The following is a 70,463-nucleotide window of genomic DNA, read 5'->3' as shown; positions in this document are numbered from 1 at the left end:
CCTGCCAAAGTCCTATCACACAAATAGTCCAGCTCCTGACGCGAGCTGCATTGAGTCCTCCTGCAGTGTCATGCTTAGACAAGAGTGTACCACATGTGGGCTGCTACACACAGACACCCCTCTGGTGAGGCAGCTGGGCTGTCTGAGTGTGTCAGCCTCAGCCATGCACCATGCCAGAGGACAATCAAGCCATCGTTTCACACCTCCTCTTCCACTTGGGTGGGTGCAGTGGGTGTGAGCGGTGGTTCTTGGTCATTTCAGGTGGAACCCATCCATGGATTCAGGTACGATCATTTCAGCCCATCAGAGTTACCTTTTGCCTCAAATGAGAAGGGAGTGGTTCAGATCCGTCTTCTCCCAGAAGGCTCCTTGTGCTCCTGTATACATTTGTCCAAATGCTTCAGCAACCAGCTCTTCATACCAAGAAATATAGAGAACAGCCTTTGTCAAGCCACACAGTAGGGAAAAAATGTCCAGTTATATCCTCTTCTCAGGATGATGGGTGCCTAGCTGCCCACATTTACGTAACTGAAGGAGACCATTCACACGATTGTTCTAAGAACAAAGACTTCCTCTAAGAAGATTGGCTGCCTCCTCTTGCTAGCTGGCAACTTTTAAGTGGCAGTTTATTGAGGCAGAAAGATGTAAAATTCCACTTTCTAGGCACTCCATTACAAATCTAGTTCACACTTGTACCATGAATTAATGTTGTTTAGAAGTCAGAGGTCGTTAAATTTACCCCATTTAGACATTCTTCCGTTTTGAAAACTGACAAACATTTCACACTTCCCTGGCTGTTGGCTCCTTTCCTAAATTTCTCAGAAATCACGGACAGTAGTTCTGCAATCACATCCCCGAGTTCCGAGGAGATTCCTCTAAAACCAGAACTCGAATGTGGCCAGATGCTCCCACCACCTCCTCACGGCTGCGCTCCACGTTCTTCTGGAATTTGCCTTTACACTTTCTGGTTTGAGAATTACTCTTCTTGAGGGAGAAAAACATTATGCATTAAAAAATTTGCCTCCTCCACTAAGTGTGGGGCCTGGATCTTCCCCATTGTTTTTCTTGCTTCAGATACTTTTCTAAAACAGGGTTTCTGGTTTCTGTCATTTGTTTAAGCCTCAGCTCATTTTACGTCTTAGTATTCCTGACCCCAGTCTTGTGGGCTGGTGCTGCTTTGGGCATTTGTTTTTGGCCCTCTGCCCCTTCCCACTGCTATACCTGCTCTTTGAAATTCTGAACTCACCGTGTATTTGAGGTGGTTTCTTTAGATGACTGCTCTGGGCCCAGTCCACCTTCCTTCTCAATGAGGTTATTAATTATTCCTTGGTCTTTTTGTGGAGCCCCTACTACATGTTGGGTACAGCACTAGGAACTACTGATATGCCAGGGAACAAAAGCAGATATGGTGCTTGCTCTTACAAACTCAAAGAAAGGGGCACTGTTCAAATAATTACATAAATAAATATAAAATTACAGCTCAATAATTGTGAAGAGGCACATAGCGAAGAGTTTATAAGGAGCCTTTTTTCTTTCTTAAATCTAGTTAAAGATGCAAGAAAGGGATCACTGAGATCTAAAAGATGAGTGGGAAGGATTGACTGAGGTCAAAAAGGAAGGAAACAACTCAATTTAGAAATGAGCAAAAGATCTGAACAGGCACCTCACCAAAGTAGATAGATGGCAAGTAAGCATATGAGCAGGTGCCCAACATCATAGTCACTCGGAAATTAAAGATCAAGGGATTTTTAGGGTAATGAAACAGTAAGGGTGGGTATCTATCATTATACATTTGTGTAAACCCATTGAATGTACAACACAAAGAATGAATCATAATGTAAGCTATGGCCTTTGGGTGATAATGATGCATCTACGTTGGTTCATCAGTTGTAGCAAATGTCCCACACTATTTCAGGATATTGAGGGTGGAGGAGGCTGTGTGTGTATGGGGATGGGGGTGGGGGTGGGACAGGGTATATGGGAACTCTTTGTGCTTTCCACTCAATTTTGCTATAAACCTGAAACTACTGTAAAAAAAAAAATAGTCTATTGATTTTAAAAAGGGTTAGGGGTACAGACAGGGGGAAGAGAAGGAGCTTTCCAGGAAGAGACTTGCACATGCAAAAGCCCTGTGGCACAGGAAAATTTGGTGATTGGGACTAAAGGAAGGCCATTATGGGTGGAGTAAAGAGAGTAAGACAGAGCTTGATGAAGCTGGAGAAACAGGTGATGCCCAGACTCAGCAGGGTCTGGTAGGCTGTTAAAACTGTTTTTCTTTATCCTGGAGGTGCTAGAAAGCCAGTGAGTGGGAGGTTCTAAGGGTGGGAGGTAGGATAGGGATGATGGGATTGCAATCAGATTTTATATTTCAAAATAATCACTGTGGGTATAGTGTGGAGGGGGGAGAATGCCTTGAACTCTAAAAGATGCCAGAGTTGATAGGGGGACACCAGTTGGGAGCCCAGGTGAAAAATAAAGGTAGTCTGAAGGAGAGTGGATGATGCGGGAATGGGAAGAAGCAGCAAGACAAACTTAGGATTTAAATTGGACAGAATTTAAAGGGGGATGAAAAAGGAAACAAGGAAGAAGGTGGGGCCCAGCATGTTTCCTTGGTTCATTTGTGACTACATAAATGAGCATTTTACTTCTTAGAAATTTCTGTCCCTCTTTAGCCATATTCTCCTTCAATATTTTTGACTCATGCAAATTTCCCAACTTGTTGAAATCTGCTCTCCTTGAGTGAGATGAACAGGTCCCTTCTGCACCATAAAGAGCTCCACAAAGCCATTACTTTCTCCCAAGCTGTAGTCACTTGTACATCATAAACCAATATTGACATATGTTTTTAACATTAGATCCAACAAAGGAGCTCTTCTTATTTCTTCTACTTTTGGAGAGTTGAGCTCATAAAGCAAATTAAACATTCTTGTGTTGTCTGCAGGATGAGTGATGGCCACAGTTATATACGAGCTTTCCATGTACCAGGCACTGTTTTGAGCACATCATTAGCTCATTGAATTCTCCCAAGAACCCAATGAAGTAATACAATTATCATCCTCATTTTAGCGGGAAACAGACACAAAGGGGTTATATAACTTCATTATGTTCACACAGCCAGGATTTGAACTCTGGCTCTGGAGTCCATGCTCTTAGCCATTATTTTAATCACCCCCTCAAACCTGGTCTTTCTGAAGGATTTTTCAAGCCAGTTCTGAAGAGAGAAATCTTTTTGCCTCTGGGGTCTCAAAAATGGAGGATAGAAATCTGCAGGTGCGGCCAGGCATGGTGGCTCACGCCTGTAATCCCAGCACTTTGGGAGGCTGAGGCGGGATCACGAGGTCAGGAGATCGAGACCATTCTGGCCAACATGGTGAAACCCCGTCTCTACTAAAAAAAATTAGCTGGCCCTGGTGGTGTACATCTGTAGTCCTGGCTACTTGGGAGGCTGAGGCAGGAGAATCTCTTGAACCCGGGAGACGGAGGTTGTAGTGAGCCAAGATTGCGCCACTGCACTCCAGCTTGGCAACAGAGTGAGACTCCGTCTCAAAAAAAAAAAAAAGAAATCTGCAGGTGCATATTGCATGGGGAAAAACAGGAAAAGAACAAAGCTGACCCTGACCCACAGGATAATCTAAAATGAGAGATGGGAAAGGATGGAGAAAGACAGAGAAATAAAAACAGAGAGAAAAAGAAAGAGATTGTAAATGGCTGTGGGCCAGGCACAGTGGCTCACGCCTGTAATCCAACACTTTGGGAGGCCAAGGCAGGCGGATCAGTTGAGCTCAGGAGTTCAAGACCAGCCTGGGCAACATGGTGAAACCCTGTCTCTTTAAAAAAGGAACATAAAAATACAAAAATTAGCCAGGCATAGTGGTGTACCCCTGTAGTCCCAGCTACTCGGGGGGCTGAGGTGGGAGGATTGCTTGAGCCCAGGAGATGGAGGTTACAGTGAGCTGAGATTGCACCATCGCACTCCAGCCTGAACAACAGAGTGAGACCCTGTCTCAATCAATCAATCAATCAATCAGCCGCAGAAGACCATGATGGCCAAGAAATAAAAAACAGCCAATGCCAGCAACTCTCAAGGACTGTTGGCCATTTTCCTGACAGTCAGAAGGTGAATGTCAATCTACTGGGAGGCATGAGAAAACACAGGATGGACACTTGACTCCTAAAACATAGGCCTAAAAGCCAGGTGACTGGAAGAACTTAAAGAAGACCAAGGCAGGTTCACACCTTGGCTATGGTTCTTAATGGAGTATGTATGTAAGGTCTCCAAGGAAATGGAGGCCTTAACTCCTGACACAAGACTTACAGAATCTCTTGGAGTGGGGTTGATCCTAGGCATCTGTAGTTCTTAAAAGCTTCTTAGGTGATCCTGATAGGGGTCCTTGGTTAAAGCCTCCAGCTGATGCTTGTAAGAGATCTCCTGGGGAAGTATTTACCGGGTGCTTAAGAGAGAAAAATAAAATCCCAACACAAAAGTCTACTTGAGGGTCCTGGAATTAATAGGACCTTGAAGAAGCTTGGGCCAGAGGCCTTGACTTATCTATCTGGACTCCAGGTGGGTTAACTGTGTTCCATGAGGCAGAAGTAGCCTGGCCCCATCTTGAGACAGACCAGAGAATGAGACTAGGAAAAGTGGCTCTCCCCTTAAGGAAGGCCTGGGTCTCACATGAAACTCAGGCACCTCAAAACTTCCCTTTACCAGGAGTGTGGAATTTGACCACACACATTCAGGGGCTGAACTGCAACTTCTGAACCAAGTATGGGTATTATTGGAATGAGCTAGATGGTTTGAGGAATAAATAGTTAAGATGGCATTTTGTTGGTTACCATTATGTCAACACTTGCTGCTTGAGTGTAGAATTTATGTATGTATGTATGTATGTATGTATGTATGTATTTTTGAGACAGAGTCTTGCTCTGTCACCAGGCTGGAGTACAGTGGCGCAATCTCAGCTCACTGCAACCTCTGTTTCCCAGGTTCAAGTGATTCCCCTGCCTCAGACTCCTGAGTAGCTGGGACTACAGGCGCCCACCACCACGCCTAGCTAATTTTTTGTATTTTTAGTAGAGACGGGGTTTCACCATGTTGGCCAGGATGGTCTCAATCTCCTGACCTCATGATCCGCCCGCCTCGGCCTCCCAAAGTGCTGGGATTACAGGCGTGAGCCACTGTGCCTAGCCAGAATTTATTTTATCTAACAATGAAAACCCTTTCCTGTCCCTTTCCTTCTCATAGAACTGTCAGGAAAAAAATGAAAGGAGAAGACTTTGTAAGGGACTGGCAGTTCCACAGTAAATGCAATAAAACTATTTACGAAGAAAAGATAAACATGGGATTTGAGATCATGTTTGTCTCAAATAGAAACAGTGTGGAGGGGTTGTGTATGTGAGGGATGTGGAATAGGAGTGATGGTAAGGTTAGTGATGCTTTTGTTCAGAGTGTTAGCTTTGTGGGTACTCATTGCATTATCAAAATAACTAGCCAACTACTAACCAAATCAGTAAATGGAAGTAGCCATGCCTGGACTAATGATAATGGTGTGTAACGAAACAAGGATGATAATGAACACTATTCTGTGTACCTAAGGGCCAATTTAGAAATAAATAAAGAGTCAGCCTGGGCAACATAGTGAGACCCTGTCTCTACAAAAAAAAATGTTTTAATTAGTCAGGGGTAAGCGGCACATACCTGTAGTCCTAGCTACTTAGGAGGCTGAAGCAGGAGGATTGCTTGAGCCCAGGAGCTCAAGGCTGCAGTGAGCTACGATTGGGCCACTGCATTCCAGCCTGGGTGACAGAGTGAGATCGTATATCAAAAAATTAAATTAAGAAGTACATATAGAGAAAAAAAATTATCTACAAAAATCCCACCACATTTTCCTTTCCAGATATTTTTGTAAATCTTTTTTTTTTTTTTTTTTTTTGAGACAGAGTCTCTCTCTGTCACCTAGGCTGGAGGGCAGTGGCACGATCCTGGCTCACTGCAACCTCTGCCTCCCAGGTTCAAGCGATTATCCTGCCTCAGGCTCCTGAGTAGCTGGGACTACACGCGCACACCACCACACCAGGCTAATTTTTATTTTTAGTAGAGACAGGGTTTCACCATGTTGGTCAGGCTGGTCTCGAACTCCTGACCTCAGGTGATCCACCCGCCTCAGCCTCCCAAAGTGCTGGGATTACAGGCGTGAGCCACCACGCATGGCCAAATCTATTTTTCAATAGAGTTGAGGTCATACTGTAGCTATTATTATTTTGTATTCATTTCTTAAAAGAAACTATTACATTTTATTTTTTAGAGTTGCTTTAGGTTCACAACAAATTGGTAGGTATAGATATACTCCTCTTTTTACTTAACATTAGGGCATATACACATTTTCATTTCATCAAAAGCTTCTCATAAACATACTTTTTAAACTGTCAACATAATATTTCCTTATATGAATATAATATGGTTAATTTAGCCTTACTGCCACTGGACATTAAGGTTGTTTCAAATTTTTTGTGATATAAGTAAAGTGGTGATGAACACTTTGGTGCATAACTCACCCTCCCCCATGCATTTAGCATTTTTTTAGGACAGATTCTTAGAATTGTTGGCTAAGTACATATGAACATTTTAAGGCCTATTTTACCAAACAGCTAATTTGCTTTCCAGAAATTTTATGAAATTTTACAACTTTACCAAAAGAATTTGAGAGGATGTACTCACTGTACTCTTACAGTTATGGTTGAATTAATTGTTCCTCCCCCCAAAGATGTCTATGTCCTAATCTCCAGAACCTATGAATGGATTGTCTTTCATGGAAAAGGGGTATTCAGATTGCTAATCTACTGGCCTTGAGATGGGAGAGTATCCTGGATGATCTTTATGGGCCCAATGTGATCACAATGGTCCTTAAAAGTGGAAGAAGGTGTCCAAAGAGGACCAGAGAGACACCCATGTGAAAAGGACTCAGCCTTATGTTGCTGGTTTTGAAGACGGAGAAAGGGGCCCCAAGCAAAGGAAAGTGGGGGGCTTCTAGAAGCTGGAAAAGGCAAGGAAACGGATTCTCCCTTATAGCCTCCAGAATGGAACACAGCCCTGCCAACCCCTTGATCTTAGTCCTGTGAGACCCCTGTTGGACTTCTGACTACAGAACTGTAAAAGAATAAATTTGTGTTGTTTTAAGTCACCAAATTTGTAGTAATTTGTTACTGCAGCAATAGAAAATAATACACCAGCTTTGGGTATTTCCATTTCATCCCAATGTTTTTTTTTTTTTTTTTTTTTTTTGAGATGGAGTCTTGCTTTGTTGCCCAGGCTAGAGTGCAGTGGTGCACTCTCGGCTCACTGCAACCTCCACCTCCCAGGTTCAAGTGATTGTCCTGTTTCAGCCTCCTCCCAAGTAGCTGGGATTACAGGCACACACCACCACACCCAGCTAATTTTTTTTGTATTTTAGCAGAAATGGGGTTTCACCATGTTGGCCAGGCTGGTCTCAAACTCCTGACCTCAAGTGATCTGCCTGCCTCGGCCTCCCAAAGTGCTGGGATTACAGGCATGAGCCACTGCATCCGGCCATTTCATCCCAATGGTATTTGTCATTTTAATATGCATTTTTAAAATTTTTGGGTAGAACAATTCTACTGTTCTGTTCTGTCACATTTTATTGTTTAGAAAATACCCTTCTTCTGGGAAATGCTCCTTCACCTCCTTTTAAACATGTGGTCCAAAATAGAGCGGAATAACTGAGCCAAACTAAGCCATTCAGAGTCTGTCTTAGTGATTTAAAATGTTATGATTAGAGAAAACAAGCCTCATCCTTCTCTGTTGGTGAGTCACAGCAGCCGCCAGAGGCATTCTCCTGCCATCTGCACCAACCCTGTGTGAGAGAATGACACTGATGTGCAGAGAGAACAAGGATGAGGAGTGGAGAGAGTCTCTGTGATCACCTTTGGTCACTGGAGCCAGTTGCACTCTGCTCTTCTCCCAGCCACACGATCCTTCCAACAAATGTTTCTTTGGCCAAAATTAGTTTGAGCTGTGTTTCTGTCACTTACTACTTAATGAGTCTTAGTGCAGAAAATGGAACTTGAACTAGGATGTGGAAATTGACAAGCTCCAAATGGCTGAATTAAGATTGGTTAGTGAAAGCGGGTAGCTGAGAGCATCCCCAGATCCTAGGCTGGGAAAAATTGCATTCCCTAATTGTATCAAGGGGTTAGTTAGACCACTTTCCAGTGTTTCTTGGGACTCAGACCATGTGCTATGCAGGCTTATGCTTTAGGAGACCTGGTATGAAAATACCAGAATAATAGAATGTGTTAGTGATTTCCTGCAGCCTTTGGTAAGGTGCTGTGAGGGAGAGAAAGAGAAGACCCCGAAGAAGCAAGCAGTCAAGGCACCCCTGGGCAGAGAGGTACAACTTTAAGAGAGGTCTTTCTGTTAGTCTCCAGAAGTCCCAAATGGCCAAGTCATGCCCTTTGTTCATCATCATAGCCTTTGTCCAACAGCAAAAAAACCAATTTTCTTCCCACACTAAAGGTTCTGCACTGATTAAGAAGCTCTAGAATCCTGAAAACTGAAATGGCGATACCTGGAAAGAACCATAACCAGCCAAGCATGTTGTGTTGTGCCCTCCTTGCCTGACAAGGAATCACCAACCTCTCCCTACCCCGCCACAGTGCCATGTGAAAGTCCCCATGGCAGAAGTAACGTAGCAGGACAGAGTAGCCCTGCCTTCCCTCCCCAGTTTCCTGCTGAGCCCTGGGGGATGGGCAGAGGCTCCAGAGCTGCCGGTAAGAGGCTGGAGCCACATGGGCAAGGGCCAGCACACCTCTCATACCTTCAACATTGCTGGAGTTGGTTATTAGTCATAGAGACCCCCAGAGTGAAATTCACAGTAAGATGATGCAAGGTTTAAGGGTTTACGTGCTAAAAAAGCACAAGTTTGCCAAATGGAAGTGTGTGATTGCACAATCACTAAGGTGGTTATTTTCTAAACTTTCCTGACAATAAGAATCCCCTGGGATGATTGTTAAGAACATAGATTTCAAAGCACCTCCCCTGGAGACTGCATGAATTTGAGATGTGATTGGAGATCTGTATTTTCACCAAATTTCCTAGGAGATTTCTATCACCCAACAAGTTGGGGGAAACTCTGCTATGAGGTAATCTGCAGGTATGTAGGCCAACAGGAAGTGATTTGTGAGGCATCACAGCCTCAAGCGTGGGGATCCTTTGTACTCCCATGCTCACTAGGGGTCTTGTGGATATGGGCAAAGGGAATGTTCCCAACAGGCAAAACCTGGAGAGACAGACTGGCCAACTAGAGAACTCACTCCTTGCCAAGGATACAGTGATATTATTCAGCCACAGCCCTGACCTCCCTGTCCCTATCCAGCTGGATGTGATTTAAATGTTGGACCAGTGTCCATTGAATGTTGCTTCCTTGTTACCCAATTTAAATGGTAGCATTTACAATGGTTACCTTGTTTCCCACCAGCATTGTGCATGAAGTGTGTTGGAGGTGGTTGGTGGTTGTAATAATCACATCACCAATGAGGGCAAGATCATGAGGAGCCACAAGAAGACTTGAGGACACACCCAAGAATCCTAAACTTGGACTCACCATCAAATGACCCTCTAAGTTAACGCTTTGAGCGCCACTTTCATACACACCAAACTCATTTATTTTCTCCAAATACATAGAAATAATCCCAACATTTATTAAACACTGACTATGTTCTAGGCATAGTCTATGTGCTTTACATGCGTTAGTTCATTCAACTCTCCCAAAAACCCCATTAGGTAAGTGCTATTATTATCCCCCAGTGAACAGATGAGGAAATGGAAGCTCAGAGAACTGAAGAAGGCTGCCCAAGGCTGTGCAGCTATGAAATCATGGAGATGTGAGCCCTGGCAGCATGACCCCTGAACCTGAGCTCTTCACTGTCACTCTAAGCTGCCTCCCCAGTGAAAAAGGGGAAAATAAAACAATGCTGCCACATTTCAAAAGAAGCTAAACATTGCCATGGGTAAGAAACAGGAAAACTAATATGAAGAAAGACTGCCAACAGAAGCAGTCAGCAGGGAACAAACTCCCTCCAGATGAAAAGAAAGTAGTAGAGCAAGATGAAAATGGTTGTAAACTAAGCTGGTTTAGAATCCTCAAAAGATAAAAGAAGAGAGCCCAGGCGTGGGGGCTCACGCCTGTAATCCCAGCAATTTGGGAGGCCAAGGTGGACGGATCACCTGACAGGAGTTTGAGACCAGCCTGGCCAACGTGGTGAAACTTCATCTCTACTAAAAATACAAAAATTAGCCAGGCATGGTGGCATGCGCCTGTAATGCCAGCTACTCGGTAGGCTGACGTAGGAGAATCATTTGAACCCAGAAGGTGGAGTTTGCAGTGAGTGGAGATTGTGCCACTGCACTCCAGCCTGGGCAACAGAGTGAGACTCTGTCTCAAAAACAAACAAAACAGAACAACAACAAAAAGGTGCCTACTGAGTTCTTAGTAGAATAGGTAGTAAATTCACATCTCTACAGGCTTCTCTAAATCTGCAAAACATCAAGAAGAACAAGAAAATCTTAACAGCTATCAGAGGAAAAAAGAGATTTCTAGTTTAGTAGATTCTGAACTTGGAACTGGATGCAGTCGCTGGATAAGACTTGAATTACATTACACTGAGATGGGATGGTTGCATTACGTTAAGAGAGGACATTTGGAGGCATTATGTGTATGGGAAGAAAAGTACGTATATGGGGAATCTAGGGGATATTCATTGTTTTGCATGCCCAGAAGAGCACCCACCTCCTCTGAGCAGTCAAACAAAGAAGAGAGATAGAGATAGAGTGACTCTTGCCAGTGTGTAAGGATCTCTTCCTAGCTATGTCCTCTAAATTCCCTCCTTTAACTTAACTTGTAAAAATTAAAATTCTATTCTTTTCAGCCAAATGAATCTTAATGAAATGTGAGACTGATATTTTGTAATTATTTAATTGTTTACATGTTTCCTTTTGGAAAATGTTTTTTCTTATTTATCTACTGAGTGTTGCATGGTTTTTGTTTGCTTGTTTTAAATGTGCAATACTCCTAAACAAAATTTCTATTCTCCTGATCCCAATTCTCTTTCTCTTTTGCCTTTCTCAGCTACAGGCTTCCCTATCGTCCTATACATCCAAGCCAAGGATCTCAATATCATGAACTCTTCCTTCTCTTGATTTCACCTCTCATACCCACAAGCAGCCACCAAATTCCATCAATTCTATCTTTTAAAAATCTCTCTCAAATCCATCCACTGAGACTTTAACAATGATAGACCTACCTACAGAAAGGGCTGCAGGCAACACTCTCATTTGCTGCTGAGTGGAAACTGGAAACGCTTTTCTGCAGGGAAATTTGAAAACAAGTTTCGGTGATCTTAAAAATATTTATATCTTTTGACTCAGCAATGGTACCCTATGAATAAGGGGAAGGGGAAATCTAAGATAAGAACAAAGACTTAAAAAAAAAACAGGATGTTTACGATAACGTAATGTTTTAAAATAGTATTTAATAGAATGAGGTGTGGCTTAAGATACAATGTTAACTATGAAAGGATATGAAACATATATACAGTACAGGTCTAATAAAAATTTATGTCCAATTCGATGATTATTCAGAAATGGAATAATCAGTAGGCTTCTATTCTCCTGTCATTGTTCTCTAGCCAGCCAACTGCTCTTCCTTTCTGTGGATTAGGTGGGTAGGATTAGACAGTGACAGCCTCACGGTCACTTGGGGCTTTTCTTAGTTCAGCCTACAGAGTCTTGAGTGTAGTATAATTTTCAACATCTTTATCTTGTGCTTTTCGGGACAATAGAGACTCCCCCTTGCTTCAAATGCTGTTTTCTATTGCTTTCACCATCATACAACCCCGCACTTCACACTTGTCAATTTTTATCCCCACACAGATCATGTTTTGGTTGGGTTTTACTGTATTTGTCTATCTACATAAAAAATAATAAGTAAAGGAAACACTAAAATGTTCCTTCTGTGTGATGGAAGTTTGTTGATTTTAATATTCTCCCATACCTGTAAATATTGCTGAGAATGGAATTGCTGATGGCCGCTTAGCATTCTGACATATGGGTACACTCTAGTTGATTTAATCAAACTCCTATTCTTGAACATTTAGATAACTTACCATTTCCCCTTGCTGTAAGCAATGCTTCGGTAAACACCTTGGTACACACATCTCTGTGCCAACTGGACCCTGCAGAATTACACACACATGAACCAAAAAGGTGACTGCCTTCCCCTTTTCTCCTTAGTGGGGGAGAGCAGACATGTATAGCAATAACCATACTATAAAACATAATGTGTTAGGAGAAGGATTTCAGTCCAGGTACGGACCAGGCTGCCTGGAGGAGGAGGCATTTGAGCCAGGCTCCTCAAGCAGAAAGCTGGGAAGAGGGAGCTGATCTCCCTGGTAACCACAGAAAGTCTTCTCAGTGAGCAACTCCCGCTGCAGCTCCTGAGAGCTGGGAAAACAGGCCTTCATACCAGAGCCAGAGAATCTGGGGCCCCAGTCCCCAGCCCTCTTGGGAATATGGCAGCTCTCTTCAAGGGGCAGGAACAGCATCTCTCATCTACAGAAGCCAGGAGATTTCCCCCAACTTCCTTCCAGCTCCACCAAAATCACCCCACACTCAGAGCCCCTGCGTTGGGGGAGGGAGGGTCTTGACAGCCCCCTGCAACCCCTGTCCCCACCTTGTGCCCCCAGGGAGCAGGGCAGAGGAGCTATTCCCTGACAGTGCTGAGCCATGCGGCAGGCCCACAGGCTCCCCTTCCTGCCGTCTCTCAGCGTCTCCGGCCAAACCCCAGCTCCTGGGGTTAATGGAATGTTGAGCAATCCTTGGAATTTTTCAGTGAGAAATAAGTACTTTCGAATTCCGTTCAGGCCTCCTGAGTAGGGCGCGCTGCCTGCAGCCCAAAGGCTGGAGCCTGCAGCGCCTGAGTCTTCCTGAACCGGCATCAGGGAGCACTGGGGGACTTTTCAGTGTTTGTTTTCTCCTCCTGCTGGCCAGGCCGTAGGACACTATTACAATGAGGTCATGGGGCCCTGCCCCACTGCGTCCATGGGTGGCTGAGCAGCCAGGATCTTTCCCTTCACAGGCTGGCTCGGGTGTGCACACGGGTGTGCTGGAGGACAGGCGGGGTCAGAGCCCAAGCTCAGCCTGAACCCCTCAGGACCTCCCTGCCCCATCACCGCCAGGTCTTATTCCCTATCCGGGGCCTGGCCTTGGCCTAGGGCCTTGGGGCCACATTCTGTATCTAGTCTCGTGGGGGCCGTGTGAGGAACCTAGTTTTTACTTGCTAGAGATAATTGAACAGTACCCTGCAACTAGTTCTCAGCTCAAATGGCACCTCCTCTGGGAAGACTTCTTGAAACTTCCTCCACAATGTCAAGTTCCCCTATTACACATTCTCATGGCACCCTATACCTCTCCATCTAAGTCCTTGCCTCTGTTATTAATAATAATTATTTGTTAAGCAAATACACAAATAATAATAAAATAATAATTGTTTGTGTATGTGCTTAATGTCTGTCTTGACCACAGACGGTATGCACCATGAGGGCAGGAGTCCATTTTGTTCACTGCTGTATCCCCGATACCATCTGCAGTGCTTGACATATAGTAGGTGCTTTATGGATTGCACTATGCCAAGCAAAGATTCTTAAGAAAGTATAAGGATTCTGCCTCTTAAGGGGCTCTTGCCAGGACATGACCTCCTGGGGATTTTCTCTTCTTAAGAGACAGGTCTCACTATGTTGCCCATGCTGGACTTGGAATTCTTGGCTCAAGTGATCCTCCCACTGCAGCCTCCTGAGTAGCTGGAACTACAGGGGTGCACCACTGCACCCAGAAATTCCTCTGGGATCCTGTACCAGATTTGGGGGTACCTCCAAGCATGGCCCCACTGTTGGCCTCATTTTCCCTCTGTGTTCCAGGTCCTCCAATTTCTGCCTCATCTACAACGAGGTAAGTGGGAGACCAAAGTGTCACTGTTCAACTGAAAGCCAATCTCCTTTGTCTGTGATCAAATTGCAAGTTCGCAGGCAAGGGGTCCTGACCAGGCAAGGGGTCCTGCCCCGGCAACGGGATATTTTGCAGATACCCACTGTGTCAGAATTCCTGGCTCCGGGGCAGGTCCTGACCCCACCTGCACACCTCCACTTTATCTTAGCTTTGCATAAGGTTTGAAAGTTCCCAAAGCCCGTCACACTGTTATTTCATCTGTACCTCCCACCAGCACTACCCTTCCTATTTTACAGAAGAGAGAACTGTCCCAGAGAAGTGAGCTTCTCTAGTCATGATGAGGAAATGGCAGGGTGAGCTTTCTAGCTCCACGGGCAGGATGGGGAATATGGGAGGCAGGTAGCAGGTGGGAGTTGGGTCCTGGGAAGTGGAAGACACAGGCCAGGCACCTAGAGAGTCATGCCGGGGTCCTGAGGTAGGAACACAGCCACCTCAGAAGGTACTGGAAACAAAGCAGTCCCCTCTGCTTTGTAAGAAGCCTTCACTTTGTAAGCCAGACAGTTTTTATGATTCTTATGTTCTCTGTGTTAATTTCCCTGATTTCCTCCCTTAGTGGGAAGTAGGAAAAACTCAGGAAAGTTCTAGTTGGCCTCAGCTGTGCAGAGGGGAGCCAAAGGAATAGGTTTGCATCTCAGCATGTGCCAGAGTGTTTCAAGTGGCCAGCATGCTGGGTGGGGGAAATCATAAAGGGGAGGGGGCTGGGCAGTCCTGGGGGCCATTGTTTTCAATGTCACCCTGACCCTGACCCCAGACACTCGGAGAGAATCACAGCTTAAGGATGGAAAACTTGGGGTTTCTGTCATTAAAATGAGTAGGCTGACTTAACCACCTCATAGGATTGTTGTGAGATTATATCACTCACACACAAATATTTTTTGAGTTCGAAGTGTCTAGGATACATCAGGGTACAAAACACAGATTAAATCAGCAGATTACGTGGGAGGCTAGAATGTGCTAAGTGCTGTGGGCAAAACGACTTGTGAAGTGGGCCGGGCATGGTGGCTCACACCTGTAATCCCAACACTTGGGAGGCCGAGGTGGGTGGATCACCTGAGGCCAGGAGTTCAAGACCAGCCTGGCCAATATGATGAAACCCTGTCTCTACTTAAAAATACAAAAAGTTAGCCAGGCATGGTGGTGGGTGCCTGTAATCCCAGCTACTTGGGAGGCTGAGGCAGGAGAATGGCTTGAACCCGGGAGACAGAGGTTGCAGTGAGCCAAGATTGCTCCACTGCACTCCAGCCTGGGCAACAAGAGCAAAACTCCATCTAAAAAAAAAAAAAAAAAAAAGGACCTGTGAAGTAGGTAAAGGAATGAGGGGGATCTGGGCTAGGGCCAGGGAGCGGTCAAAGTAGGCCTCATAGGAAAGGGGTGATTGAGTTGCAGGGTATCAGGGGCGTGCGCCCCTGGCAAGGGGAGCCTATGTCTCTGTGCTAAGATTCAGGAGGGCAGAGAGGCTGGGGCAGAGGAGCCAGGGGAGAGTGGTGGGAGTAGAGGTCAGGGCGGTTAGCACAAGCGGCAGATCACGAGCTGCCTTCCTGGCCATTGCATGAACTTGGGTGAAATAGAGAGCCATGGAGAGCCTGATCCCTCTGGCTGCTGTGCTGAGAAAAGACCGAGGGGTCATTGGGAGGCACGCCAGGACGCCACAGCCATAACCCAGGTGAGGGATAATGGTGGTGTGGACCCGGGCAGAGCAATAGGAGACGGTGAGAGCAGGTGGGGTCCTGGCCATTGGGAGAGATGACAGCTTTTGCTGATGGTTTTGGTGTGGGATGTGAGAGAGAGAGGAGTCAGGGATGATTCCATGGTTTTTGGCTTCAGATTGTGGAAAGATGGAGTTGCCATTAGCTTAGATAATTTGTGTTATTCTAGCTACTGACTGCAGACTCTGGGCCAGGGCCTGGGTCAACCACTTTTCACCCTGATCCCATTCAATCCTCACAACCCCACAAGTAGGAAATTGTCCCTTCAGCTCAGAGAGGGTAACTAGCTGACCAAGGTCACCTAGCACGTTAAGTGGTGAGGCTCAGATGCCACAGGCTGGTCTGACCCCACCAAGCAAATGTGTATATCCCGTCCCCGGGACTTGGGACACCAGTTCCCTCGCCTCACCTGACCTTGCCTGGACTTGCACCTCACTCCCTTTTTACCCTACAGCAAGCTGCCTCAAAACTGCAAAGCTCTCATGGCCTGATGTTGTATACATCCTGAGGTTTCTCTCAGAGGCACTTTTAAAACTCCTTATTTGGATATCTGAAATTAGGTAGAGGGGTGGCCAGGACTAGGATGTCTGGGGACTTCCTCAGAGGCCTTGGGCAGATGGGTGGGCCGTGAGTCAGGGGCAACAGGTGGAGGGAACACAGGCAGGCTCAGCAGCTGTAGCAATAAAAATTTGGGATTCTTATAAATACAGTCAGCTACCCTGCCCACCACCCCCGCGCCTAAGCTGGAGGCACTGCTCTCCCACCCACAGGATTTATTTTGCTCTTCTAGACCGCCATATTCCCAGTTTAGAGGAGAAATGCGTGGGATTGAGGATTTGAAACTGATTTGCTCAGACATGGGGGCAATGCTTGTGTGTGGTGGGGGGGAGGGGGACATCCACAGCACAGCATGACAAACACAGCACGGCGGTGTTCAGGGCTCTGACCTCTAACCACCCAGGACCTGGTCCTGGGCCAAAGTTTTAGCACCAGGCTGCTAAGAGCTGACTTAGCACTGAGCCCAGGCTAGGGGTTCCTGGATGGCTTTCTGGGCCATCCAGGTTGTGCTGAAGAGTTGGGGATATAGCCCTGCCACCTGCCCGAGTCACAGGGAGGAGACTTTAAAAATGAATAAGCACTTGCTCTGTGCCAGGCGCTCTCACACACACTGCCTGCTTTAATTCTCATAACTGTGAGGTCAGGACAAAACTAAGTTCAGAGAGGTTAAGAGGCCACACAGCTGGGGGAACCTGATTGTACCCTTGGCTATCTGACTTCAAGGCTCCCAGGGCCCCAGGTCTTTGATGTCTCTGGCACCCATAGCTCAGGCTCCTCTGCACCTCCTCCTGTCTGAGCGATGAGTCTGCTGAGGAACAATTCTGGGTCAAGCCGGCTTTCTTACCAGAGGTCTCGCCCTCGCTGGAGCCTCCCAGCCAGGCCCGGGATGTGGAGAAGCCAGCAGGGAAGGCTGACGCCTTAGGGTGGGAAGTGGGGGAGTTGTGCCGACATATCTTTGGAATTTTTCTGACTCCCCCATCCTTTTGGACAGACAGCAGACAAGGACTAGGCATGTGAGCAAAGAAAGGGCATCCCTCTTCTCAGGAGGTGGTCCTGCGGCTGAATGGGGTGACATCTATCTCCACTGATATTCTTAGATGCACTCTCTCCTAATCCCACTCCTCAGCTGCTGCTCCAAAGCTCCGGACCTGTCTCCCAGGGCTCACTTTCAGCCAGCGGGGGACTGGATGTCTTCATTGGCCCAGCTGCTGAGCCCCTACCCTGGAGTGTCTCCCCTTTCTCCAGGCCCTGTACGCCTACCCAGCTTTTGAGCCGGTTTCTCCTGGCTTGTTTGGTTGTTGGGACTCATGCAGCTGCCTGCATGATGAGGTCCTATAAGACGGTGCTTATCCCAGAGGAAGGAACTGCTAGAAAGGGGTTGTCGACCTCATGGAGGAATGCGTTGCATAGAGCCTGCCCCTGACATTATCAAAACATCAGTCTGTCCTGGGGTCAAGGCTTCAGGATCTCAAGAGGCCAATTCAGAGGTTCTTGGAGCCCTAGATTTCCAGGACTGATGGGTACTGACAAAGGCCACCTCTGTGCCTTGGCCTTGAGGTTTGGGGTGGGAGGGGGACACTGAGCTGTGGTCAGAGTTCAGCTATCTGGGGTGTGACAGGCACACACCTTCTCCACTTACCATGCTGCTGGGTATCCCCACCACCAGAATGTCCCCCTTCTAAACTCCCTTCTAACCAGCACTGATCCCTTGTCTAGATGCTGCCTCTCCTCAGATCCTGTGTCTGAGAGCCGCTGCAGAGAACCAAGGGACTCGCACGTGCAGAAGGCCCCGGTGGAGGCCAGAGACGGAGCCCGAGACGGGGGCAGGGCGGAAGCACAGACAGCCTCTGTTGGCCTGGCAGGCAGGGAACAGTGGCAACTCAAATACTGTTGTTTGCAAATGAACAACCTCAAGCCTAGAAGACAGTTCATCTTTGTTTGCCCTGGTTGGTGCTGATGTGGCTTCTGCCCCGCCCCCCATCTGGGGTTCTTTTTTTCTTGCTCACTGCAGCCATGGACCCAGGGAAGCAGGGACAGGGGTGCATTGAAGCCCAGGCCTGAGGCACCTGATCTCCAGACTCAAGGATTCGGTTCTGGCCCCATAGTCTCTCAGGTGTGACCCCTCTCACCTAGCAGTCATGAGAGGCTGTGCTTAGGATCACAGGCCCCAGGCCCCTCCCTGCTGGTCTGGACCTCTGCCTCAAGCTCAGCGAGTTCTCAAAGCCTTGTAGCAGCAAGGCTGCAGCTCTGTGCCATGCCCCATCAGAATCCTAGAATATCAGGGAATCTTGGTGTGTGGATAAAGAACCTAACTCCTGAGATGTTAGGTAATTTGCCCAAAGTCACACAGCTGGTGAGTAGCTGAGCTGGCTCTCCATGCTCTTGGAAGCATTCTCTTCCCATTTTTTCTGTGGGTTCCTCCCAGACCCCAGCCCACCCAGGAGAGCCAAAGCTGGGCTGGGATGAGCTCTCTCTCCACACATGTGGTGCTTATCAAGCAAACATGGCCTCGATGGGTTTCGCAATGATCCTTATGTTCTGGTCCCCGCAGTGGGCTGGGAGCTTCAGGAGAGTGGAGACCCTCCTTTGCTGTTCTCTAACTGCTGCCCAGGTTGCTGCCCCACGCACACCCAGGGCTGGGGCCCAGCACATCCTTCCTCAACGAGAGAAGAGACTAGCAAAACCTGGAAAGGAAATGGGCTCAGGACGGTTCAGACTGTTTTCTCTCTGAGGGAACAGAGCCACGCGTTGTGCAGGAAGGCAGGGAGATGTTTGTAGGCTCCAGTTTAGGAACGGGACTTGTAAAACAGGGAGGTGGCCAAATTCATTCAGATTGGCCTTGGAGCAGGCCCTACGCATGGAGCCAACTGAAATATTCAGAACTGCAGGCCAGCAACCTGTCCCCAGAGGCTGAAGGAGGAAGGCCCAGTCTAGAGCCCACAGTGTCAGAACCAGGCTCAGGAGGGCCTGGGCTGGCAGAGGGTGACTAGGGGAGGTTCATGGTCCTCAGGGAGCAGGCATGGGGGACTTCTCTGGGAGGCCTTCTTTCTAGGATTAATTAACCCCTCCTCCTCCACATTCAGCCAGTTAATCAGTCGGCTTTCCCATGAGCCCAGCGTGGTGCTAGAGGCCTAGAATGGGGTGGGGGAGGAAGACACCAGAAATATGAGCCAGTGTCTGCCTTCAAGGGGTCTGTAAAATAGTTGGAGAAAGTAAGCAAGCACATGCAAATCAGAACATGGTTAAGACAGGTTAAATAGCAGACCATAGGTGACCAAATGCAGTGGGGTAGGGAATGTCCTATCCACTGTGCCTAAACACTGGCTTCTGGTCTTTTATTTTTTGTCTTTCCTTCAACCATCCCCCCAGCCCACACAAAGTCCCTTGCATAACAGGGCCAGCAGTCAAGGCTAGGGAACAATTTCCTAGTAAATCAGGGACTCTGTGAAGCCTTGGCAACATCTCAATTCTCATCTTGAATTTATAACTCTCAGGGCTCTCACTGCTGGCCACCAACCCCAGCACACCACCAACATCTTCAGTTTATTGACTGACAGGCCGATTATCGCTGTGCGAGGCGGCCAGCGCTGGTAGTTTGCAGAAAGATGGCATACAGGCAGGAAAAAGCTGAGAGCAACTTGGCAAAATGCAACATGCATTCTTCCTGCAGGAAGAAGGGAAAGCGTTAGAACACCTCTCTAATGACTTTCCCAGAGCAGATTCTTTGGTTCCCACTTCTGAGCCTTCACACTTTCCCCACAGCTGGAACTTCCCCACCTCCTCTCATCCAACAGCTCCTCCCCAGTTTTGAAACCAACTTCTAGGGAAACTGGCTCTAGGTCTCACGCCTGACTAAGCCCGTTGGACCTTACCTGCTCTGTTGATTGAGCTTGGGCAGCCCAACTGTTAGTCTCTAGGGGCCAGGATCAGACTCTGGGGTCCTTCTTGTGTATACACAAGTTTTCTACTCAGTGAACCCTTCTGAGTGCCTGCTCCGTGCCTAGCTCCAGGCTACATCAGTGGGAGACAGTGGGGGCAAGCCAGGCCTTGCTGCCTACAAGTTCACTGTCTTGTTAGGGAGGGAACACAGACCCTCACCAGAACAAGCTTAACACCACCGGGTGGCCTGCAGTCAAAGTCCAATGAGCAGAAGCATCATGGCCTTCTTTGTTTTGCTTTGTTTATTATTTACTTTGTTTGTTTATAGCGGTTCTATTCACAATCTCTAAAAACTAGAAACAAACCACATGTCCCTCAAAAGTCGCTACCTTTAAAAAGTTCAGGGGAGAAAGATACTTCTGAGTGCTGGGAGATACCCCAGCTTCTTGAAGAATCTGAACCGTGAAAGAATGTGGACAGGTGGAGAAGAAGGGAGAGCATTGCAGGAGGGGGAAATTGCCTGAGTCCAAGGGTGGAGGGCTGTAAGACGTGGACAAATATATGGCACACGCGCCAGCCCCCTTCTATCTCCTGTCCGTGACAGACATTGTCGATGTACTGTTTCCCTCTGACTTACTGCAGCCATCACCAATCAATCAAAACTGATGAGTGAGAATCAGCCTATCTGTCCTGGTGGTCTAGAGTGTTTAGAAGGCATAGGAAAATGAGTTAGGCTGGAGCAGGACATTTGTGCCATGAAGGAAAGGAGAAAGGCAAACTCAATGAGTTGTAGGATGACAGAGTGGGAATGGGCCACGTAATCTTAAGGAGTCTAACGCTAGAGAAAAAAGAACTCGCCCGAGGTACATGGAAGTTATTGGCAGGAGTGTTGGAACTCAAGCCTCCTGAACCCTGGGCAATGGATTGGGGCCAGACATTCAGAAGGGCCTTGAGCACTCAGCTGCTGAGTTGATACCTAATCTTGTGCAATCTGGAGTTGGCCACGCAGGAGCCACAGCAGGACAGAAAGGTCTTCTAAGCTCATTCTTTACTTCCTGACACTCTCTCCTCCCTGTCCAAACTCTCATTGCTCCTGTGCTGGGAGCCCAGGAGGGTGTCCTGGGAGCACTGAGGCAGAGAAACAGGTGGACTCTCCTCCCAAAGGAAAGCACTTGCCCCCCGAGCCTACCCTGAGGGACTGAAGCACCAGTGAAGAAGCCCCCTGCCACCTCCCCCAGCTTCCAGGCCACAGGCTTTGAGCATGAAAGTGTTATAATAAAGTGATATTTACAAAATATTAATATAAAAGATTAACCTGTCCTGCTTCCTTTTAGGAGAAAATACCTCCTATGGGAAAATACCTCACCCGCTGGGGGTGAGGGGGCCACTTGCGTTATGGTGGAGAAAAGAAGGGGGCCTTACCCTCAGGAACAAATCCATGGGTCAGAATCCATTGAGGCCCCCAGGAGGGGTCAGGATCAGAGCCAGGAGCCACATCTAGCTGCAGGAGCTTTGGATGGGTGTCAGGCTTCATAACTCCCCATCTGGGGTGGGCATGTTCTGCTTGTTTTGCTGTTTGTTTCCCTGAAGGAGATGTGAGTAAAGGATGTTGTAGGCTTGTCCTGGGAGGTGGAATGAATTGGAGACTGGGGGCCGTCTCTGCAGGCAGGATCTGGGGATCAGAGCAGCAAGAGGTGGGAGGCAAACTCCAGGCAGAAGAGGAGTGACGGCAAGAGAAGGCACAGAGAAGGATGTAGCCTGCAGGAGCCCTCTCAGGACCCAGGGGGTCAACCAGGAAGAACCCCGGTCTGAAAAGGGCAGGACCGAGCAGCAGCAATGGCTAGAGACCCCATTAGCCTGTAAGCCTGCGAAGGTTGGGGACCAGACCCCTGCCTTCCTCATCACAGTCCCAGGTTCTGGAAACTGGACATATAAGCCGTGACCTTGCTTGAATGGAATTGACTTTGTCTCTCTTTCTGACCATTCCCCAAATCAGAAACAGTTCTTCCACTTGTAGAAATGGGCAGGGAGGGGAAGTGTTGCCCCTGCCCACAGAGGGGCTATCAGAGGGAAGGTAGAAGGAGCTGGGACCGGAGAGATGAGCTAATTTTTCTTTTCAAAGATCATGTCTGACGTCCTGTTTTCCAACCCTGGGAGCCACTTCTCAGCGTTCACCCTCTCTGGGGCAGCTGACCATGTTGCTCAAGCTTCACTTCTTTAAAAGTTACCCCCTTGGCTTCTGGCCTTTGCACCTTCATGGTTCTCCCTCGAGGGCTGTAGTTCCTCTTTCCCCATTTCTGGTTTAGTTTACTCTTCTTCCTAAGCCCCTTACATCAGGTGTCCCAAAGTTTTATCAATAGTACCTTCTGCTTGGACATCCCCATGATCTCCCTAGGGATGCTCACCACTCACACAGCTCTGATGGTCACTTGCTTGTTGGTGAATCCTAAATCTACACCTTCAGCCTGATCGTCCTTCAATTCTAGGCCCTCCTTCGTAACAGCCTGCTGAATAGGTACAACTGGATGCCCTCCACAATCCCCAAGCTCAACACACCCATTGTTCAGGAGTCTTCCATGGGACTTGGGAGAGCCTTGCTGGAGGCCGCACTTCAGTAGCCAGGCCTGGAAATGAAGCTGCCTGGGTTTCTGTACCTTCACTTCCACTCACCAGCATCAGCCCCACCATCTCCCCACAGGAGGCTGCCAGCCCTCCCTCTTGTCTCTGGCCACTCTGCCTTCTGCTCATTCCTGTTGATGTTCAGGATTCAGATAACCCTGGCTGAGTGATTGGTGTTGGGCCTGGAGGATTGACACCCCCACTTAGGCACATCGTGGTGTGTAAATTCTAAATCTATTTGAAAATGTTCAGTTTTGACGAATGCTCTGCACTGAGAGCTCACAGGAAGTAAGAGGGGACGTCCAAGGGTGAATGGGGAGAAAAGCTACTCCCTTATTTATCCTTGAAGCATTAATTGAGCTCCTTGTCTGTGCCAGGGACTATGCCAGGGGCTCAGGATCCAATAGAGAAGACAAAGTCCTGCTCTTGTGGTGCTCACAGTCTAACAGAGAACCAGGCGTTGGCCAGGCCATTAGAGGGTGACAAGTGATCCAAAAGGGAAAAATAGGATTGAGGGAGAGCAAAGGACAGGGCCTGAGACCTAAAGGATTATCATTAGCTAAGAGGAAAAGAGGGAGAGGAGAAGAGGATTGTTCCAGGCAGAGGGACCAGCATGCGGGAAGACCCAAGGCCAGAGCAGCACTTTCGAGGAACTGAAAGAAGCTCGATGTGGCTGTGGAGCATTGAGAAAGGGGAAGAATGGGCCAGAAACGAGGGAGAGGTGAGCAAGGGCCGCGTTAAGCAGGGCGTCGGGACCCTGGTAAGGCAGGGCATCGGGACCCTGGTAAGGCAGGGCATCGGGACCCTGGTAAGGCAGGGCGTCGGGACCCTGGTAAGGCAGGGCATCGGGACCCTGGTAAGGGTTTCGGATTTCAGAATTTAAACCAGTGACAGCCATGATAAAATATAAATTTAAATAAGACCATTGGGCTGTTTGTGGCAATCACGTACTAGAGACCAGCAAGCTTACTGTGGCAGGTAAAAAATGGGGTGGCCTTGACTAGGATGATGGCTGTTGCTGGAGAGAAGAGGTCAGATTTTAGGGATATTTTAGAGGATTTGGGAGCTAAAGAAGAACAGAGGAGTCAAAGTCAACCTACCGTTTTTCATTTGTACAATGCACTGGATGGTTGAGTTTGTTTCCTGGGAAGTCAGCTGTGGATATACTGAGTGGGGCTGCTGTGGGGGGGTCTCGAATAAAGGTGTCAAGTCCTGCAGGGTTGCCAGATCAAATACGGATGCCCAGTTACTTCTGAATTTTAGATAAATGACAAATAATGTTTTAGTATAAATCTGTCCTATTACATTGGGCATATTCATACTAAAAAAGCATCCACTGTTTATCTGAAATTAAATTTAACTGGGCATCCTGTGTTTTTATTCGCTAAATCTGACAACCCTACAGGCAATTGAACCCATGGATCTGAAGCTCAGGAGGGGTCTAGAAGAGAGGTGTCCTCCATAGTTTCCGGCCCAGAGCAGCACTTGAAACATTAGGAGTGCAGGGGGTTGCTTAGGGGCAATAAACAGAGGAGACAGGTCTAGGGCAGTCTCAGTAAGTCCAATATTTAGGGTTTGGGTAGAGGAGGACAAACAGGAAAGTGTAACGGAAGCCAAGGGTAGGAGAAAGAAGAAGTGACCCTCAGTGGAAAAATCAAACACGCGAGGGCTAAAACTGTTCACTGAATGTATGGAGAAGGTCATTAGTAGTTTGGGTGCAGTTTATTTATATTTTGTGAGGGAGGAAAAATCTATCACAGTGAGTTGAGGCGTAAATGGAAAGTGTTTGAGATGTTTTCCTAGGAAGAAGAGGGTAATCATTGGAGGAAGAGATAGAATCAAGGGAGGGCCCGATTTCACGTTAGAGACTTGAATGTGTTTAAATGATGGGGAGCTGAGAGTAAAGAGGGAGAAGCTGAAGATAAAGGAAAAGAGGGGATAGGCAAGGTCCCTGAGATGGCAGCAAGGGTTGGGATCCAGAAGCTAAGAGGGCAAATTAGATAGAAGAGTGTATGCCTTCCATTAAACCAGGAGGCAAAGTGGAGAGGACCTGTGCAGCCAGTAGATAAGAGAAGCTGCAGGATGGCTGAAGACTCACTGCCTCAAGGCTTCTGTCTTATCTTTTTTTTTTTTTTTTTTTTTTTTTGAGATGGAGTCTCCCTCTGTCACCCAGGCTGGAGTGCAGTGGCGCGATCTTGGCTCACTGCAACCTCCACCTCCTGGGTTCAAGTGATTCTCCTGCCTCAGCCTCCCCAAATAGCTGGGACTACAGCCACCCGCCGCCACCCCAAGATAATTCGTTTTTGTATTTTTAGTAGAGACAAAGTTTCACCATATTGGCCAGGCTGGTCTTGAACTCTTGACCTCAGGCGATCCACCTGCCTCAGCCTCCCAAAGTGCTGGAATTACAGGCATGAGCCACCACGCCTGGCTGGCTTCTGTCTTATCTTTGAAAGGAGTAAGAGATAACATCTGCTGAGAATTCAGATGGAAGTAAATATGTGGAAAGTTTGAGGACAGGGATACGGTCTACCAAGGTGGTTTTTCCAGGACTAGAAAATGTATGGCAGGCAGCACTGAGGACCCAGCCAAGCCTGGTGGTCACAGTGTTGGAGGACCTGGCCAGCTTGCTACTGTGGCCTTCTCCTGCAGAATCACCTGTCATGCCAGTGCAGTTCAGAGGAAAAGGACAGCTGCTTCATCCACTGGTGGAATTTTGGCAGGTGGTGCAACAAGGGGGAATTTATGTTATAGGAGAGAATGAATAAAATTCTGAGCTGTGCATCTCAGGTGTGAGAAAAGACAATGCAGGAAGAAGGGGGCTGCTGGATTGAAAGAAAACAGAGGGATCCATGGATGGGGTACCTGATGGGGTCAGAGGTCAAGAGTAGACAAAGTGATTGAGTGGAGAAGCTGAGAGTATAGAGAAGGCCATCAAGATTAGTGATTTCAGAGGTGAGGGAGTTCTGGGTGGTGACTAAGTCTAGGGAGTGGTGATGGGAGTGGGTGGCCAAGTCACAGTGGGACAGAAGGTTGTCAGAGATGGGGAAAGCCAGCAGCTCAGAGGCTAGGGTGTGGGCTGCCACTCTCACGGACATAAAGTCAACCCGATGATGACAGGGGCTCCCTGTACACACCACACCTTACCTCTCCTGGCAACACCCCACTGTGTCTCAACCATGTGGGTTGCTATGGTGGTGGGTGTATGTGGGATGGTGGTAGTTAAAACTGGGAGGGCTCTGTGAGATGTTTCCATAATAGGAAGAGATTTTGTCACTTGTGTAAGCTTTGAACAAAATGGGTTCCTCAAAGTCCTCACATAGCTTGTTATCAAGATGAATCAGGATTGAGAAAATCTAAGATTCTTCCTCTACTCCCATGCTGATGGCAGCCCAGAATGGAACGCCTCCTCCCCTTCCCCCACTCCTGGAGCCTGCTCCTCTCTCATGTCCTCCCAGCCACTCTGTGTAGATAATTCAGTCTCACTCTCATGTCACCAACTCTGCCTCTTTCTATTTATTCCCACTGTACCTGTTCTGATTCATGTTATTGCCACCAGTCTCCTAACATTACATTGCTTCTTAACTGATTTATCTGCTCCACCCTTTTCCTCCAACTTTCCCCAGCTCCCCCTTCCAGGGGAGAGAGGCCAAAGAGAGGACACTCCTGGAAATAAACTCTCCAAAATACACCCTTCCCACAGCCGTCAGCAGAGCCTCTGCAAAATGCGGGTCAGTTTAGATGACTCCTGTCATGGAAACTTCTCAGAGGGTCTCTGTGTCTACAGAACAAAGACGACACTCCTTGCTTAGCACGATACCAAGACTCCTCCTCGCCTGACCACCTACATCTCCTCCCTCCATGTCCTATGCGCCAGTCCCTGTGGGCTTTTGTATGTTAGCTGTAACAAACCACGTACTTTCCTGACTCATGCTCTCCTCCTGTTTCTCTGGCTGGCAAGAGCCTGTGCATCCCATAGGGCTTAGCCGCAATCACACCTTCTCTTTGATGCCTTTTTTATCCTCATCATTCAAAATTAATCAGCCCTTTCTCTACAACAAAGCCAGCATGTTGTCAAATCTCTATTTAGCGTATATTGTCAGCCTTGTATTGCAGTCAACTGTTTAGAAGTCGTTCATGTAACACTTATCTATAAATATGTTTAGTTGTGTGAGACGCTGAGGACACAAAGACAGAAGGCCAATCCCTGCCTTCAGAGTGTTCATGTTTTGGTGGTGGGGGAATGGGAGTTTCTGCTAGGCTGCCAGGCAATGGCACAGCTTAGTGGTATATGCTGTGATGCTTGAAGGACGTCTACCCAGACGAGGGTCAGGGAAGACTTCCTGTGGGAAGATGACATCTCAGCTGAGGCTGGAGGGAGGAGCTGCCTGGCTTTTCAGGTAATTCCACCATGTGGTAGAATTACCAGTTTATATGTCTCTCTCCCCAGCTACAATCTAAATTTCTGAAGTTCAGAGAAATGTTTTACTTATCGCTGAGTCCCCACACCTCATCCCAGAGCCTGGCACATCTTAAAGCACAGTGATGATTGTTAGGATGGGCCTCTAGACTCCTGGAAGGCAGGAGCTCTGTCTTCTCCATTCTTTTATTCTTCTCCCTTCCAGTGCCTTGTAGCGAAGCCTTGGCAGATTGGGTGTTTTCTGAAATGAGTTACAAGAGAGCTTCCCGGAAGTAGCAGGTGCTCTGGGGACACATGAGCAAACAGTTGGCCTGGGATGTGTCTCAGACTAGACAAGTGCACACAACTCATGTGACTGCTGTCTAGACCCCAGATGCCAGCAAGCTGATGCTCATCCCGGCTGGGCTCCCTGAGGCTGGCTGACCGAACAAGACCTCCCAGCTTTGGCCTGTTGTCCATCATTCTTTCCTACACGCTGCCAGGAAAGGGACAGGGAAGGGGCACTTCCAGCAAGCAGAGACAGAGCCAAGAACTCCAGGGACCAGGCTGGAGTGACTTACCGGGACAGCGTGGGGGCACGCTGAGATGCACCAGCAGAATGCCTCCTGCCCTGGCTAGAGATTGGACCCCAGCATGGTTTTGGAGGCTGTAGATTCAGCAGTTGTGGTGTCACGAGTCACTCATCTCAAATAAAGGACAGGGGGAACTCAGTGTGAGCCCCAAACAAGAAGCTGAGAGGCAGCTTCTGAGCCCTGGGGAGAAATTGTTTGCTCCTGGGCTGGGTAGTAAGGGGGGGTTCTCCAGTGGACCCTCCTTCCTCCACCTACTTGCCACCAATTTGTATTGGGGAGGGGTTGGTATGCAGAGGGTGAAGACAGTATCATAAAAGCAGGAAAGTGTCCTGAATTCCAGGGCTGAGGAAACTCCCCCTGGGGCTCTATAGTTCCTACCAGGAAGTGGGGAATTCCCAGCAGCTTGCAGTGGGTGGTGGGGAGGTGGAGAGGGAGAAGTTTCCAGAGGGTCAGGGCTTCCTTAGGAAGGGCCCTCCCATCCTGAGGCAAATCTCTGCTCATCCCCTGAAGGTAGAAGTGGGCTTTGGGATCCAAGGTGCCCTTTAGCTTGGGATGTAGGGCATGTAATTCTTACTCAAAGGACAGCCTCTCTCCTCAGGCCTCGGCAAGAAGCCAAGACAGACGCCCTCTCCTCCAGCAGCCGGCTCCTTGGGGCTCCTCCTCCTCCTCTCCTCCCAGCGCTCCTCCCTGGACTTCTTTATTCCCCACATTGTCTTCTCATCTCCCCACTGAAACTAGGAGAAGGCAGAGGGAGGGCCTAGATTGTTCTTCTCTGAAAGGGTCCCCCAGTTGGGTAAGAAGAGCTGGTCTGTGGTCACGGCCTGCAATCCAGTAAGCTCGGGCTCTGCCTGTGGCCAAGTTACTCAGCTACTCCAAGTCCAGGCTTGCTCCTCTGTAAAATGGGGATGCCCCTTTGCAAAGCTGTTGTGCTGAGCCATTGCATGTCAGACTCCTTGCGAATTCACTTTAGAGATTGTTGTTCATTAGTCGAACATCCATTCAGCACATTTATTGTGTGCTCAGTGTGTGCTATGTGCTGTTCTGTGGGCTGTTCTGTGGGCTAAGAATGTAGAGTGAACAAAGCAGACAAAACCCCTGTCCTCCTGGAGCTCACACTTTAGTGGGGAAGATGAACAAGAAGGAAGCCAGCAAATACACAAACATGTAATACATAATAAATATAATTGCCTTCCATGCAAAAAATAAGGAAAGGTGACAAAGGGTGGAGAGTTCTATCTTAGGATGCTCAGCAAGAGCTTCTCTGAGGAGGTGACATTTGAACAGAGGCTTGAATGTGGTGAGGGGGAGGGCCAGGTGACAATATCCAGGAGGGCATTCCAGGAAGAGTGAGCAGCACCAGCCAGTGCTCTGAGGCAGGGAGCAGCTTGCTCAGGGACCAGCAAGGAGTCCGAGGGGTAGTAGTGGAGTGAGCAGGACACAGTTCCGGGGAGAAGAGGTCAGAGGACAAGGTAAGGCCAGGTCCCCTAGGGCCTTGTTTGTCACTTTAGGGAGTTTGCATTTTATTCTAAGTAATGTTTTTGAACGAGGGAGTGACATGATCTGATTTATGCTTTTAAAATATTACTCTGCATGGAGAATTTGCTGGCAAAGTGGGGCCAGCAGAGCAGTTAAGAGGCTGTGGTCATTATTCACCACAGCGCTCCCTGTCTTCCATCTCTCCTCAGCCAAACTCCTCTTTTCCTCCCCACTGTGCCTGGAGTCTGTCTGCACACTCTGGAAGCTGCAGTGGCCTACCCCTAGGGGCTTTGGCAGCCTCCAGCTCTCTGAGGCTTGCAATGTTCTTGGTCCGCTCCTCCTGTCAGGAATCTCCACTCCCTGGTACCTCGGTGCTGCACCACACAACCTAAAGCACCCATCTGGAGCACAAAGCACAGCACTTGTATAAGGTCCACTCTCTGACCATCCCTTCTTTCCTCCTCTGAGGGTTCCTCTCCTCTACCTGAGGCAGAGGTGTTGCAGACCTCGGGTTCTCTTCCAGGCCCCTTCTCTTCCCAGTCTGACTGAGGTTCTGCTGTCACCCCCACCATCCCGTTCCCTGCCACAAGTGCAGCTATGGTGCTTCCTGGTGAGTCAGATGCTCCCGGTTGCATCCCATCACCAGTGTCTACTAGATGTCCACACTGGGCATGCCTCAGGCACCTCCAAAGCGAAGGCAAAGCAGGCAGACTAAACCCCTCCCCTGAGGGAGGTCTCATTCTAGTGACGGAGATAGAGAAACACATGCACAACCTACAACATATCAGTTGGGGAGTGATAAATGCCAAGATGAAAATTAAAGCAAGGGAAGCACATTGAGAGTGATGGGGGTCAGGGTCCACTCTAGACAGAAACTTGGATTATTTGGATGCACAAGCCATGTGAGTGTCAGGGGACAGAGTGTTTCAGGCAGAGGAAAGAGCAAGTGCAATGGCCCCAGGTGGGAAATGAGCTTGTAAAGAAGGCGAATGTGGCTGGAGGGTAAGGGGGAACACAACTCACGCCACCATGACCTTGGCCCAGACTGTATAAACTGTTCCCATGTAAAGTCTCCCCACCTGCAGCTCACCCTCCTCCAATCTGTGGTCCCCACTCCAGTCACTCTGGACTTTCCAAGATGCAAATTTGCACACTGTGAACCTCTGCTATAAACCATTCACTGGCTTCTCCTGGCTCTTACGATAAAGACCAAACTGTGAGGGACCACTGGGCCACTCCCCGCCTCTTCTCACCACCCACCTCACACCTTCTACTCCAAATTTTATGACCAACTTTCAGTTCCTAGAATGCACTGACTCTTGACTGAGGTCTTCCTACTTTCTGGTTCCTCTGGTCCACACATTTTTGCCACCAGCTTCCGGCCCTTGTTCCCTTACCCACCTACCTCCTACTCATTCCCCAGGAAATCAGCAGGGGTGTGACCTCCACCAGCCACCTTCTGTGATCTCGAGGTGGGTGAGGTGTCCCTCCCAGGTGCTACATTGCAAGTGCCTGAGTATGTCTCTGTACCTTCTGCAAGCCTGACAGGCCCATGAGTGCTTGTCTAGCTCATTGGAGGTGGAAACTTCAGCTCATAGCACTGGACTTGTCCCATAGAAGGTTCTCATTAAATATTTTTTGGATAGATGGAAGGGTGATGTGGGATTGGAAATGGGAATGGTGCATCTGGAAAGGAAAAGGCATTCCAAGGAGGGGGATGATGGAGAAGGGCATGGCGAAGGCAGAAGTGTGGAGACGGCTGTGTGTGCTGTGTCACATGCAGGAGCAAAGGAGGCCAGCCTGATGGAGCAGAAGGCATGAAGGGGCAGGGGGTGAGGAGGTCGAAGAGGAGGTTGGGGCCAAGTGAGGGCATTTGGACTTTATTCTGGAGGCAACAAGGAGCCTCTGAAGATTATAATCAAGACGTGACATGGTCACAGCTGTGTTTAAGGACATCAATCTGGTGTGACCTGCAGGTGAAACTGCAGGGCAGGGAGGAGTTAGGGGAGGGATTTGGAGGCCACCTCCACTTTTGGGGGTCAGCAGGCAGACTATTCTGAGCCCCTTCTTCAGCAGGAAGACCCTGGTCTAGCCACAAGCCTCGGTGACCCTGGACAGTGAGCCTCCCCTCCCGGGGTTCCTCCTCCCCTCGGCAGAGGCAGATTGCCCTTCCTGGTGACTCACCCCAGAGGGGTCAGCTCCAAGCAGAAAGTCATTGTTGACAGGAAGAGGGGTCAGACTTTCCCTTCTCCGGCCAGCTTCCTGGGTACCAAAATAGCAACGCGGCACAACAAAGAGTTGGGGCGGTGGAGGCCTCCCAAATGGGCTGGAGGACACACCGACCCCACCCCATGCTGCCCACCCGCCCGTGGGATCCACCATGCCACATGACAGCCAGCCTGACAGCACCAGTCGCTGGTGAGTCAAGTAGCCCTGGAAACCCTCTCACAGCCAGGTGAGATGTGAGGGACACAGAGAGAGGAGGTGCCATTTCAGCCCCCTATGCCAGGCACGTTGGGGTGAGAAGGACACACCAGTCAGAGCTGGTTCTGAGGCTCGCATCCGGAGGGAGATCCTGGAACCAGGGCTGAGGCTCGCATCCTGAGGGACATGCTGGAACCAGGGGGCATCCGAGTTGGGGACACAGTCTGGGAAGGTGTCTAAAGGAAGTGAGAATTGAAGGAGGGACAGAGCACTACCCAGAAGGGCATAACTAGAGGCTGGGACCAGGTCAGGAAACATGTCCCTCAGGTGTAGAAGCTGCAAGTGAGAAACCAACGTGGTAGGAACCTCAGCAGGCTGGCTCCAGCTCCAGAAGCTGTTGGAGTTGAGGATTTGTTCTCTGTAGAGGAGCAACATCACCTGTGTAGTCTGGTTCCTAGGCTAGGCCATCCTCTAGAATTCTGTGTGAGCCAGAATGTTCAACTAATAAGAGAAGGCTGCATATTGTGGGTGGAGAGCGGGAAAGAGAGGGGACTTGCAGCATCTGCAGGGGCCAGAAACTACATGCACAGAGAAGCTTTCTCAATCGGAAAAGAGCTTAGGAAACATTGAACTGGAGAACAATGGAAGCAAACCTGTGTCCGGGAGTGGCTCCAGTGAAACCCACCTCTTTCTCTGTGTATGGAATTCCAAACACCCCTTGTACAGGAGGAAGCAGCTACAGATTGTCCTACTCACCAGCTGGGTGGCACCACCGGCTTTAAGTAATGGGTAAACTGGCTCAAGCAAGCCTGGGACTCAGAGACAGATGTGCGAAGCAGAGATGTTGCCATGCCTAGGCTGAGGGCTTTCAGCCAATCGGTGAGGGGAATGGAGGAGAAAGGAGAGAGGGGTGTTGGGTTGAGGGCCGGGATGTTAAGAAAAGGATTGTATCCTGGGAGATGGGCTAAGGATCAAGAGGATGAGGAGAAACACCCCCTCCCACAGCCTCTGCAGCATCCAGAGTTGCAAGATCCAAAGAGATGTTCCTTTCTGTCCTCTCTTTGCTGTCCCCCTCCCCTCCTGGCCCTCCCAGCATTGCAGACCCTTGCCTCTGGTTTGCAGCTGGGCTAAGGGCAAAAGCAGAAGCAAGAGCCTGAGCTGCTTTTTCCTGCCTGGATTTCTGTTCTTGCAGTTGCCACAGAGCTGGCTCCTTCTCATCATGCTAGTCTTGGCTTAAACATTACATCCTCCAAAGGCCTTTGCTGGCCACCGCAGTGATGTATTCCACCCTGACATCACTATCACAGTCCCTGCTTTAGTTTTAAGACAGCACTTACCACGAACTGGTATTTTCTCTCGTTTCCTTGTTTATTTTTGTCTCTGCCATCTAGAATGGAAGCTCCCCGAGAGCAGGAACCTTGTCTGTGTTGTTCATGGCTATATCCCCAGCACTCAGAACAGGGCCTGGCACAGAGTAGGTGCTCAAATATTTAGTTGATTCATGATGAATAATAATTGCTAACATTGGTTGAGTGTTACTACATGACAAGTACTTATTTCACATATTAACTCATGGGCCAGTGAGCTATAGGCCTCAGGGCAAATCCAGCTCCCTGCTTGTTTTTATAAATACATTTTATTGGAACACATGCCCATCATGTACGTATTGTCCATGGCCGCTTTCATGATACAATGGCAGAGTGGAGTAGTTGTGACAGAGCCTGAGGCCTCCTAGAAGTGCTAGAAGCTTTTCCTTACCCCTCCAACACTCTGCCACTCACACTTACCACACCGAGCCAGTCTCCCCTCTCCACTTTGCTTTTGCTGCTGCCCTCTGCCTGGGACCCCCTTCCCTGCCCCACCCTTCTCTCTTTTCCTTGGCTCACCTGTCATCGGCCTGAAAACTGCACCTGATCCTGGACCTTCTCTTGGAGGCTCCCAGAGCAACCTGGGCTTCTTTCTCCGCAGCACTAACTATGGGATGCCATCACTGGCTGCTTACCAGGCTCACTCACCCCTTCCAGCTCTGCTGGACTGTGAGCTCATTGACAGTAGACTATCTTCTACTTTGGAAATCCCAGCACTTAACCTTGAGCCAGGCACATAGTAAATATTAAGTAAAGATTTATCAGCCGGGCACAGTGGCTCACACCTGTAATCCCAGCATTTTGGGAGGTCGAGTTGGGTGGATCACTTGAGGTCAGGAGTTCAAGACCAGCCTGGCCAAAATGGTGAAACCCCATCTCTACTAAAAATACAAAAATTAGCCGGGCATGATGGTGGGCGCCCGTAGTCCCAGCTACCTGGGAGGCTGAGGTGGGAGAATCACTTGAACCTGGGAGGCGGAGGTTGCAGTGAGCCGAGATCGTGCCGCTGTGCTCCAGCCTGGGTGACAGAGCAAGAGATCAATACTTTGTCTTAAAAAAAAAAAAAGATTTATCCCGTGGATGGCTATCCGATTTTTGTCAGACATGGGATGAATAATGGCACATTTTTAAAATATTTACTATCTGGCCCTTTACAGAAAAGATCTGTAGACCCCTGTAGTAACTCAGTTAATCCTCACCAGTACAATTAAGGTCAGTGCTGTTACTATCTCCATTTTACAGATAAGGCAACTGAAGCACAGAGGCACAGAAGGCTTGTCCAAAGTTGCATAGCTAGTAAGTACAGAGGCTGGAGTTGAATCCAGGCAGTCTTGCTCCAGCCCATGTTACTAATCATTCCCTTTCTAAGAATGTTACCTGCTTCATTCCCTTTCTAAGAATGATCAGGAGGTGGTGGGTGGGGTGGGAGGGATAGGCTGGCCAACGTCATCATGGGAGCAGCACAGCAGGAAGGAGAGCTGGACTTCCAGCAGAGCCCTGATGACCCAGGGCTATTGTTTTTGAGGCTTGGCCTGATTCTGGGACCCAGAGCTCTCAAATTCTGTTTCCTAGAGCCAGAGTCCTACCCGTAAACATACATAAACACCCCCAACCTTCCCAATATGAAGATTGAGTGTAGAATATTCCCCACTTAGGACTTGAGGTCTCAACATTTTCCTTAAACCTTTGACCCCTGCTATGAGTTGTCTACATGAGAATTGTCTTAGTCTGTTTTCTGCTGCTATAACAGAATACTCGAGACTGGGTAATTTATAAAGAAAATAAATTTATTTCTCCAGTTCTGGAAGCAGGGAAGTCCAAGGGCATGGCCCCAGCATCTGCATGGCATCTGGTGAGGGTCTTCTTGCTGCGTTATAACAGAGTAGAAGGGCAAGCAAGCATGTGAGACACAGAGAGAGAAGCATCAGGGGCCAGACTCAATGGATAACAGCACACTTTCATGATAACATTAATCCATCCATGAGGACTTCCCATCATGGCCCAATCACTTTTTAGTAGGCCCCACCTCCCAACATGGTCATATTGGGGATTAAGTTTCTAACACATGAACTTTTGGGGGATGTGTTAAAACCATAGCAAGAACAAGGATCCAGTAGTCTCTGATTTAACACAAGTTAGGTTAATTTAAGGTTGAATACACTGTTATTTAAAAAGATGTTGGGTGAGGTGGCTCATGCCTGTAAACCCAGAGCTTTGGGAGTCCGAGGCAGGTGGATCACCTGAGGTCAGGAGTTCAAGACCAGCCTGGCCAACATTGTGAAACCCCATCTCTACTAAAGGTACAAAAATTAGCTGGGCGTGGTGGCTAATGCCTGTAGTCCCAGCAATTCAGGAGGCTGAGGCAGGAGAATTGCTTGAACCCAAGAGGCGGAGGTTGCAGTGAGCTGAGATTGTGCCACTGCATGCGAAACTCCATCTCAAAAAAAAGAAATTTTTTTTTGTAGTTCCACAAAAGAATGATCTGGCTTCTACGGGCTTCACAGTTTAAACATGTTCAAGAACTTCCCATTCTTCTGATGTTGAAATTTGGACGCAGTCCAACTCAGAGGTTAAAACACACACACACACACACACACACACACACACACACACACACACACGACAAGAAGTAAATCCTCTAGAATCAGAAGAAAAATTGCAGCCTTGAAAATCACAGCTTTACTCATGAGGCCACCTAGAAGTGCTAGAAGCTTCTTCTTACTTATAAGAAATGAAAAAAAAAGGGGGGGGCAGGTGTCGAGGAGGATGGGAGGATGGGACAAGCTGCTGGAAGGTGTAGTGAGCGCTGAACAGGTCAGCCCCATCCTGGTGCAGAGGCCTGGTCTGAGACGCTCCGCCATGGAGGCATGTCCTGGAAAGTGTATGCTGGTGAGGAGCAGTGGAAAGGCTTCCCTACTCCTAATCTTCTGGACTTTGGAGGCTGCTCTAAAGTTTACCAAGACTTCACATTTGCCATCACATTTGCTCATGACAAGGCTCTGAGTGAAGAGTTACTTCTGTCCCCATCAGAGAGGTTCTACAGTTTGCCAAAAGTCACACAATAAGGGGCATGACATGATGGTCCTCCTCTTGAATAGATTCCTTGCTTATGGAGCAATCTCCAGATGATTCACTGGGGAGCCTGAAAGAGGGACAGGGTCATTTGGGTGGGGACTGAGGTATTTCAATTCGCCTGTCTCACTCTCCACTGTGCTCCGGTACCAAGACCTAGATCCTCACTCAGTATTTGTGCAGGGTATTGAAACTCCATGTCCCTACTCTAGGCAGGTACAGGTGTGTAGGGCAGGCACAGATGGAAGCTGCAAATAAGCTGGCACAGGGAAAAGGGTTAGGAGAGGGATGTAAAGTGCCACTGAGATTCTGAAGAAGATGAGACCATGTGGGTCAGGGAAACAGAACTCTCGTTGGTGAAGAGAGCAGCCGAGAGGGCCTTGAGGGGGTTTATTTCCACAGGTGGGGATGGAGGCATAGTGACACCTCTGTGGCTTTGCCTCTGCCAGCCTTGCCAGACTTCTTCCCCTCCAACCCTCTGCCACTCACACTCATCACACCGAGCCAGACTCCCCTCCCCACTTTGCCTTTGCTGCTCCCTCTGCCTGGGATCCCCTTCCCTGCCCCTCCCTTCTGTCCTTGTCTTGGCTCACCTGTCATCATCCCTGAAAACTGAGCCTGACCCTGGACTTTCTCCTTAAGGCTCCCAGAGCAACCTGGGCTTCCTCCCTGATAGCACTAACTATGGGGTGCTGTCACTGCCTGCTTCCAGCCCCACCCCTACAGCCCATTGGACTGTGAGCTCACTGACAGTAGACTGTCTTCTACTTTGGAAATCCCAGCACGTAACCTTAAGCCAGGCACACAGAAAACATTCAATAAAGATTTATCCAGGGCATGGCTATTCAATTTTTGTCAGGTGTAGGGGTGCATAATGGAAAACAAGATGGAAGCAGAAGGTTGGGACCAACACGAGGAAGGCCCTGGCATCAGTCAAGGGTGCTAGCATTTACTCTGTGGGTGTGTGGAGCCACTGTCAGCACTAGGTGAGGCCACAGCAGGGAGGACAATGCCCACTGGCAGGACTGCTATGCCACTTGAGGGCTAGAGCAGAGCAAGGTCAGACCAACAGCGAGGAAGGCCTGACAGGTGCCCCAGCATCCTGTATGCATGCAGGTCTCTGCAGCCTTTGGAGAGCCTAGACAAGCACCCCGAGTTCTGCTAGTACCTGGGTTAAACTGACAGAGTGAGTTCTGACCTGCAGCTATGGCATCCTGCCAGAACCCATGACCTCACCCAAGTGCAGAGGGCCCATGACAAGCATGTGACACAGCAGCCAGCACTGGGACAGGCCACAGTGGGATGAAGGGGTGGAGCTTAGCTTAGAAATAGGGGAGGGAAAAGGTTACTTCCAGCAGAGAGAATGACCTGGATTCATAAAATCCATTCATTCACTCATTCATTCATCCATTCAACAAAGCTTTATTGAGCACCTAGTATATATGGGTTCCATGGGAGATAAAAGCTATCTCTACTCTCATAGTTCAGTAAGAAGAAGGGTAAGAAATGTACATAAGCACAAGAGAGACACAGAGACCAAGAACCATGGGGCCAGAGGAGAGAGGAAGCATTCCTGTTGAGAGTAAGGGGGAAAGCTTCCCGAGGAGGGGACATTTCAGACAGGCCCTAAAGATGAGTACAAGGAGATTCCAACAAGAAGACATGGGAAGGGCAAGCAGGGATGGCAGGAGACCATGAGTTCCTGGGGGTGGGAACCATGGCAATCTGGTTCCTAATTGTCCCTGGTCCCCACGTGGTGATCCGTGAGCATTTGTCTTGTTTGTTGAATGAGACAATGACTGTTTCCTGGTCCCTCCTTCTCTCTTCACCGGATCCACCACGGATTACCCAAATTTCTCCCTCTGCAGCACTTAGTCTCCTGAGCTCTGTTCCTTCTGCCAAACCCACATCTTGGACCTCAAAGGCAAAATATCCATTTCTCTGACCCCACAGACCCTCTCCTCATATCCTTGATCTCACCCCTGCCTATCCCCAGGACCCTGCTCCTTCAGTGGCCTTGTCTCTCCATCTGCTTAGCTTCTCCCTCTGTGGGCTCCTTCCCTTTCGCTGGTAAACCTGTATAAGTGTCTGGCACTCCCCCAAGCCCTCACTTCCTAATGAGATGCTGCATTTCCTAAGGACAAGTCCAGGCAGCACCAGATGTGCCTCTTCACAGACCCCATCAGACAGTGCCCTATGCTTGGAAAATATTCATTGAATGGATGGATCCAATCCTGTCATCTCCTAGCATCCTCAGTGGTGCTCAATGTAAAGTCAAATGTCACGTGTATGACCTACAGATGCCCAATGAATGGGATTGGTCTGGCCTGTCTCTCACTTCCTCTAGTCTTCCTCCCCAGCTCCAATCATTCCTGAGTAATTATACTACCCAGAATCCACTACACTGCCCTCGCCTCTCCTGAGCTTTGTGCATGCTGTTCCCTCTCTCTAGAATGAATGCTCCTTCCCTACTTCTGTACCACGTGCACTTTTGCTCTCAATGCAGCTCAAGGGTCTCCTCCTCCCATGAGACTGTGAGCTTCCTGGGAGTAAAACGTGGTCCTGGTTAATAACTTTAGCCCTAGTGCCTAGGTAGGTGCTCAATAGATGTTCATTAAATAAGCAAATTAAGGAATGTAAGGAGAAGTGCTAGTGATTCCAGAGGCATACGCTCAATTTTCCTCTTAAGTCCCGGCTCCCACCTGCAAAAAGGGGTGAAATTGCTTAGGGGCATGGAGTGTCCAAGAAGACATGAACCCATAGTCTGGTTTCCTCCAAACTCAGCTCTAGGAAGATTCTTCTTTTAAGCTGGCTTAAAGAATTAGGCATGTGCTCAATGATTTTCTTTTAATTCAAGGCAGAACTGGAGTATGACTTCTATTGTCATGTTCTAAAAATATATCTTCTATGGTTCTCTGCTTTCTTTGCAGTAAAATAGCCTTGGCATGACCCTGTTTTTGCATAACTGAAGACACAATTTAATGAAATAGCACTTTATGAGCTTTAAGGGAAGCAAATATCTGACCTAATCAGGGGTGAAAGAAGGGGAGAGAGACTCTATGCCAGGCTGTTCCATCTCTGTTAGGAAAGGCCCAGGGCCAGGCAGTTCCCAGCTTTTCAAGGAATGTTGGCACTGGAGTCCAGGATCAATTATCCTCAATCAATCAGCAAACATTTATTGAGTGAGTACAGCATGGGGGGCTATAGCTGTGGAAAATAAGATGCATGTGAACCTGGTTTGCTTTCTATGGTGAGCTCCTTCTGGTCATATCGTTCCTATTACTTCTATGAATAATTGTAGCTAGTAGTCACTGGGCACCCACTCTGCAACATGGGCCTGGTTATATACTATGTTGACTTCTTGTAACACTCTGAGAGAGGTAGTATGACTTCCACTCAGTAGATGAGGAAATTGAGGATCATAAAACTTCCACATTGCCCCAGGTCACAAAGCTAGAAAGTAGCGGATCTGAGATCTGAATGTAGATCTGATTTCAACCCCAAAGTCCTTTACTAATGATAGCCAACATCACATGAGTCTTCTAAGATTACAGAGCATTTTCCAGTAAATTTCTAATTTGATTCTGTCACTACTCATGGGAGGCCAAAATTACGATAATTCCCATTTTACAGATAAGAGAACTGAGGCTTGGAGGATTCAAACAACTTGCCAAAGGTCCCTGTTGGTAAATGGTATATCCAAAAAAGATCTGAGCTGAAGCCACATCCTGCATTCCTTCTGCTACACCTTGGCAAGGACCGGATCATCGAGTGTTGGCCCCTCAGCCGCTTCTAGCAAACAGCTGGACACTGACAGGCAGATTTCTCACCTAACAGCCCCAGAGAACACCCTGGTGCCAAGCCATGGACGGCCCTGCCTGGACTCTGCCCCAGACTCCTGCCCATGGAGGACAGAAGAGGAGGCTGCTCCAGGCCAAGTGACCAGCTGCTCTGGGAACTCGCAGCCCAGCACTGGGAGATGGCAGGGAGCAGGAGGGGCAGAGCGCTCTGCCTGGGCTCCAACAAACAGGCTTTCTAGTGAATGGACCAATTGGCGGTTGTGGGTTATGTGGCCAATTGTGGTTAGGGGAAGGGAGGAGCTCCTGGAGGAACACTGCATTCCTGCTCCTGTCAGTGACTCCGAGAGAGTTCTGGACTAAGAGGTGGGAGCACAAGCCCTGCCCACTCCTCTGGGCTCCAGAATTAAGCCCCCCACCCCACATCCTCCTGGCCCCTGGAGCAGGGGTTCTCCCCATGACAGGATTCAGAAAGGGCTTTCCTGAGTGGAACCAGCCTTGGTCATATGCCACCCCACTCCCCGTCCCCCACCCCCCACCACCGTTCCCTGACTGAGGAGGCATTAGCACAGTCACTCTGGAGTCCCCCTTTAATGACACCTGAGGTGGCACTGACTGAACAACAAATGCAGTCCCCTCCCTGCTTCACCAGCCACTCAACGATGACCACTCTACCCCTTCTCTAGCTATATTCTATATTCTATATATTCTAAGCAATGCTCTAGGCATTTTATGCATAATCACCTAACTGATCCTTATACCAACACTATGAGTAAGGCACTATTATTATTATTATTATTATTATTATTTTTGAGACGGAGTCTCCCTCTGTCGCCCAGGCTGGAGTGCAGTGGCACGATCTCAGCTCACTGCAGGCTCCGCCTCCCGGGTTCACGCCATTCTCCTGCCTCAGCCTCCCGAGTAGCTGGGACTACAGGCGCCCACCACCATGGCCGGCTAATTTTTTGTATTTTTAGTAGAGACGGGGTTTCACTATGTTAGCCAGGATGGTCTCAATCTCCTAACCTCGTGATCCACCCGCCTCGGCCTCCCAAAGTGCTGGGATTTCAGGCATGAGCCACCGTGCCCGGCCGAGTAAGGCACCATTATTAACTTCATTTTACAGATGAAAAAACTGAGGCACAAAAAGTTTAGGTACCCTACCCAGGGTCATGGAGCTATCAGGAGGAAGAGCTGGGATTTTAGCCCAAGCAGTTCGGTTACACAGCTAATGCTCTTACTCACCACACTGCACTCGTGAGGGCTGTGAGACTCTTCCTTCCCCCAGGGAGAAGTGCCCAGCAGCAGCCAATGGAAAGGGGACTTGCCTTCTGGCTGGAGCCCCGGCCTGGGGCTTGCGGCAGCCACAGAAATGAGTGAGTATTGCTGGTTGTAGTTGGAGTCACCAATGCCTTTCCTTCCTTCACATGGGGCAACCTTAGGAAGGTGTCCTCTCCCTACTTACTCTCCTGCTCTGGGCCTCCCCCATCTCTGCCCATCCTGGCCTCCATACAGAGCATCCAAGCATCACCTTGGACCTCCCAGTTGGCACTGGGCAAACCAACATAGAGAACCAAGACAAGGAACAACCTTAAGCCATGTAAGTGGAATAGAGGAGTCTGTCTCTCTGGCTGTATCTAGGACCTGATTTCTTCTAATTCCCAATCTCTTCTCTACTCCAGGTTTCTGATTTCCTTCAAGTGACTTCTGAAGCCAAGCCACTCTGGGCCTTTGGGGCACTGGAACATTTCTTCATTGTCCTACTCACTGCCCCTTGATGTGTGTGTCCCTGGCAGTCTGTGAGGAGGGAGGCCATGTAATTCAACGAAGTGTGGGCAAGCACAGGCCAGGCATGCAGCAGGCACCAAAAATGTCTATTGTACTAATAGATGACTACAGACAGTGTAGGTTCTCACTTCCTGTTTCTAGGTAATTCTCTGCCTGGTTTACTCTGAAGTCACACAGGGCCAGGATAGGAAGTGGGCTTGCTGTGATGCTTGTGCACCAGCTGACACATCATCCTTTTCGTGATTCTCTTTTTCCGATGAAGGTTGGAAACTTTCATTCTAGAAGGGTCCTCAGCTGAGGGATTGTGACTATAGGGGGTAGAGAGGGCACTTGGGAGGCCAGAATTCACTGTGGATAAATTGTTTGTCAATTTCTGGGTTAGATTTTTCAGTTCTGAGGAGTTCATGAGAGCAACCTAAGAATCAGTCCTGCTGAGGTTCAGGAGACAGTGCCGGGCCTGGCTGTGGCGGGAAGCTCCGGGAGAGGAAAGTGGACAGGCTGCTGATACAGTCTTGCATTGCAGCAGTGCTTGCCCTTCAGGGGTGACACAAGTCCTGAAGCCACCATGTATTTCTGTGGCTCTGGGACAAGGGGGACAGCTGACTTTCCCCCAGCCATAGGATGGGGTGGTCTCGACAAATATCAATAGTTCCAAAGTACCAAAGATTGGCTCTTGGTAGTTTGCCAAACACAAAGGCTTCACAGCAGCCCTAGGAAGCTGGCAGGTGGGAGCTGCTATTCCCATTTAATTGACGAGGGCATTCAGTCCAAAATCCTTCCCTGCTGGCTGCTTTACCACCCTTCATGCTGTCTCTCACCTTGAAAGTGGGAGAAGACATGACTGAAAGGGCAGGCTGTAGTGCAAATGACTATAGGTGCGTGGCTGGGAGATGGGATGCTCTGGCTCTGACGTCCTGCTCCCAAACCTGGTCAGCCAGGAGTCCTACATTCTGGCCCTTTCTGTAGCACTGGGACAAGAAAGCAGCATTTTCTCTGCAGCCCCAGCTTCCAAGGTAGCTGCTGTCCACCCCCAGTCTACTTTCTAAAGAGCCACAGAGCCACTTAGGTGGAAGAAAGACAGAAAGGTGGGAAGGAAGGAGAAAAGGAAGGGAGAAAGGAAGAGAGAAGGAATAGAAAAAAGAAAGAAAAGGAAAGAGAAAGAAATGAAGAATGAAAGGGAGAACAAAAGAAAGAAAAGGAAAGTAGGAAAGAAAAAAGAAGAAAGGGAGGGGGAAGGGAGGAATGCATGAATAAGGGGAGAAAGAAAGAAAAAAGAAAAGAAAGAGAAAGGAAGAAAGCAAGCTCTGTATGATAGAAGGCCATTCCCTAGAAAAGATCTCAAGGGGAAGTTGGCTGTCAAATAGTTTCAAGGAAATGACATTTGGACAACCAGCAAATGAGGGTTTCCTCCCACTTCCTGCCATCCATCTCCATTTCCCTCTGTTCAATCTCTCTTCTCCCTCCAGTGGTTCATTCCTCTGGCAAATAGCATCTCTCCTATGCTCCCTTCTACTCTCCTCTGGGGTCAGCTGAGCACTGCTTTCTTGATGATGCTACATTAGGAAATCATCAAAACCCCAAATCTCAGTTGCTTCCAATTCCCCTATACCTGTCCCAGAACCTGGCCTGGGACATGACTTCACTGGTAGTCAGCAGGGAGGCTAGCAGCTAAGCTGTCCAGGGTAAGTATGCAGAGCTGAGTCCTCTTACTCCTGGACTCACTCTGGAGGTCCCCACCCTCAACTCATCATTCATGTGTGACTCTGGAGGAGGAGGCTTATGCTGTCTGGGCCTCCATTTTTTTATCCGAGGCAACATGGGGTGAAAAATCTATTTCTGTGGTACCATCACTCCTTGCCGATGGATGGGTACAAACAGCTTGCATGGATGTGAAGAGCTAAGACACCATGTGCAGACGGACACCATCCTGCTGGCTTGGCCCTAAGATGCAGGCAGAACCTGCCAGCCACAAGTCTCCCAGCCAGCCAGGCAGACGCAGTGGGGCTGGGGGGCTTGCGGAGGGTGGAGGGAAGAACATCAGCTCCAGGGCAGGAGCAAGTGGAGGAGACTCAGGTGAGTCACTTCAGGCTAGCCATCAGCTTTTCCAGCCTCAATTTCCCTGTGTCTGGTGACAAAAAGTGTCCACATCAAGCAGAGCCACAATCCCTCCTTTTAAGGTAACAGAGAAGAGACAGCTGCAAGTCCCACTGTGGAGTCATGGTTATCAAGGACCTTGCTCATCCCTCTGCAACTCTGTGAAGGCAGAGCCTCCCAGAGCCCCACAGTCTACATGTTCAAAGAGCTTTCATAACTGAACCCCTACTCTGTGTTGTGCATGGCCCTAGGGACTCCCATATGTCAGCCCATTTGACCTCATGACCACTCCTTGGGGAAAGTCTTAAAATTGCCACTGTACAAATGAGGAAAGAGAGGCCCAAAAGGCTAAGGGGTTACACAGCAAATGAATGGCAGAGCTGGGACTAAAATCTGGCCTTGGGACTCCCAAGTCCACTGCACCATTGTGGTGTCATTGCTTTAGAACCCATGTGAGTGAACAGATAATAATAACAATAGCACTTACTGTCTTCAGGCCCTGTGCTAAATACTTCACAGGCCTTATCTCATTCAATACTCACAACACCTTGGTCAGAGAGAGAAATTAACATCTCTATTTTATAGACATGGGAACTGAGAGAAGTTTGTCCAATGTCACACAGCAAATGACTTGGCAGAGCTACCAAGGTCAAATCACTTGTAAGTAGTGGAGTCAGGTTCAAACCAGGGTATGTAAAGAACTCCAGTGCAGGGAATGAGGACCTCAAGCCTTGCACCAACGTGGAGAATGATTATGCTCCTCCAGAAGCTGAGCAAAGTCCAAATGCCAGCCTCAGTGAACCTGGGCCAGGGCTGGGTTGGTGAAGGAAGGAGCAAGTAAAACTGGACCCCTTTCTCAACAAGTCTGTTGGTTTATCTTTCTCAGGTTACTTCCTCTAACCTTTTATCAGTCTTAAGAACTGTGGTGTCAACATGTTATCTGAAATGATTATTGTACAGTGACCATGTCATTGTTGTATCCCCAGGGCCCAGCACGGTGCCTAGCATCTGGTAGCACATATTTGTCAAAAGAACAAAGTATTCTCTAATGGCCTCATTCAACTCAACCATCATTAACTGGGTACCTATTATGTGCTAGGTACCATTGATCCAGAGGTGACTGAGCATGGGTGCCACCTGGAAGAAGTCTCGGTCTAGGGTGGGGACAGAATGTAACCATCGGTACCACCTTAAACACTTCAAAAAGTACTGTGGAGAATGAATGGATGGCAAATGTCTTATCAGAGCCAGCATTGAGGAATGAGCCAAGTCCAATGGGAACACAGGAAAAGGACCCTTTGCTCTGCCAGGAGAGTCACAGAAGGCGTTGCTGGTGGAGGATGAGATGCAATTTCAGCCTGAAATGATGAGAAGTTTGTCTTCAGCCATGTGGAGAAAGGAGCATTCCAGGCAGAGGGACCAGTCTGAGCAAAGGCATTCGGGTGTAAAATTATTGCCTAGGACTGGAGTGAAGGATATGTAGCGCTACTGACAAGAGACTCCTCTTCAAGAGCAGGCCACATATCCTTTATTTCCCAGGGGGTGGAAACGGGCAACCTCACAGAGGAATTGAATCATAATGAATTGAAGAAAGAAAAATCTCCTGAAGTTGGCATTATAATTAATAGGCTTAGGCTCATCCTACTAGTCCTCACTTAGACTCATTCTCATGTAGAAACAAAACGTGATTAATCACCTCAGTAAGTGCAATTTCCAAAAACATCCAGGGAAATCTAGGGTCCAGGTGCAGGACCTTTCCAATCTGAGTTGGATTTTGCCTCCAGGAGAGAGCATGGGTACCAGCCAGCATTTTCATCATCTAAGGGTCAGGTGCCTTGAAGTGTCTGCTGGCACCCAGGGAAGAGCCCTCCAGCTTGCTGTCACAGGACACAGCTGCTCCCTTCCTGGCCAGGTAGCTGGCCTCCCTCCCAGAATGGGACTTGAAGCTGGGCGGGCTGCTTGGGGGCTGCAGAGGAAGAAGAGGGCTGCCGGCAAACCTGCTGACTCAGGCTCCACGAGGAAGCAAGTAACACTGGACTCCTTTCGGCACTCCGAGAATGGGGTGGGGGCGTCTTCAAAGGATTTCCCTCCCTTCCCAGTGCTTGTCCCTGCTCTCGGTCCGTTTTCTGCTAAGATTTGGGGATTTTCAGGCCTGGAGGGAAAGTCCCTTGGGACGATCATAGAGCGCTAGCACTGGATCAGCCTGGAGAGCGCGGAAGGAAAGGGTCGGTCCGCAGAGGGCGCGGGGAAGGCAGGGTGGGGACGCGGTGGAGCCCGCGCTCGTTTGCTGAAGGCTTGGAAGTGCAGCGCAGAAGACAGAGGGTGACTAGGAAGACGCGCGAGCGGGGCTGGCCGGCCGGCGGGTGGGGGAGGGGAGGCGGGGGAAGGCGGCTGAGTGGGCCTCTGGAGTGTGTGTGTCTGTGTCAGTGCGTGTGTGTGTGTGTATGTGTGTGTCTGGCGCCTGGCCAGGGTGATTTCCCATAAACCACATGCCCCCCAGTCCTCTCTTAAAAGGCTGTGCCGAGGGCTGGCCAGTGAGGCTCGGCCCAGGGAAAGTGAAAGTTTGCCTGGGTCCTCTCGGCGCCAGAGCCGCTCTCCGCATCCCGGGACAGCGGCGCGGCCCTCGGCCGGGGCGCCCACTCCGCAGCAGCCAGCGAGCGAGCGAGCGAGCGAGCGAGGGCGGCCGACGCGCCCGGCCGGGACCCAGCTGCCCGTATGACCGCGCCGGGCGCCGCCGGGCGCTGCCCTCCCACGGTAAGCGACGGCCGCGGCGCTGGGCCCGGGACTGGCTGGGGCGGGGGCTCGGCGGCCAGGCGGCCGGGAGCGGCCCCTCGGAGCCGACAGCCTGGGCGCGCCGGCTGCACTGGCCCTGCGTTCCCGCCGCGGACGAACCGCCTTTGCGCACGGACTGGGCCCTGGCGCCAGGGCGGAGGCCGGTGGCGGCCCTGCAGCTGCACCGGGACTGCCAGGCTTCCCCGGGAAACGGAGGGCTGCTCACCCCATTGCACGGAGGGGAACACTGAGCCACCTGCAGGCAGGAGCCCCCGCTCAGCCAGGGTGCCCTGCCTCTCTCCCTACCCGCCACCACCAAGGCACGGGCGGAGTGGCTGTGCGCTGAGTGTGTGCCCTCCCCGGTGGGCACCTTCCTCATCGGCCACACACGTGCTTCCAAGGCCCTGCTGGGGAGTGGGCGCTTCTGGGCAGGGGAAGTTCAGGGGGTCAACCAGCTTATAGAACGCCAGGGACTTGCTGGCAGAGGGACGGAGAGGGGCAAGCCACTGCTTGTTCCAGCCCACAGGCAGGAGCTACGGAGGACTTGGGTGGCTGTTTGCGGGGTGGGGTGGGGGACGGCAACAGCCGGCAAACAGCACCCCCCCCCCCCGCCCCCGGGGCTGCTCGGGGCTAGCTCAGAATCTCTTTTTCTTGCAAATTCTGGTTTCATCGGTTGGGGAGATTCTGGGCTTTGTGGTGGTTTATGGTGGTTTGCAGTGCTTGAGGAAAATGGAAAGAGGGTTTGGTGTTGCAGAGCTGTGTCCAGGGGCAGGGTCTGCTCCTGACTGCCTAAGGGACGCGCTGCCCCAACTGTGGCGGTAGCAGATGCAGCCATAGAAAATGAGGGTGGCACTGTTCATGACCAGTCAGTGGGCTCATAATAGATTTGCTTCTGAGGAGTCCTGGAAGAAAATGAGAGGGGAAACCTGGGGGGAAAAGAGCAGAAAATTATTTGGGGGTAGAGGAGAGAGGGTTGCAGGTGAGGTGAGAGAGAAAGGGAAGAGTGGGTCCACAGAAAGAAGGTGCCTCACTGAGAGAGAGGAGATAGAGTTGAGTGGGGAAGGGAGAAGGGTTAGCCATAGGCAGAAAGCAAAGCTTCGGGGCTGAAGGGGAGACCATGAGGAAAGAAGAGAAAGACAAGGGGGCTGTGTTTAGACAGGGGAAGTCCAAGGGCCCGGTTCTGCCAGGTCTCTCCAGAGGCCTTGTTGAGGGGGAAGATGAAATGGAATAGGATAGGTGGCAGAGGAGGCTGGACAGCTGGACTGAGGTGTCCTAGCATCTCTGAGCCTGCAGCAGAGATTCCTTCTGAGGGCTGCTCCCCAGGCAGAAGCCAGGGCTAGGGGTGGGAGGAAGAGGCAGTCAGAGGAGAGCCTGCCCAGCCAGATGCAAGCCAGAGTGTTAACCCCCCACTGTCTGTCCAGATCCTCCTGAGGCAGAATGGAGGCCCCAGGTCCAGGGGTATCCCCTTTGGCCACCTTCGAAGTCAGCCTCTCATGTAGTGGCTGCACTTTCCCCACACTGATGCCTCAAATATCATCAAAGCCAGACAGCCCTTGGGGTTAAGCATTGCTCTCACCTTGCTCTCCTCCAGGGAGGTTGTCTTCCTGAGCGGTCCCTTTCATCCATACCATTCACTCCAGACCTTGAGTGGCAGCCAGTCTGGGGTAGATACACCGTCTAGTGGCCCAGTTTCCTCCAATTATTCCTGAACCTAAGGTTTCTGAGTACCTGGGCCATTGTTCCCACCCAGGGCAACCTCCCCAACACAGCCTGAAGTCCCCCCAGCCCCCGTGACTGCCGTCCCCCTCTTCCACACTTTCCCTCCCTCAGATCAGCCAGAACCCTCACAGTCCCTGTGCTGAGTGGTATTAAACCATCCTTTGGCTCTTCCCTCCATGGCTCCCACCCCTCTCCTGCCATCAGCTTCTCCCCATCTTTCAAGGCCTCACTGAGGTCCCTACTCTCTGCAGTCTCCCTGGTCACCCAGCCAGAGCTGCCTTCTCCTCCCCAGAAGAGCTGGCAAGCATTTGGGCTTTTGGTGATATGTAGATTAGCACATTGTTGTGGGCTGTTTCATAGCCTCGTTGTGTTTTTCCAGTGAGCAACTTATTTGCAGTATTTGTCTCAACATCTGGATTATTGAGGCAAAACCCAGAGTCCAGGATAGTGTCAACCCTCAGCCTACCCTGCCAGCATTTCCCTGAATCTGGGGGCATCAGCCGCCAGGAGGCTTGGGAGCTGTCAGGAGGCGACCTCAAGCTGGAGAAAGAAAGCCCAAGAGTCTGTCTGCTTTTGGCTGAAGAAGGAGAGACCTAGGGCCAGGGGTAGGGATGAGGACACCCCAGTGAAGAGAAGGAAGAGAGGAAGGAAGGGGAAAGACAGGGCATCAGGAGCCAGTCCCATCACTCTGGGGCTGAGCAGCTACTGGGCCAGGTAGGTGCTGGGAGAGAAGAGGGGTCTCAGAAAACTTCCCTGCCATGATAAGAGGTGGCTGGCTGGAGGCAAAGCCTGATGGTGCTCAAATAGGCAGGTGCCAGGCAAGGGATGGCCCATTACTGGCACTGATGCCTCTGATTAATCAGCTGGGCTCCTTTTGAAACACACACCCAGGGCTCCAAGATGTCTCTGGCAAGGGATGAGTTCCAGTGAAACTGAGTTTGATCCCACAGTTCTTCCAGTGGCAGAGCCAGATCTGCATGGAACCAGGTGGGAGGAAATGCTGGGCCCAGGGGAGCTGTCTCTGGCTTGCCATCTGAAAGCCGGTGCATGAACATGAACTTGAGGGCAATTCAAAGAGTGCTTGGCTCAGTGTTGATGTTGCAGAGACAGAAAAAAATGGGTAGATGCAAGTCCTGCTCTCGAGTTTCTTGTGTCATTAAAATTTAGGCTGCTAGGCACACCATCTGTGTCCGTATTAGTTCAATGTGTAGTTAGGTTTGGCTGGCTTAATCTGGGAAGGCTTCTTGTAGAAGGTGACATCTGGGTTGTTTTCATGGGAGAACAAGGTTGTGCTGTGGCTGCTAGAAATCCTGGGAAAGCTGGATTTGAGGGATGCTGTATCATCAGGTAAGGGGCAGAGCCTTTAGCATTGTAGATATGAGGCCTTTGTTTTTCTGCGTTGAGCAGGGCATGGGGATAACTGGGGAGAGTGAGACCTGGGGAGAAATGACACCCTCTCTGTCACAGACATGGCTGGGCTCCCTGCTGTTGTTGGTCTGTCTCCTGGCGAGCAGGAGTATCACCGAGGAGGTGTCGGAGTACTGTAGCCACATGATTGGGAGTGGACACCTGCAGTCACTGCAGCAGCTGGTGAGTGTGTGGCCGTGCTGTATTCTACCTTCTCCCCACTGGGGAAATGAAGGCAGGAGCCAGGGAGCAGGTCAAAGAGAGCAGTTGCAGGCAGGAAAATAGGGCAGTGCGGGACATTGCTTGTGGTTCCCACTAGCTCCACCAGTGATACCCTTCACTAACCTTCCCAAAGTTAGGACCTCTGGTCTCCCCAGCTCTGAAGCCCTCTCTGACTGCCCTGCAGGCAGTGGATGCTGTGGGCTTCCAGCTGCTTGCCTGGGTTAGTGATTGCCCAGGAACATCAACCACTGATTCTGAAAAGGCTTCTGAGGTCTGCTGTCCCTCAGTGGGATGCCTCCTCTGGGAAGCTAGCCCAGGCGGCCTGCTGTGTCCAGATGTTGCATCTAGCTCCTGGACTCTCATATGTGGCGCCAGTCTGGCATCAGAGCCCCACCCAGATTTGGAGGGGAAGCGCTTGCCTAACTCCCAGCCTTCCACACTCACTTCCCTGGCACTTGCCCATACCCTGAGGCTGGGATGGCCTGCTCATCTGGGCCATGAAGGAGCCTGTATCTCATTCTAATCAGACCCATACGTGGTCCAGCCAGGCAGAATCAGCTTGCTGTCATGGCTGCTGTCCTGCTCAGTGGGAATTTACCATCCCTCTGGCCAGCCAGGCAGGGTGGGGCATCACTGGCTAAGGCCAGCTCCAGGGCCCTGAGCTTGGGGCCTGTGGGCTGTGCCTTCCGCCTCTCTTGCCCCAGCACTACTTCTCCTGTATGTAGTTGCTGTAGCAATCCAAGGTAGACCAAGAGCCCCAGCATTCTCTGAGGCTTAAAACCCAGAACTGCTGCTCTGGGGCTAAAGAGGGCTTTAAGGGCATCCAGCTCCAACCCCTACAGGTGTTCAATCCCCAGAGCTTGTCCAGCCTCTGCTTGAATTCCTACCATGACAGGGTGCTCACTACCTCCAGGGAAGATTATATCCTATATTCTTCTATAGACATCTCTTCCTTAAAACAAACGGGCATTTGTCAGATTTCGTGGGGTGGTAGAAGGAAAGAAGAGACTTCTTGTTCTTCTACAGCCTTCCCCTGGGCATCTGGAAGGCACTGATCTTCTCCTAGACTTGACTCTGTCTTTCCACGTGTGGTTGGCAGGGATGAAGTTCAAATCCCAGTCCACTCAGAAGCTAAGGTCCCTGTTTTGAAGAAGGCTGAAGGCTGAGTTGAGCTGTAGGTTACCCTGCAATCGTTGGCCTGCTCTCTCTTACAGATTGACAGTCAGATGGAGACCTCGTGCCAAATTACCTTTGAGTTTGTAGACCAGGAACAGTTGGTGAGTGATGGCTTTTTACAAAATCCATGCACCAGCCTGCATGCAACTCCCAGGGTGGGGTGTGTGGGGGAGCATGAAAGCGGCAGAATGCCTACCGCTGGAAAGGGTGAGAGTGTGAGGATCCATGGGTGCTCAACTCTGGGGTGCCAGGATCCAGGGCTCAAGTCCCCTGCCATTCCCTTCTCCTGGCCTGATACATAACAAGCGCTCACTAGGTACCAAGCACTTTGCTAATGTAGTTCTGACAGTACCACTATGTGGTACACAAATACAGTTTATTATCCACAGAGAGGTGAAAGGAGCATAGCTAGTAGGTGCTAGAGGCCTGATTTGAATCCAGGAAGGTTGGCTGTAGGGCTTGAGGCAAATCAATACTTCTTCCAGGTCACATGCTTTGCTTAAGGATGTCACTTCTCTTCACCAGGCCAACCAGCAGGCAGGTAGGCAGTCCAGCCCTTCCTGGACTTGCCCCACACCCAACTAGCCACCAAGTGCTGCTGGTTCTGCCTCTCAGCATCTCTGGGTTCTGTCTCCTCCATCCCCACCTTCACCCCTCAATCAGTTGCTTGGACAATTTCAAGAGCCTCCTAACTGGTCTCCCTGCTTCTAGTTCACTCCTCATCTTACCACCGGGGGAAATTTTCTGAAACGCCAACCTGCTGCCTTTACCTCCCTCTCCCAAAAACATCAGGGCCCCCATCACTCCAGAAGAAAGCCAAGGTTGTCTAGTCTGGGTTACACCAGGTCTAGCCATTCTCCACCACACAAGCCTCTATACCACCTCCCCATTCCCTGCTTCTTCCTGCCTCCCATCTTTGCACAAGCTCTTTCCAATGACTGTCATGCCTTTCCACCTGCCCCCCAATCATTATTCCACATCTATTCATCTTTATGCCTCATGCAAAACTGCCTTGATACCCAGAAGTTGCCCCTGTCTCTGAGCTTCCACACACCTGACCCATATGCACCTCTGTTAGGACTGGAGATCACCTCATGGTCCAAAGAATAGCCTCAGTATTTTATTCACTCACTCGCTTGCTCTAGCACTCATGCCTGAACTAGCATTTGCTAGGAGCCTACTGGACTAGATGCTGGGGGTAGAGAGCTAAAGCAGAGTGGGTCTTCAAGGCAACTACCATCTCTTTAGGGAGACAAAACACAGAGGTTATTCTTTGGACCATGAGATAGTCTTCAGCACCCCTATGTCCTGGAGGATTTGATGGGGCCATATGGTAAAAGATATTTGTGAAAGCAAGACAAGAGGAAGACAGAAAGAAAGGCAGGGGAAGGTTCCCTGGAGCCCACCTTCCCTATATACATCCATCATGATTAAAGCCTCATATTCCAGAAACCCAGAGAACTCTCTAATCAGAATCCACATTTCCTTCACTCTAGCCCAGTCTCCAGTAGCGCTAGATCTCAAAGAGAGAGAAAGACAGGCAAGCTGAGGGCGGCATTCTCCTCGTTGCTGGCATGGTGTGGTCCCTCCCCTGGGGGAAGGGGGAGAGCAAGCTGCAACCCTCCATCTGCCTGGGGTTGGGGGTTCCCAGGCCACAATGGCCAGGCCATAAGCTCCAGGTTCCTGTTTTTCAGAAAGATCCAGTGTGCTACCTTAAGAAGGCATTTCTCCTGGTACAAGACATAATGGAGGACACCATGCGCTTCAGAGATAACACCCCCAATGCCATCGCCATTGTGCAGCTGCAGGAACTCTCTTTGAGACTGAAGAGCTGCTTCACCAAGGATTATGAAGAGCATGACAAGGTAGGAAGCCCTGAGGCCTGGAGCACTGAGTGAGGGCAGAGGGTGGCTGTGGAGGCGCCGCTCTATCCACAGGCACAGAGTACATTCGCTCACCTCGCCTCACGCCATTGCTTGCTCACTCTCATTTATTTGTCATCCCACCAACCTTTACCAGGCAGGAGGCAGGAGGGATCATGCTGGGCCCTGACAATGTCATCATGAGCAACAAATACATGGTCCCACCCCATGCAGCTTATAGTCAAGTGAGCTTGGCAGCTGTTAAACAAACCATGACACCAGTAAATAGAATTACAAACTATAAGGACTGTTCATTCCAACAGCAAGCAGTTATTGTGTGTCTATTGTGTACCAGATACTGTTCTAGACACCAGGAAACAGCTGTGATGAAAACAGACAAAAATCCCCACATTCCTGGAACTTACATTTGGGGGTGATGGTAGTGGTGGTGAGACAGTTAACAAAATATGTAAGTAAAATATACAACATGTAGCATGGCAATAACAGCACTGGAGAAGAGTAAACCAGGGATAAGACGACCCGAAGGAGGTGGAGGAGTGAGCTGGGAACAAGAACCTGAAGGGCTCAAGGAGAGCAACAGGGAACTCAGACTTCCATGGAGTTGGGGAAGCAGAGACAAGAAAGGCTTCTGAGTAAGCAAATATTGATTTGAGCTCCAAAGATGAGTAAGAGTTGAAAGCGGTAAGGCTAGAAGAACATTCTGGAACAGGAAAAGCTATGCACAAAGCCCTAAGGTAAACAAACAGGAAAGTGCACATTCAGGGACCCAAAGGGTTATCAGCATGGCCAGAGCATGGGAAGTGAAGGAGGGGGAGGAGAGAAGTCAGGAGCCAGATCACGTGTGGTTTTAGAGATGTGGGATTTTGTCTTAAGGGTGAGGGAAGCTGTCGTGAACAGGCATGTGGCTTAATCTCAGGTTATAAGACTGACCTGGTTGCTATGTGTAGGATAGACCACAGGGGGCAGGAATGGAGGCTGGGAGACCAGCAGAAGGTGTGAGTCCAGGCTAGACACATTGGCGGCTTGGACCAGGGTGGGACAGTGAAGGTGGAGGCAAGTGGACTGGACATGTTCCCGTGGGTTTAGGGGCAGAATCAACAAGACTTGATACGTGCAGTGGATGTGAGAAGCTGAGGGAAAGAAAAAGCCAAAGATGGTTTTTGTCTTGAGCACCTGGATATTCCAATGATGCTGAAATGGGGATGATCCATGGGCAGAGCAGGTTTGAGGGAAGACAGTTCAGTCTGGGGCACAGCAGACGTGAGGTGCTCATGAAATGGCGAGTGGAGATGTTGAGCAGGCAGCTAGGTGTGCGGGTCTTGAGTGTGACCGGCAATGCACAGAACTATGAGGCATGGGGGTTCGGCTTATCTGTGAAGCCATGGGACTGGACAGCACTGCCACTGTGAGAAGAGAAGCAGGCCCAGGAACCCAGCATTTGGAGGGCAAGCAGAGGACGGGGGACCTGGCAAGGGGCAGCCTGAAGGTGGGAGGAAAAGAGGGAGAGTGCAGAGTCGAGGCACTGCATTCCAAGATGGATAAGGGATGGAAATTCATAAAAGAGGGTAGAGAAATCAAGCAACGTGAGGGCTAAAATTGTCCATTGGATTTGGCAATGTGTCACACATGCTGGATCAGGGTGAATAGAAAGAGAGGAAGTAGAGACACCACTGTGGAAGAACTTGGATCCGAATGGGGGCAGGAAAAGAGATGTAGCTGGAGGGAGTGTGTAATTGAGGGAGGACTTTTTGTTCTGTTTTTGTCGTCATTGTTGTTTTGAGACAGGGTCTCATTCTGTCACCCAAGCTGAAGTTCAGCGGCGCAATCACGACTCATTGCAGCCCAACCTCCCAGGCTCAATTGATCCTCTGACTTCAGTCTCCTGAGTAGCTGGGACAACAGGCACACCCCACTATGCCCAGCTATTTTTTGTAGAGATAGGGTTTCGCAATGTTGCCCAGGCTGGTCTCAAACTCCCAGGCTCAAGCAATCTGTCTGCCTTGGCCTCCCAGAGTGCTGGGATTACAAATGTGAGTTACTGTGCCTGGCCAGGAAAACATTTTTAATAAGAGAGGTATTAAATCTGCGGTTTTCCAACATTAAGATTCCTAAGAATCACTTGGGGAATGTGTTGAAAATGCATATTCCTAGGACACACCCCTAGAGAGTCTGATACACTGGGTTTAAGAGTGGCTCCAGGGCGGGGCGCGGTGGTTCATGCCTCTAATCCTGGCACTTTGGGAGGCCGAGACAGTGGATCACCTGAGGTCAGGAGTTCAAGACCAGCCTGCCCAACAGGGCGAAACCCCATCTCTACTAAAAATACAAAAATTAGCAGCTGGTGGTGGCGCATGCCTGTAATCCCAGCTACTCGGGAGGCTGAGGCAGTAGAATCGCTTGAACCAGGGTGGCGGAGGTTGCAGTGAGCCGAGATCGAAACTCCATCTCAAAATAAATAAATAAATAAATAAATAAATAAAAGACTGAACCCAGGAATCTGCATCTTAAGCAGCTGTCGCACTGATGATTATGACCCCCTTGGATATTCATTTGTAGACAGGTGTGAATGCTGAGGGGCAGGCTCCAAGAGAGAGGGTGGGTGAAGCTGGAGGAGCTAGCTCCCAGCAAGTCTCTGGAGAAGACAGTGGGAGGGATTCAGAGCTCCTGAGGGAGAGTGAGAGTGAGACTCCATCTCAAAAAAAAAAAAAAAAAAATGTTTACCAGATAGACGTATGAATGAGAAGACTGGGCTCAGCTCCATCACTTACCAGCTAGGTGGCAGTGACCAAGTAAACTGCTGGAGTCTCACTCTGTCTCCCAGGCTGGAGTGCAGTAGTGCCATCCCAGCTCACTGCAACCTTTGCCTCCCGGGTTCAAGCAATTCTCCTGCCTCAGCCTCCCAAGTAGCTGGGATTACAGGCACGCACCACCATGCCCAGCTAATTTTTGTCTTTTTAGCTGGGATTACAGGCACGTGCCACCATGCCTGGCTAATTTTTGTCTTTTTAGTAAAGACAAGGTTTCACCATGTTGGTCAGGCTGATCTCGAACTCCTGACCTCGTGATCAGCTTGCCTCGGCCTCCCAACATGCTGGGATTACAGGCGTGAGCCACCGCACCCGGCCTATCTGGTAAACATTTCTTAAGGGCTGACTGTGCATAGGCCAGGGGGATGCGGCGATGCCTTCAAGGACTTCACAGCCTAGAAAAGCCCATGTTTCTTCCCTGTGAAGCTCAGTTTAAGGAATCTGTGATTCAGTGGCAGTTAGGCCCTGGATGAAGCTGTGAGCATGCATGGCATGGCCTTGTGTGAAAGGAGAAGTGGGCCAGGGAGTGAACCCTGACGGATGGCAGCATTTGGATATCAGGAGGAGAAGGGGAGCTTGGTAAGGAGACAGAAAGAGCAGCTTGAAAGGTGGGAGAAGACCCAGGATAATGCAGCTTCTCAGAGCTCCAGTGGGTGTGGGAAGCCGGGGCCCCTTGAGCAGCACAGAAGACAGGGCTGGGACCTCCTCAGCCCTCCCTCCAAGACACACCAATGCCAGCAAAGGACCCATATGCCTGGCGGCTGCCCTGTTCCCTTCTCCACACCACAGCTCAATGATTTTTCTCAAACTCAACTCTTACCATGCCACTGCCCACCCCTAACACCCCTTCAGATGTTTTCCCTTTGCTCTGTGGACAAAACTAAAAGTTCTGGTCTTGGCCCACGAGGCCCTCAAGACCTGGCCCTTGCTAACCTCTCTCCATGTGCGTCTCTTGCCACGCTCCTCCTAGACGGTAGTGCTGCAGCCACACCAGCCTTCCTTTAGTCTTTGGGCTTTTCATGCATTTTCTTGCCTCAGGACTTTTGCACGGTCTGTTCTTGCAGCCTGGACAGCTGTCTGGGATCCCAACTCTTTCCTGGTTTCTCTTGCTCATCTTTTAGTTGATTCCTTGGGGAAATTCTCCCTGAACACTTGTTTAGTTCCCCTTGTTGCACACCATCGGATGGCCCAGTACTTATTCATTGGACTCATTGCACTTGTAACAATGTGTTTAGTCCCTGCTGGATTGCTGGACTCAGTGTCCAACTCAGCCAGGAACCACCTCTCTCTTGTTCGTTGCATGATTCCCAGGTAATTACCATATGCCTGGCACATAAACATATGTTGAATGGGTCTGTGAATAAATGACATATCTCATAACCTCAGGACTCATTCTGCTGCAAACCAGGGGAAAGGGGAGCGAGGAAACAAAAGGGAAAAAGAAGACAGATGTGAGAAAGGCCAAGGGAATTTGACAAATAAGATGGAGACATGGGGCCAATGGTCATGCTCACAAAAGGGGGCCCTGATCTCCTTCCAGGCCTGCGTCCGAACTTTCTATGAGACACCTCTCCAGTTGCTGGAGAAGGTCAAGAATGTCTTTAATGAAACAAAGAATCTCCTTGACAAGGACTGGAATATTTTCAGCAAGAACTGCAACAACAGCTTTGCTGAATGCTCCAGCCAAGGTAAGCATGGCAGGGGCCAGCAAGTGTGTGGGGGTGGTAGCATATGGAATGGGGATTGGGAGGTGAGATGTGAAGCTGGGGGGACCCCTGGGGAGGCAGCCTGGCTGCTACTCGTGTTCCCGTGTGCATGAATGTGCTTGTTCTGTGTATATATGTGGCTTCACATTCCTCTGGTCCTGGGCACATGTCTTTTCTGACATGTGTGTGCATGCACACCTACATATGTCTGCATGTGGCAGCGTCAAGAAGGATCATGCTGGTGCCTTGAGATTAGGGAGTGGAAATGGGAGCCTGTCTTGGGAGCCCTGTAGGTATGGAAGCTTTCCCCACTGGCTCTGCAGGCTGGCTGAACGTGTGGGGGGTTCTGTGGAGACAGCTGACACCCATCTGGGAGTGAGGGCCCTTGCTCCAGGAGCTCTGCTGCGAATCACCATGATACCCTGGCTCCAGAAGTCCCCAGGATGCCTTGGGTGTTTCCTCAAGGGACAAGGCTGGATTTGAAGTCTGAGCATCATTGGAACTCCCAGGGCTGGCTCAGCTGCATACATGTGTACACTGCGTGTCCTCGTCTCTGCGTCTCGTGCCACATGTGCCCTCCTACATTCAACCTTGCTTCCCAAGGCAGGGTCTAGGGCCCTGCAACCTGCCAGTGGCCAAGTCCAGTCTCGTTGCTTCAATCCCAAGGCCTCAAGCCTTGGCTGCATTCTAGCCCCAGCCTGTTCCTGCCTGTGGCTGTGGCTGTGTGGCTCCTGGCTATGCATGAAACCAGTGTCTCTGGGGCTTGAAGTTGTCTTGTATTGGTCTGGAAGGCAACCGTTCAACCTCCTGACCTGACTGCTGCTCACCCCTAGCTTGGCCTGTGGCCAGTGGGAACCCCTGCATGGGCTGTTCTCTTATCTTCCTTCTCCCCAACCCCCAGTGTGTGCATCTCAACCCTGCTCTTTGTCACTGCTCATGAGACCCTGCATATGGCACCTTCCCTGTGTCATGAGCACCCACTCTAGTCCCATCCTCTTCTCAGCCCCAGGGCTGAGCTAGGAGATGAGGGCCCCCCAGACTCACATTCCCCTCTCGCCCCGCTCTGGGAAAGCTGTGCTGGAGGCTAGTGACTCTATCTCCTCCCCATCTTTCTCTCTCCTTCTCTCTGTGGTTCTTTCAGATGTGGTGACCAAGCCCGATTGCAACTGCCTGTACCCCAAAGCCATCCCTAGCAGTGACCCGGCCTCTGTCTCCCCTCATCAGCCCCTCGCCCCCTCCATGGCCCCTGTGGCTGGCTTGACCTGGGAGGACTCTGAGGGAACTGAGGGCAGCTCCCTCTTGCCTGGTGAGCAGCCCCTGCACACAGTGGATCCAGGCAGTGCCAAGCAGCGGCCACCCAGGAGCACCTGCCAGAGCTTTGAGCTGCCAGAGACCCCAGTTGTCAAGGACAGCACCATCAGTGGCTCACCACAGCCTCGCCCCTCTGGGGCCTTCAACCCCGGGATGGAGGATATTCTTGACTCTGCAATGGGCACTAATTGGGTCCCAGAAGAAGCCTCTGGAGAGGCCAGTGAGATTCCTGTACCCCAAGGGACAGAGCTTTCCCCCTCCAGGCCAGGAGGGGGCAGCATGCAGACAGAGCCCGCCAGACCCAGCAACTTCCTCTCAGCATCTTCTCCACTCCCTGCATCAGCAAAGGGCCAACAGCCGGCAGATGTAACTGGTACCGCCTTGCCCAGGGTGGGCCCCGTGAGGCCCACTGGCCAGGACTGGAATCACACCCCCCAGAAGACAGACCATCCATCTGCCCTGCTCAGAGACCCCCCGGAGCCAGGCTCTCCCAGGATCTCATCACCGCGCCCCCAGGGCCTCAGGAACCCCTCCACCCTCTCTGCTCAGCCACAGCTTTCCAGAAGCCACTCCTCGGGCAGCGTGCTGCCCCTTGGGGAGCTGGAGGGCAGGAGGAGCACCAGGGATCGGAGGAGCCCCGCAGAGCCAGAAGGAGGACCAGCAAGTGAAGGGGCAGCCAGGCCCCTGCCCCGTTTTAACTCCGTTCCTTTGACTGACACAGGCCATGAGAGGCAGTCCGAGGGATCCTCCAGCCCGCAGCTCCAGGAGTCTGTCTTCCACCTGCTGGTGCCCAGTGTCATCCTGGTCTTGCTGGCCGTCGGAGGCCTCTTGTTTTACAGGTGGAGGCGGCGGGTGAGTAGATCCCCATGAGGAAGAAGAGCACGTCCCTTAGGGCAGGGGCAGAGCCTGGCGGGGGTGCAGGTCGGGGGACAGCTTGGGTGCGGCCTGAGTTCTTCAGACACAGAGAGATAGGGGCTGGCTCAGCACAGAGGATGAGAGGTGGAAATGGAGGATTACTTCGAGAATTGGGAAGGCTCAAGCTATAAGGTCAATGGGAAGGGACTGGAGCAGAAGGGAGCGGGAGAGAATATTCATGGGCTGACAGCAGGATGACATCCAGACGGGCAGGGAGCTGGAGGAGGAGAGCAGTGCTGTGTGAGCGTGTCAGGGCAGGCGTACACTGGAAGCTCTGCAGAGCCTGGGGCAGGAGGACCCATAGGGAACAGCCTGCAAGGGTGTGGGGAGAGGAGAGGGGACACCATCAGCAGAGAGACCTCACAAATCTCCCTTGGGCCTCTGGCTGATCCCCACTTTTGGGAAGTTGGGAGGACTCTTGCAACTCTCTCATAAATACCTGGGGCAGCCCTTACTGGGGATGGGCCACCGCCCCCCCACACTCCCCCAGCTCCGCAGTGAGATGCTCTTTCCTGTCCTCAGAGCCATCAAGAGCCTCAGAGAGTGGATTCTCCCTTGGAGCAGCCAGAGGGCAGGTGAGAGCTTGAGGTGGGGCTCTGGGAGGCACTGGGGGCCTGGCTTGGGATCTGTTTCCCCTCTTTGTGGTGGTGGGGCTCTCCTGCTTGCTCTGAGGAAATGGAGCTGCAGAACAGGATGGGGGAGAGAAGAAGGGCCTCTGTCCTTTCCCAGATATCTGGGCTTTTTCCTGATTTCTCCGTAGAGTTAGACAGTTCTGGGTCTTTTCAATCTGAGAGGGCCTAGAGCATGTCTGGGGCTTAGGGGTAAACTTACGGAGTCCCCTTATTCCCCTGCTCCTGCTGATGATGTCTAATGCCAGCCCTGTGCTCTGCCTGCAGCCCCCTGACTCAGGATGACAGACAGGTGGAACTGCCAGTGTAGAGGGAATTCTAAGGTAAGATTCTGACTTTGATCTCCACTCCTAAAACTTACCTATACCCTTTTCCAGTCACGCTCACCTGTTGGTGACACCAATTCCCCTGAGGCCCCCACACTGACTCCCATGCCTCTCTCCAGTTCCCTTTACATACATCGCCAGCCAGGTCCAGCCACCCTCTCCTTTCCAGGTCCTCAGCTATCCCCCCGCCCCTCCATTCCATCCACCCCCGCTGAGGCCAGGGACTATTACCTCTGCATTGGGCTTCTAGTGTTGCTGCCACCTTTGACCTCAGAGCAACTAAACCCCCCCTTTTTCAAATGTGGCCTTTATAAGGTCTTTACCCTCCTGGAGAATCTTCAGTAGCTCTGTGTGGCAGCCACTGCAAGCCCTATATTCTTGACTTGGCTGCCAAGCCCCTTCGACAGCAGCTGCTTGCCAGATCGCCACCCCCGCACCAGTTAACCCTCCTCCCCAGCTGAGGTCAGTTCTGCTTCCTTGCTTTTAGGATCATGTTGACATAGAACCTGAGTCTTGGAAGGGCTCTCAGGGATCATTTGGCCCTGGTTCCCACCCCAAAGGGACTGCCCCTCTCCATGTCCCCAACAGGGAGCCAGCCAGCTGGCTGTCACACACTCCCAGATCCAGCACAGCTCCCTGCCTAGCCACGGCCCATGCCATCTTCCAGTCAGACTGGGAGAAATGTCTTCCTCATGCGAGGCAAAACTGGCTTCCCTGCCCCCTCCATACTGCTCCTCCCTCCTGTTCTCATGAAAACCCTCAGATATTTCAAGTCAGGTATCCATGTCCCCTTTGAGAATTCTCTAAGCTAAGTATGGCCAAGTCCCTCAAACGTTCCTTATATGATATGGTTTTCAGACCCCTCACCATCCTGGACACACTCGTTTGTCAATGTCCCTCTGAAAATGTGGCGCCCAGCCCCGGACACAGTACTCCAGATGTTGTCTGACCAGCTCAGAGAGAGTACAGTGGGACTGTTACCTTCCTTGATATGGACAGTATTCTTCTATTTGTGCAGATTAAGATTGCATTAGTTTTTTCTTAACAACTGCATCATACTGTTGTCATATGTTGAGCTTGTGGTCTATTAAAACCCCTAGTTCCATTTCCCATAAACTTCTGTCAAGCCAGACCATCTGTACCCTGTACTTGGACAACTTAACTTTTTTAACCAAAGTGCAGTTTATATTCACCTTTGTTAAAGCCACCTTGTTGGTTTCTGCCCGTCACCTGAACCTACTGAAGTTGTGTGAAATCCTAATTCTGTCATCTCCGTAGCCCTCCCAGTTGTGCCTCCTGCACATTGATGAGTGCCTGCTGTTGTCTTTGCCCATGTTGTTGATGTAGCTGTGACCCTATTGTTCCTCACCCCTGTCCTACGCCAACCCCAGCTGGCCCACCTCTTCCCCCTCCCACCCAAGCCCACAGCCAGCCCATCAGGAAGCCTTCCTGGCTTCTCCACAACCTTCTGACTGCTCTTTTCAGTCATGCCCCTCCTGCTCTTTTGTATTTGGCTAATAGTATATCAATTTGCACTTATTTGGATGTTGTTTTCATATTTTTTAAAATCTTATTTTATATGTATTGTACATTCCACATCCCTAAGATTGTAAGCCCCTTGAGGGCAGGGACTGTCTTCCACTTTTTTTTGTGTTTCTTTTTCCATCCTGGGTTCTACTAAGAGAGGGCCTCTCCACATTTGCCAAACATGCAATAAATGTTGACTGACTGGCTTCAGGGCTGACTCACGGACTGACCCTGGCCAGCTGTCTCTAACTGACCAGCCTCTAGCTGACCAGTTAACCAGCTAACTGACTGACTCTGACTGACTGGTTGACCAGCTGGCTGGGTGAATGACTAACCAACCAACTATCTTGGTAACTGCCTAACTGACCAGCTGTTGCTTTGGGAGCCCATTGAGCAACTGACTAGCTGATTGCCTGACTAATTGGCTGGTTGGCTGACTAGCTGGGGTGACCCAGTCAAGTTTCCAGTCACACCCTTTACCAAGTGCAAGCCAGTGCCGCAGGGCTCTCCCACATGTGGAGTGACAGGTCTGGGCCCCTTCTAGAGAGATAGGGAATTTGGCAAATGCTCAAAACCAGGGGAACCTATTTAGACAAGAGCCAGCAGTAACAACATATCTGGAATCCTGGGGTCTACCTTGTCAGTGGGGTGGGCTAAGATGGGTGAGTGGGTCAGCTGGGGCACTGGCAAGACTGTGAAATGACCCAGGCCTCCTCAGAACTGGTTGCTGGTGGCTCAGTGCCACAACACCCTTCCCACTGGTCGCCTGTCCCCAAACCCCTCGCCGTGGTCTTGGCCCTCTGTCCCACCCCTCTACATGCCCACCCTCCTTTCCCCACTTGCTTATTCTCAGGCCCATCCCAAGCTTTCCTCTTCCGCCTCAAGATTTCACTTGGAGAGGGAATCCGGGGCAGGGGCTACTTCCAGATCCCACTTGGCCCGGCAGGTCCAGCCCTAAGGTGGTCTCCAGGCCAGGCACCAGTGGCCTTGGAGAGATTGAGTGCCAGCCCCTAGAGTGACTGCTGCTGTGATTTGAGAAGTGAGAGAGAGAAACATAGAGGCAGAGACTGAGATAGGGACTCAGAGCCATAGAAAATGCAGACACCAGCACCTCAGCCCTAAGCAGCTAGAAGATGGGGCAGCAGGCTGGAACTTGCCCACTGGGTCCTTCTCCCCTCCTGGGCCCTAGCTGGGCCTGTGGCCTGGCTGTACCCAGCATGGCTCATGTCCAGTTTATGGTTCCCCTTCTTTCCCTCTAGAGCATGGGAATGGGCAGGGAGCCAGAGGCTGTGGTTCCATCTTCCCTCCTTACCCAGTAGGGCCTATGGATGTTAGGGAGGGAGGCTCCACACAAGGTCCAAAGTCAAACTGTTGGATGGGGTCCAGGGGATTTCTGCTCTGGGAACAAAGCGTCCTGAGGATGCTGGGCAAGAGGACAAGGATGGGGGTGGAGGGCGAGAGGACAAGGCCCTGACTCCCATGGATGATGCGGGAGGCAAGGCCCTCGGCCCATCCAGGAGGGGCTGGGTTGCTTAGGGGTCGCGTGCCAAATGACAGTGTGGGAATTTCCTTGTCCTGGCACTGCCTCTAGACTTTTCCTCTCTGGCCCAAGTTGTTCCTCTTCAGCTAGCTCTGCCCTACTGTCTTGAACATCATATGTGATGCCCCTCTGATGAATGCTGTGGAAGTGGAAATGAAAGATTCTTCTTTGCTAGTGTTAGCAGGAATCACCCTTTGTTCACTGGACCAAGGCCAATGAGATGACCTCGCCTGAGGAGGGGTCCAAAGACATTCAAGTGCCCGCTTCGCTCCTTGTCAGAGCCCTCTGCTTGAGCAGTAACCCCTCTTCCCAGCCCTGCCCAGACCTCTCCCGGGCCCCGTTATCTTCCACTGAGGCCCTGATTCCCCAGGAGGAGGTAGGAGGTGAGGCCAGTTTGGCCAGAGGCCTGGGCTGGTGCCAGAGAAAGCTGCCTGGTCTCTCTGTGGTGTCTGGAAAGGCCAGGGAAGGGAGGAAAGGAAGTCCCGCCTGCAGCACCGCCAGCAGCCCACAGGAATGCCACACCTCCCAATCCATGTCCTCAACGACCCTCCCCGCATTCCCACTCTGCTGACTAGCCTTTCCTTCTCTCCCACAGCTGGACGCACAGAACAGTCTCTCCGTGGGAGGAGACATTATGGGGCGTCCACCACCACCCCTCCCTGGCCATCCTCCTGGAATGTGGTCTGCCCTCCACCAGAGCTCCTGCCTGCCAGGACTGGACCAGAGCAGCCAGGTTGGGGCCCCTCTGTCTCAACCCGCAGACCCTTGACTGAATGAGAGAGGCCAGAGGATGCTCCCCATGCTGCCACTATTTATTGTGAGCCCTGGAGGCTCCCGTGTGCTTGAGGAAGGCTGGTGAGCCCGGCTCAGGACCCTCTTCCCTCAGGGGCTGCACCCTCCTCTCACTCCCTTCCATGCCGGAACCCAGGCCAGGGACCCACCGGCCTGTGGTTTGTGGGAAAGCAGGGTGGACGCTGAGGAGTGAAAGAACCCTGCACCCAGAGGGCCTGCCTGGTGCCAAGGTATCCCAGCCTGGACAGGCATGGACCTGTCTCCAGAGAGAGGAGCCTGAAGTTCATGGGGCGGGACAGCGTCGGCCTGATTTCCCGTAAAGGTGTGCAGCCTGAGAGACGGGAAGAGGAGGCCTCTGGACCTGCTGGTCTGCACTGACAGCCTGAAGGGTCTACACCCTCGGCTCACTAAGTGCCCTGTGCTGGTTGCCAGGCGCAGAGGGGAGGCCAGCCCTGCCCTCAGGACCTGCCTGACCTGCCAGTGATGCCAAGAGGGGGCTCAAGCACTGGCCTCTGCCCCTCCTCCTTCCAGCACCTGCCAGAGCTTCTCCAGGAGGCCAAGCAGAGGCTCCCCTCATGAAGGAAGCCATTGCACTGTGAACACTGTACCTGCCTGCTGAACAGCCTGCCCCCGTCCATCCATGAGCCAGCATCCGTCCGTCCTCCACTCTCCAGCCTCTCCCCAGCCTCCTGCACTGAGCTGGCCTCACCAGTCGACTGAGGGAGCCCCTCAGCCCTGACCTTCTCCTGACCTGGCCTTTGACTCCCCGGGGTGGAGTAGGGTGGGAGAACCTCCTGGGCCGCCAGCCAGAGCCGGTCTTTAGGCTGTGTTGTTCGCCCAGGTTTCTGCATCTTGCACTTTGACATTCCTAAGAGGGAAGGGACTAGTGGGAGAGAGCAAGGGAGGGGAGGGCACAGACAGAGAGGCTACAGGGCGAGCTCTGACTGAAGATGGGCCTTTGAAATATAGGTATGCACCTGAGGTTGGGGGAGGGTCTGCACTCCCAAACCCCAGCCCAGTGTCCTTTCCCTGCTGCCGACAGGAACCTGGGGCTGAGCCGGTTATCCCTGTCAGGAGCCCTGGACTGGGCTGCATCTCAGCCCCACCTGCATGGTATCCAGCTCCCATCCACTTCTCACCCTTCTTTCCTCCTGACCTTGGTCGGCAGTGATGACCTCCAACTCTCACCCACCCCCTCTACCATCACCTCTAACCAGGCAAGCCAGGGTGGGAGAGCAATCAGGAGAGCCAGGCCTCAGCTTCCAATGCCTGGAGGGCCTCCACTTCGTGGCCAGCCTGTGATGGTGGCTCTGAGGCCTAGGCAACGAGCGACAGGGCTGCCAGTTGCCCCTGGGTTCCTTTGTGCTGCTGTGTGCCTCCTGTCCTGCCGCCCTTTGTCCTCCACTAAGAGACCCTGCCCTACCTGGCCGCTGGGCCCGTGACTTTCCCTTCCTGCCCAGGAAAGTGAGGGTCGGCTGGCCCCACCTTCCCTGTCCTGATGCTGACAGCTTAGGGAAGGGCAGTGAACTTGCATATGGGGCTTAGCCTTCTAGTCACAGCCTCTATATTTGATGCTAGAAAACACATATTTTTAAATGGAAGAAAAAAAAAAAGGCATTCCCCTTCATCCCCCTACCTTAAACATATAATATTTTAAAGGTCAAAAAAGCAATCCAACCCACTGCAGAAGCTCTTTTTGAGCACTTGGTGGCATCAGAGCAGGAGGAGCCCCAGAGCCACCTCTGGTGTCCCCCAGGCTACCTGCTCAGGAACCCCTTCTGTTCTCTGAGAAGTCAAGAGAGGACATTGGCTCACGCACTGTGAGATTTTGTTTTTATACTTGGAAGTGGTGAATTATTTTATATAAAGTCATTTAAATATCTATTTAAAAGATAGGAAGCTGCTTATATATTTAATAATAAAAGAAGTGCACAAGCTGCCATGTGAGTCGTGGGAAAGTTGCTTTTGGGGTGTGGGTGGCAAACATCAGAGTGGGTGGGCAGCAGTTGCTGGATGAACCCCAGCTCAGAGAACCTTTTTCCACAAAACACAGGGGAGGAAGGTTCTCTCCAAGTTTCAGTCTTGTTACCAAAACCTCCTGTATTATTGCTGTCCCAAACACATTCATCTGCATATCTGCTCGTATTGGGCAGAAAGTGGCCAAACATCAGGCCTGGTCACTGGCCCCTGCTCCTGCCCAGCCTAGCCCAGCCTGGGAAAATGGCTGGTTGGGCTCTGTCCAAGGGCCCGGCGGCCTGCAAGGATAAGGCTCCTTGACTGCTGAGCCCTGCTGACCAGGGCAGAGGTTGCTGGCTAGGTCCTTGCAGACTCTGAGGTGAATGAATTCTGTTTCCAGGCTGGGAAGTGAGTGTGGTTAGCAGGGGAGAGCCAGGAGTCTGTGTAAGGGCCCTCATTCGGGCTTGACCTTTCTACTGGAGCTGGAGAGGAGACTGAGGGTGTGGCTTTCCATGGGGAGAGGGGTGTTAGGCAGGGCCAGAGGAGTTGAAGGCCCAAACATACACCCTGGGCAAAGCTATGACAAGAGGGGCCTCCCCATCCCTGAGGATGTGGTAGACAGCTTTGGATTAGTGGTTCCCAACACTGGCTTCCGGGAGAATCACCTGGATTGTTTAAAAAAAAATACTGATCCCCGAGCCCCACCCTAGATCAACAAAATCGAATCTTAGGGGTGAGGCTCAGGCACCAGATGTCAGAACTTTTAAAAGACATCTCAGGTGATTCCAATGTGATCCAGGATAAGAAGTATCTAGAGCTGCACTGTCAGGTAGGGTGGCTATTTAAGTTTAAATTAATTAGAATGAAATAAAAGTAAACATTCAGTTCCTTACCTATACTATCCACATGTCAAGGGCTCAGTAACTACATGTGGCTACCATGTTGGACAGCACAGAAATACAACATTTGCATCATTCCAGAAATTCTACTGGACAGTGCTACCCCAAAGATTAGGTCCTTGGACTTAGGGACCAAGGATACAGGGCCAAGATTGGCATCAAGCAAATTTGACCAGGGGCTAGGTGTTCAGGTGTCTCAGTCACCCCTTTCTGTGCCCTCACCCCTGCCACCCTGTTCCTTGTCATTTCCCTTAAGATGGCTCTTCCCTTTCTATCAAAAGAGCTACAGAAAAGATTTTTGAAGAAACTTACATTTTATCCTTCAAGGCCCCTCTGAGAAGCCTTCCCAGCCTGACTCAAGCTCCTGAGGCCTACCCAGGTTCAATTCCTTCCTCCCCTGTGCTTCTACAGATTTGGAATTTGGAGTCTGTTTGTCTGTCTGTCCCACCAGGCCATGGTCAGTGGCAGACACTGCTACATCCCTCCTTTTATTAAAGGGGGACATGCGCCTAGTGCCTTAGCGCCTAAGAGTATCTGGCACACAGTAGGTGCTCAGTAACTGTGTGCCAAAGGTTAATACTTAAAGCATGAACAGAGGCATCATAATGCAAATTCTGACCAGACGTAAGGGGTGGCCTTTTCTAGAGGCCTTATTGTTATTAGCCAATGAGATTAGTATCTAATAACTACTGTTCAATGGCCAAGCAGAAGGATTTTCAGCAGAGGAGTCTTCCTGGCTTCTGACAGAGATGGGGCTAGTTAGAGCCCTTCCTGATCACTGGGCTGTGGTGGATGGAATGTACACTTCAAAGCCTCTAAGCAAGGATTGGTGATGAGGACAGCAAAAGACCCCTTCCCCTTAGCTGCCTCTCTGGAACCCCCAGAAAGACCTGAGAATCTCGGCAGGCCTTTCCTGGGCTTCATGTGCTGCAGGGGCTGCTTGGGAAGCATCATACCTATAGAGCAATATTCGCTTTGAATTGAGAACCAGAGAACTGGCTGAGCGTGGTGGCTTATACCTGTAACCCCAGCGCTTTAGGGAGGCTGAGGTGAGAGGATCACTTGAGCCCAGGAGTTTGAGATCAGCCTGGGCAACATAATGAGTCCCCATTTCTACAAACAAAAACTAGGCAGATGCGGTGGCACACACCAGTAGTCCCAGCTACATGGGAGACTGAGATGGGAGGATAGCTTGAGCCAGAAGGTTGAGGCTGCAGTCAACCCAGATCATACCACTGTACCTCAGCCTGGGAAATGAAGCAAGACCCTGTCTCAAAAACACCAAAACCCAAAAAACAACAGAAATTGGGTTCTTGGCTTGAATCTCTCACTGGCTCTTACTGTTTGACCTTGAGTAAGTATTTAACCTCTCTGAGCCTCAGGTTTCTCCTCATCTGTAGAACTAGTTTAAGAGTACAAACCAGGTGGCTGGGTGCAGTGGCTCACACCTGTAATCCCAGCACTTTGGGAGGCCAAGGCGGGCTGATTACCTGAGGTCAGGAGTTCAAGACCAGCCTGACCAACATGGTGGAACCCCGTCTCTACTAAAAATACAAAAATTAGCTGGGCATGGTGGTGCACGCCTGTAATCTCAGCTGCTTGGGAGGCTGAGGCAGGAGAATCACTTGAACCCGGGAGGCAGAAGTTGCAGTGAGCCGAGATGGTGCCACTGCACTCCAGCCTGGGCAACAGAGCAAGACTCCGTCTCAAAAAAAAAAAAAAAAAGGAAGAGTGCAAACCAGGTATACCTGGACTGCAGTTCAAATAAAATGACAAACCCAAAAGCACTTTGTGGGCTCCAAAGGGCTGCCCCTGAATCAAATGTGTACTGATACTGTGCCTGCCAGCTGGTCCAACAGTGCCCAAGCCAAACAGAGAGCTCCCCTCTGGGCAAGCCCTGGGGACCAGCATGCTACCAGGGCCTGGCTGTTCTCAGAGGAAGGTGGCAGAGCTGGGTGCTTCCCACAGGGATGAGTAGTTAGAGATCTTGTTGCTCAGGGATTTCTGGCTGACAAGAAGAGCCAGGTAGGAGACTGGAGTGGAAAGTGGCCTTGGGTTGCTACGGGTGCCAGTGAGCAGGCAGGGTCAGGAACTCTGGCTTGGACTATATAAGCAGAGGCCACGGCCAAACCCCAAACCACTATCCGGCCAGAGGCAGGAAAGTGAATCAGAGGAGACGAGGAAGAAGCCTGAGGTTAACCTCATGCAGACTGTGGGCCGTGGCAAGAAAGGGGTTGGTGACAGGACTAGATGCAGGGCCTGGGTGGGTGTCCAAAGACCCCTTGAATAAGGCACTAAAGTCATTTGGTGAAGGCAGTGGCCAGGGAGCCCTGAAGAAAAAAAGCCACATTTCCCAGTGAGCACATGTCCCCTGCCCCAGTGAAAGCCTCCTCTGCCAGAGCAGCACTTTTGTTTGCTGGTTTCCCGCTTCAGGCTCTAGGAAGGGTAGGGGAGTGACCAGGCTCTGCTCCTGAATGCTAGGACTGCTGAGGGAGCAAGTGGACCACACTAGCTTGGAAAGCCCCATGGTGAAGCGGCTGGACCACAGGAAAGCCCACAGGTTGACCCCCATGGCACCATCTAGAGTCCATACTGACTCAGCTCCACTACTGGGTGGCTGAGTCAGAAGAGGCTATGGATCGGGGCAGTGGAGAAGGCTGGGTCAGGCAGTTGTCGAGTGAATTCCTGGAGGAGGGCTAGGGGAGAACCCTAAGTTGGACTTTAGCCTCTCTGGTCCACAGGCCCCGTCCCTGCTCTGAAGTCTTGGACACCTTCCCCCAGCCACTCTGCTATTTTGTCCTCTTCATGTGTGTGCATCTAGTGAGGTCTGTGAAGGCAAGAGCCTCATCCTTATTTATTCATTTACTTCCCCATTGATTGCCACACACTGAGGACAAAATGGTAAGTAAGAGTCAGTGAAGGAGACAGGTATTAGTAAAACAATCACACAAATAAATATCTAGTCATAAAGTATGAATAGAATTAGGAAGATACCTAACAGGGAACCTGACCAGGGATGCTGGACTC

General features: G+C 50.5%; 1 protein-coding gene across 5 annotated transcripts; it reads left to right on the top strand.

Annotated features, from left to right (window-relative positions):
• Positions 1-46,072: 46,072 nt before the first annotated feature.
• On the top strand, positions 46,073-66,521 carry CSF1 (colony stimulating factor 1). Of its 5 annotated transcripts, none has more exons than XM_034933157.3 (9): positions 46,073-46,603; positions 49,808-49,930; positions 51,184-51,246; positions 52,840-53,010; positions 57,376-57,523; positions 58,683-59,704; positions 60,290-60,342; positions 60,664-60,719; positions 64,385-66,521. In XM_034933157.3, exons 1-8 carry the CDS (start codon positions 46,565-46,567, stop codon positions 60,704-60,706), a joined length of 1,662 nt encoding a protein of 553 aa, XP_034789048.3. In that variant the 5' UTR covers positions 46,073-46,564; the 3' UTR covers positions 60,707-60,719; positions 64,385-66,521. The 5 variants fall into 5 exon arrangements, with proteins under 5 accessions (XP_034789048.3, XP_034789055.3, XP_034789053.3 ...); XM_034933164.3 differs by having other exon boundaries at positions 46,172-46,603; positions 59,574-59,704; XM_034933162.3 differs by lacking the exon at positions 64,385-66,521 and adding an exon at positions 61,581-62,455 and having other exon boundaries at positions 46,212-46,603.
• The last annotated feature ends 3,942 nt before the right edge of the window (positions 66,522-70,463 follow it).

Source organism: Pan paniscus, chromosome 1 (genome assembly GCF_029289425.2).
Source record: "Pan paniscus chromosome 1, NHGRI_mPanPan1-v2.0_pri, whole genome shotgun sequence".
NCBI classification, from domain to species: domain Eukaryota; kingdom Metazoa; phylum Chordata; class Mammalia; order Primates; family Hominidae; genus Pan; species Pan paniscus.
The sequence above is the reverse complement of the archived record's forward strand: the minus strand, read 5'-3'. Positions and strand labels throughout refer to the sequence as shown.

What these genes read in the sequence shown, in the direction of transcription:
- CSF1 (XM_034933157.3), top strand. Translation starts at nt 46,565, where the DNA reads ATGACCGCGCCGGGCGCCGCCGGGCGCTGCCCTCCCACG. An exon ending in ATTATGAAGAGCATGACAAG is followed by an intron (nt 53,011 to 57,375) that starts GTAGGAAGCCCT and finishes ATCTCCTTCCAG; the next exon opens with GCCTGCGTCCGAACTTTCTA. An exon ending in TGCTGAATGCTCCAGCCAAG is followed by an intron (nt 57,524 to 58,682) that starts GTAAGCATGGCA and finishes TGGTTCTTTCAG; the next exon opens with ATGTGGTGACCAAGCCCGAT.